Genomic DNA, 72089 nt, shown 5'->3' with positions numbered 1-72089 from the left:
GAAATGTACGTTCGGTGTTACAGCGGGAAAAATGCTGGGATTTCTGATTACACAAAGGGGCATCGAGGTCGACCCTTCAAAAATCAAGGCCATCTTAGAAATGCCACCACCAAGGACTGAAAAGGAGGTGCGAGGCTTTTTGGGTAAAGTGCAATTCATAAGACGGTTTATCTCGAAATTAACCTTGACTTGTGAACCACTTTTTGGTCTCCTGAAGAAAGGAAAGAAATTCCAATGGGACAGCCGATGCTAAGCTGCTTTTGAACAGATCAAGAAATATTTACAGAACCCGCCCGTGTTGTCGCTACCAGAGCCGAGGAAACCGTTGATATTGTACCTTTCAGTGACTGAGACTGCAATGGGCTGCATGCTCGCACAAGAATCAGAGGATAAGGTGGAGAGGGCCATCTACTATCTGAGCAAGAAGATGTTGGATTACGAGACCTGCTACACTCCGCTAGAGAAGGCTTGCTTAGCTTTGGTATGGGCTACCAGGAAGCTGCGGCACTACTTGTTAGCTTACTCCGTAATGTTGGTTTCACGACTGGATCCCATCAAATACCTTTTCGAGAAACCGGCACTTACGGGTAGGCTAGCTCGTTGGTTGCTGTTGCTCTCCGAATTCGATCTGAAATATGTAACGCGCAAGTCAGTCAAGGGAAGAGCAGTGGTAGAGTTCTTAGCCGATCATCCAGTTGAAGGAGGTGAAGCAGTTGAGTACTTATTCCCAGATGAAGCCATTTTGCACATCGACGACGAATATTGGACGATGTACTTTGATGGAGCGTCAAATCAATACGGGTATGGGATAGGAGTGTTACTAATAGCACCCGACAATTCCCGTATCCCTCTAGCCTTCAAACTCTGGTTCAAAGTCTCGAACAACGAAGCAGAATATGAGGCATGCATTGTCGGTCTAGAAGCGGCCCTGGAACTAGGAGCAAGACGGTTGGACGTCATCAGAGATTCAAACCTTGTTGTGTCTCAAGCAAACGGAGACTGGAAAGTCAAAGAAGAAAAGATGATGGTGTACTACCAGACCTTGGACTTGTTAATTCCTCGGTTTGAAAAGCTAAACTTTGCTCATCTTCCGAGAAAGAACAACAGGTTCGCAGATTCTTTAGCAACTCTATCTTCCATGATAGACATCCCGTTTGGAATCCGGATGCGTCCAGTCGTCATTGACCAGAAATTTGCGCCAGCCTACGAGTCGATTGCTGCTATAAATGAGGTTCAGGATGAAAACCCCTGGTATTATGACATTTGGAATTTCTTGGAAAAGGAAGCATACCCGCCAGGGGTAAATGCCAAGGATAAAAGGGCAATTAGAAGAACGGTCATTCAGTTCATCATCTGTGGGGGTAAGCTGTATAAGAGAGGTCATCTGGGAATGCATAAGCTGTGTGTTGAAGCCGAGGAATCGAAGCGCCTGATGGAGGCCATCCATGGAGGAGAATGTGGTGCGCATATGAATGGAATAATGCTAGCACGGAAGATCCTCAGACAGGGTTACTACTGGTCCACCATGGAGGAGGATTGTATCGGTTTTGTTCGGCGGTGCCACAAGTGTCAGATTCATGCAAATCGCCTGAATATCCCACCGTCGAAGCTGTACAACATGACTTCGCCATGGCCGTTTTCAGTTTGGGGAATCGATGTGATCGGCGCTGTCACTCCGAAGGGGTCGAATGGGCATGAGTTCATCCTGGTCGCGATAGATTATTTCACAAAGTGGGTTGAGGCCCAGTCTTATGCGGTGTTGAAGGCGTCGCACGTTGCAAAATTTATCAGAAACAACATCATCTGTCGCTACGGGGTCCCAAACGAGGTCATTTCGGATAACGGTTCCCACTTCAAGAAGGAAGTGATTGACTTGTTGGAGAAATACAACGTGGCTTTCCATAAGTCATCTACATACCGGCCGCAAACCAACGGAGCGGTCGAGGCCGCCAACAAGAATATCAAACACATACTGCAGAAGATGGTGGAAACCTACCGGGATTGGCCAGATAAGCTGCCCTTTGCTCTGTGGGGCTACCGGACGTCAATCAAAACTTCTACCAGAGCGACTCCGTATTCATTGGTTTATGGGATGGAGGCCGTTCCACCTATCGAGATTGAAGTTCCGTCAATACGAGCATTGGCTGAGTGTCAAACAGCCGAAGCAGATTGGCAGCGGAGCAGGTTTGAAGAACTCATGCTCTTTGATGAGAGAAGACTGAAAGCACTGTACCATGTTCATGGTTATCAGCACAGAATTGCCCGGGCTTTCAACAAGAAAGTTAGGTCCAGGAATCTAAAGGAAGGAGATTTGGTGTTCAAGGACAACCGAACTCCCATCCACGACCCAAGGGGCAAGTTCAGACCTAATTGGACTGGTCCCTATATCATCAAAGCTATTTGGTCAGGTGGAGCTGTGGTTCTGATGGACCTAGATGGCCTGGAATTTTCCCAACCGATCAACATGGACAAGTTGAAGAAATATTACCCCTGAGAGGCTCGCTAGGCTAAAAACCCGAAAGGGCGACCTAGGCAAAAGTTAGAGCACAAAAAAATTTAAAAATATAAAAACTGAGCTCGCAAGGTTGAAAACCCGCAAAGGGTGACCTTGGCAAAAGTTAGAGCGTAAAAGGAGAGTGAAAATACTCGAGTGAACCTAAGCCTGAACTACGTAAGGCTTGATTCCCATCTTTGGGATACGTAGGCAACTTCATCCTGAAGTTCAGCCATAAACTTTTCCCCGATCAACTTTGTCCATTCGATTATCTCAGTCATCTTTGTATATCAGCATCCATTGGAAACTCCGGTGCAGTGCTATTCAGACTAGGGGCAACTTTCCGTTGCCACAAGGTGTCGCGGTACTATTCAGACTAGGGGTAACTTTCCAGTTGCTAGGATCTGGGGTTGTGCATCTCAGTGACAGATCTTAGGCGTGTCCAGTTCTGATCCATATCTAAAATGGTTTTGAAAAGTTTTAATAAAAGTTGACTTTGTTCAAATTAATCTCTTTACAACTAAGACCATTTTTGGACCAAAGCGAAAAATTTTCAGTACCACAACCTTCAATTTCATTGATTTCAAAACAGAGTTCTCATGCTCTTGCATACAATCGAAGTTGCTTTTTATTACATTCATAAAGAAAACTTGAAAGTACTAATAAAGCAATAAATCCGGGGCATAGTCGAATCAAGTATCCCTGCGCCCCCTCCCAGAGCTGGTCGAAGCCTCTGATGCCAAGCTACGCCCAATCTGTGCCTCCTCATTGAGCCAATCCAAGCACTCGTCAAACAAAGTGCAACTGAAAGTGAGAGCAGGGGCCAGGAGCTCTCTAGTCCTCCATGCTGTGGCATATCGGGCAAGCTGTGCACCTCGGACCGGGAAAGCGGCCGGGTACTCAATCCCCTCTGGCGGGCAAATCTGATCATGACCAAACTGGCGCAGGAACCGGAATGGAAAGTAGAACACACAGTGGGTCAGACCAATCAACTGGATCCCGATCAGCCGGGACATGCTATAGCTCATTGCCGGGAGATTGAGCTAAGGACAATGCCAAGCAATGCGACCTGCAGACAAATTGCACATCCAGTCAAACCACCACCTTTCATCAGAGGCATCGACTAGGCGCTGTCGAAAGAAATAGCCTCGAGCTAAGTAGGCTGGGCAAGAGTCCACAACCTGCAATTTGTCCATCAACCATACCTGGGGGAGGGATGAAAAATGAGAGAATAAAGAATAGAGAGATGTACGGTGAGAGAAAAGTGAGAAAAGGGTTTTTGTGAGAAAAACCGAGCCTGAGGGCCGAGTGATGTGAGCAAATACATATGTAAGATTGGGTGGGAAACATTACCTGCAGCAGCAGTGGACTCCCAGCAAATCTAGTCGTCTCCCGGCAATAGATAGCATCCAAGCCCATTAGTGTCTCGGCCAAGGTCATGGCGATGCAGCTCTTTCCTTCTTTCAAGCCTTGAGCAACTTCAATCAGACGAATGCTAAATCCGCCAAAGCCCGGGGAAAGCAGAAAGTGAAACAGTAGGCACAAGCAAAGGGCGTGTTGCCGGAAACCTTGCCAATAATGGTTGCTGCGGTCACCAGCGTCAGAAAAGTGATGAATCAAACCGAGGATATCCAGTTCCCCATTACAGATCAGAGACCGAGTGTCATGCGCGGTGAGTCCACACATCCGCCCTAAAGCTTGGGCGTGGCCAAAGTGGAACTGGGGCAAGATCTCTTCGTGACATTCAGATTCCATCAAAACTTGAGAATCTTCAAAAGTTGGACATACCTCTTGCCCGCCAAAGCTAAAGACATGCGTCACCGAGTTCCAAAACCTCGCTGCGGCATGGAGGAAAGGAAGGTGCAGCGGAGTGCGACTCAGCGCGAACAGTGCATTCAAGCCGAAACCCCGGAAGTTCAACTCTTCCGAACCATCTAGAGAAGCGATCCAAGCTGTGAGATTTTCAACGAGAAAAGCCTCCATTTTTGTGCAAAACTAAGATGAATTGAATGAACCACGGAGCTAAGGCTTTTAAAGAGGAAAAGACACTATTCGGGGGACAAGTGTCAAAAATTTGACGGTTGCTGAGCTGAGTGGCCGGCCGGCCACCTTTTCTGGCAGGCCGGCCATTTCTTTTTTCAAAACCTGGCCGGCGGCCTCCCCTTTGCAATAAATCTGGCCGGCCGGCTCCCAAAAGTAGCCGGCCATGCTCCAATGTGTGTCTTTAGCCCTGTTTCACCCTCCAAGAGAAAGTTTCAAGCATTTCCATGCAACGAGTGTGTCGAAGGCCTCTATTTCCCTCTGTTTCGGATGCGTTCTGTTGCCCAGATCATCCGAAGTACACTTTGTTTTGTTAAGTTTTGTTTATCGAGTTGTTGTTTTGTTTATCGAGTTGTCGTTTTGCTTATCGAGTTGTTTGTCGAGCTGTCGTGTTTCGTGTTTTTGAGTTGTTACTCTTTGTTTAAGCAATTTTTGTTTGAGTCTTGTTTATTGAGTTGTCAACACTATTGTGTTTTGCTTATCGAGTTGTAAACTTGCTAAGGTTTTGTTATATCTTAGAAAGTTAAGTTGTTGCGTCGGTTCACTACCTGACTGGGCAAAATACACAATGCACATTTCTATTCAATCTCATTATGGTGCAAAATGATGCGATATGATGCTAAGAGTTTAAAATGCAACACTTTTTTGAAAAGCTGTTTCATTCCATCATGCCTCGCTTGTTACAACATTTTACAGGCTAAGGCACAAGTTTTACAAAGAATAAAACTGCCCAATAATGTACAATGTGCTACAACTACTAGCAAAAAGATAAATAAAACAAGAAACAGCCGCATCTGTGCTCTCAAGAGCAGGAATAAGAGGCCCTCTTCGCCCTCTTCTGCGGAATAGACTCTCCGCCATCATCGCCATCATCATCATGTGAATCGGAGTCGTCATCCTCGGGATCCCCCTCAGCCTCGCCTCCACTCCCGGAACCAAGACCGGAGCCGTCCTCTGTGTCAGCAGATGTCTCCGACTGACGATCTGCAGCCTCCTCCTCCTCATCCTCACCGGGCTCCTCCTCTATAATGTGTGCTCTGTGTCTACGAGACGACCCCCCCTCCCCCTCTGGCTCCTCGAACAGGCCCAGATGGCTCAGCTCCTCGAAAAGGCCCAGATGGCCCAGCTCCTCGAAAAGGCCCAGATGGCCCAGCTCCTCGAAAAGGCCTGGATGGTCCACCTCCCCGAGAAGGCCCAGGTGGCCCGGCCTGCGGCTGAGCATATACCGGGGTCATCTGAGAATAAAGAGTTCAATTTAAATACATCAGCCCAAATATGTACATCAGATACAGATACAAGAAAACTACATGAAGTGGGTACATGTAAACACAGTGTATAAGTGAAGTGTGTGTCAGATGTGCTCTACACAAGTAGCCTATCAATGCAGTAGAAATCAGCATATCATCAGAAGTATGATAAATGCCAGAAAACTAAAGGGTACCTGGAAGCCCATGATGGACAACTGCGCCTCCCTCCGCATGACCATCCCCTCAAGTGAGGCTACCATCTCGAGCACCTGATCCATGTACTCAACAGGGGGCTACAGATGCAAAGGCAAGGGTATCAATAAAGGAATGAATGTCCAAGTATCTGAGTAATGAATCAAAGCCGTAAAACATACCGGAGGCTCTATCGGGATCGGAATCGGAGAGGTAGTCCCATATTGGCACCCCATCAACTCGGTCGGCATGTCCGGCCATCTAGGATGAAGATAAGTCGGAGGAATCGGGGGAACCAATCCACTCCCACCTCTAGATGTACCAGCCCTACTGGTGGAAGGGACGTCTGCAGCCCGAGCCCGGGCCTGGCTCGAAGATGGCATGCCAGCAGGCCTCATCATCGGAGTACGAACTCCCGTCAATGGAGGCATCAGGTATACGTGATGGTAAGTAGCGTAATCCCCTTCCTCAAGATGTAGCAAAGCATCAGTACCCAGCATAGCACTAACAACATCCCGGGAAGAGAGCCTATCAGCAATCCGCATATCGACTGGGGGTGCTGAGGAAGGGTCCTGAGAAGTGTACCCCCAGACCTGACGCAAGAAGCGGTCCCCCAAAAACCAGGCCCTACCAACTGGCCCTTCGAACAGGATCCTATACCGGGAGACACCCCACCCTCCGGCAAACTGGAATCAGAGACCTTCACCTAAAGGCGCCCATGGCTGCCATGTAATCTACGGATAACAGACGCATAAACCAAGTAGAAATCGAAAATGTACAGGACAAATCAAAGATGAAAACAGAAAGAACTGAGAGTTCTGAAATACCTCCGTCGACCGCACCGTGTCGAAGTACTGCCGCAGATAAAGGAGAGACTCCCGAGGTCTTGGCTGGTGCTGGCCTTCAAATACAAGTGAGTATGGGGTCACGAGAGGTCCCTCTACCACCAACTCCGGGGCCAATGTCGGGAAATACACATAGACCCACAACTGTGGAAAACAAAGCAGAATACGAAGTGCTGAGGGCAAAGTGCACGATACAGAATATAAAGTGCGTCGTGTGTGCAATGTGCAGGTAATGAAGAGCAGAAATGTAAATCAAGAAGGCAGAAAGTACCTCCCAGGCTCTCCAATAGCCGCCAAGTAAGTCCCCCCGTCCGCGGAAGGTCGCGCTCATGTAACAATAAAGGGTAGCCAAGCCGGCGCCACCCCAGTCATACCGTCTGACCTGTGACAAGTCCACCAAAGCACTCAACAGATAAAGCCCAACAGTGTTCCCCCTGTCGGCAAACAAAGTGGTCCCGAAGAGGAACATCAGAAAGCCGCGGGCATACTGTGCTGCCTCCTCAGGAGTCCCGGGCTCCATCTCCACCAGCCGGAAATGGGAAGAGAACCAGGTGTACCGGACTCTCCCCGAAGATCTATCAACAGGCGAGCGAACCCCCAGCAAATATATCCAAGCAGCCTCCCACTGGCCCATGTCCTCGTCATAAGGGATAGGCCAACCTCCCACGTCAAGGCCAGTCAGTACAGCAAAGTCAAACGGGGTCATAGTCAAGTCCCCCGTGGCAGAAAAATGGAAGAAGTTGGTGGTGTCCCACCATCTCTCCACCAAGGCGGCCATCAGCGTCCTCCTGGCAGGACAACGAGATAGCCCAGTACAGAAGGGCCCAAACCCCGCCAAGTCAACCAAATCCCGAACAGCCTCCGGGAGCTCGGCGTACCAATCTCTCGCCGCGGTAGAGCCATATCCCTGTATAGTGCGAGAAGTCACCTGCATTCAGAATGAATACATGTTTCAGCATAAAATGAATAAGCTGCGTGCAAATAAAATGAATAGACTGCGTGCAAAGTAAAGTAAGTGAGCTGCGTGTTCAGAATCGGTGTGTGCTACGTGTTCACCTTCAATTTGGGCTGTGTATTCAGAAAATCAGTGTTTGGGCTGCGTGTTCAACTCTCAATCAGTGTGTGCTGCATGTTCACCTTCAATTTGGGCTGTGTGTTCAGAAAATCAGTGTTTTGGGCTGCGTGTTCAACTCTCAATTGGTGTGTGCTGCGTGTTCACCTTCAATTTGGGCTGCGTGTTCAGAAAATCAGTGTTTTGGGCTGCGTGTTCGACTCTCAATCAGTGTGTGCTGCGTGTTCACCTTCAATTTGGGCTGTGTGTTCAGAAAATCAGTGTTTGGGCTGCGTGTTCAACTCTGAATCAGTGTGTGCTGCGTGTTTACCTTCAATTTGGGCTGCGTGTTCAGAAAATCAGTGTTTTGGGCTGCGTGTTCGACTCTCAATCAGTGTGTGCTGCGTGTTCACCTTCAATTTGGGCTGCGTGTTCAACTCTCAATCAATGTGTGCTGTGTGTCCACCTTCAATTCGGACTATGTATTCAGAAAATCAGTGTGTGGGCTGCGTGTTCAACCCTCAACCGATGTGTGCCGTGTGTTCACAATCAATTTATGGGCTGAGTGCTCAGGAATTCAAGTGATTGAACCGTGTGTTCAGAGTGCAAACAGAATACATGAAAAATTCATAATATGTTACAGAAAGGTAAAAACGAAGTAAATACCTCTCGTGCCTCATGGGAGAGGTGATACTCTGGCTCCCGCAGAAGGAGATCCCCGGGTGCTCGCTCGTCGAAATCGGTGAAGTGATAGAAAACAGCCCGTGGAAGAATATGTGCCGGTGGGTCGTACCTCTCGGGTATGAAGGGTCGAACCCTCGGAGGCAGAGCCATGACATCGGGATCACCTCCAGCGTCTGGAGGACCTCCACCGTAGGGGAAATGACCAGCCATTTCAGAAAATCTACAAAAGGGGCAAAAATGAGCAAACATGAGCCAAAATTGGAAAAAGTAAACAAAAGTCAACTCTCGGGAAGTGAAAAAGTAAACAAAAGTCAACTCTCGAGAAATGAAAAAGTCAACAAAAGTCAACTCCCGAGAAAATCTTCCAAATATTGAGACAAACTCACCTTAAGTGGCGAAAATGAGAAAAGAAGCCCCGAAATCAAAATTTAATCGGTTCAAAGTGCTTAAAACTGAAAGATTTCACGAAAACAACTTGCGTGGGACGTTGGAAAACGCGTATAGAGCACAGATCTGAGGGAGAAAATGGTTTGGGAAGCTAGAGGAGATGATTTCAGAGCTGCACTTGTGAGCACAAAGTGTTTGGATGAGTGTATTTAAAGAAAAGAGGCTGAAAAGACAAAATTGCCCCGAAATTTGGCAAAGTGGCCGGCCGGCCACCTTTTCTGGCAGGCCGGCCATTCCCTTTTCAAAAACTGGCCGGTGGCCTCCCTTTCCGAATAAAGATGGCCGGTGGTGTTCCCCACATGCCCCCCAAGGTCCCTGCAAATTTTGGGGAGGATTGGAGTCCCCGGGACCTGAAAAAGTACAAGAAAAGTGCACTTTCTGTCGCGAAATCGCTCCGCCGGAACCTCAGCTTCAACTTCCGATGCGTGTCTCATCATTACTCGTCGAAAGTGAGATATATCCTTTTGAACATGTTGTAACCTCTCCGGGAGGTGGACCGGAGGCCGCGATCGAGTCGCCCTCACCGAAATGCGCATTTCCTTGCTCGTTGTTTTGTGACAAACATACATCCTGGTTTACGCTTGTTCTGCGTTATCATGCACATAACTTGCATTCTCATGCACATACTTGCATTGTTATGCACGTCTCTTTGATATCACCGAGCCTCCGTGCTTAAACTCTCGTTGTCACGCGTGTTTCTTCCCGCATTGCGATGCACCTTTCCATCAACACCGCGATTGTCTACATTCGATATCACATTGAACATATGTTGTTAGATATGTTGTGCTTGTTGAGTTTCTTTATTTTGCAGGCACGATATTGTGTGTACGGTTCATTTGAAGCTGGTGCGACCAGACGAATCGCGCAGGTATCGTATCTTCTCCGTGTGAGACGCGACGAGAATTGAATAATTCTCTACATTCCTAATTGCATGAAATGTAGTTGTTGCTTTGCATTCTTGCTTAAAACTGTTGCATCTATTTGTGAATACTTGCCTCATTACAGCTTGCTGCATTTGCATGATCATGAGCTACATTCGGCTTTGTGCATATCATTTTGCATTTTGCCCCTGCCTGCGGGCAAGCCTGTGGGCACATCTCTGCTTATCTCACCTGTTTGTCTAAGTCTTCGGCCTTGTCAAAAATGGGTCGTCTCTAGGCTTTGATATTCACTCCCGTCACTTATGACTTTCGAGTTCTGTCAAAGAGGGGAAACTGTAGACACCCCATTTTTGACTGACCTTAAGACTCAGACATCACCGATTGAGCGCTTGGTGATGTTGCATATCGTGATCGTTCATAGGTTTCAGAGTCTCGGCTGCGAGCCTTGCCTCCGGACTTCCGGACTCTTTCATGCTTTGCCTCGGTTTGCAAACCAGGCTCTGTTTTCTCTTCCCGAAGGGAGGGAGAGGTCTCGTAGATCATCTCTCAGTGGCTGTAGGCTACGTTTCGTGGTCGTAGGCCATTTTGCCCATTTGGAGTCCGGTTTCTGATTTTTCGGAGCCGTTGGCCGTGTGCCTCGGTTCGGGACTGCTTAACCACCTCCGTTTGCTCCGGTTTTTGGCATGCATCTTATTTTCTCCCTTTTGAGGGACACTGTGGCTCGAGAGACCAACTTCGTGGTCGAACACCACTTCTAGTGCCTAACAATCAGTTTTCGGGGCCTCGGGCTGCGCGTTTCGGCCCCCGAACATCCATTTTGCATCGGTTTGAGTTCATTTTTGGCAGGGACCTCTGTTTCATTGTTAGAAAGGTCATAGAAGGGTGGGAGGCCAGTAATTGTTCTGAAAACCAGTTTTATTCCTCCATCGCCCTCCGTCGCCCTTTTTCCCACTTGAAGGCCAATGTTGACCATCCTAAAGCCACTTTTTCTTTCCCCAAACCACATATTTGTGTTGCACACACCTGGGAGGCCACCAATATCACATGGCCGGCCAGTAATTGTGTTTTCCCCTTTTGAACCCCTCCTAAAAGTGGCCTTTTCTCTCTCCTGGTTCATTCTCTCCAGTTTTTGACCACATGGTTGTGTTGTGCACACATGAGAGGCCACTAATCTGGGGTGGCAGGCCACTAATATTGCTTGAACCATTTGACCCTTGGCCGGCCGGCCATGGGGAGAGCCGGCCGGCCACCTAAACCCTAGGAAACCAGCCGGCCATGATCCTCTCTCCAGGTACTTTACAGAAATGTATTCTGTTTCCCCCCAGATTTTGTATCTGGGGGGCTGCACTTTTGGGGGGAAACTTGAATTCCTTTCCCTCCCATTTTCCCCCCCTTTTCTCCACTCTTTTGCCTATATATCCAGGCCCCCCAGCTGTGTTTTGAGGGTTACAAAAAATTGTTTTAGGCTCTTGCATTACATCTCTCTCCCTCTCTACTCCAAGCACCAAAATCCTTCAAATCCTACACCATTTTACACTACACCTTATAGCACAAGGCCTCCATACTCCATACCAGCAGCTTGAGGCTGTCTTTCAGAGCTTAGGAGCACCCAAACTTGGTCCAAAGGCTGTCAAAGATTGGTTCTTCAAGGGTAAGTCTCCTTCTCCTCCTTTTGGCCCTATTTTTGCATACAATCTAAGCTATACTTGCTTGCATATTTGGGCTCCGACCCTAACTTAAAATAGCATTATTTTGAGCTCTTTTTCATGTTTTTTTAAGGGCTTCTCCTTGTTTGAGGCTTCCTTTTAACACTTGCTTCTTTACCTCTCTTGTATGCCTCTTTCTTGCATAGTATTTTAGGCTCATTTTTAAATTGTTTTGAGCTTGGTTATAAACTTAAAGGTGGCTTATTTTGAACCCTTCTTCAATATTGTTGAAGGGCTATTCACTGTTTGAGGCTTTCTTTTGTCACTTGCCTCTTTATCCCTCTTTTGGCCTTATTTTTGCATGATTTGTTAGCCCCTTGTGCTCGCATTTTTGGGCTTTGGTCCGAACTGTAAATAGCCTTATTTTGACCCCCTATTCATATTTTATCAAGTAACTTTTTCTTTTTTAAGCTCCCTTTTTGATCTTTGTGTTTAAACCTCTTTTTAGGCCTTATTTTGCATAGTATTTTAAGCTTGCATGTGCACTGTTTTAGGTTTGGTCACTAACTGTAAAATATCATGTTTTGGGCCCCTCTTCAACTTTGTTGAAGGGCCCTCCTCTGTTTGAGGCCAGAAACCATCACTTGCTTCTTTGTCTCCCTTTTGGCCCATTTCTTGCACATTGTTTTAGGCATGTTTGTGTTTAGATCCGTAGCTTGTTGTAAACTGTAAAGTGATTCATTTTGATCCCCTCTTAAACTTTGTTGAAGGGATCTTGGCCATTTAGGGCCAGCAGCTGCTACTTGCTTCATTACCTCTCTTACGGGGCCATTTTTGGATGCTAGCTTAGTCCTATTTGTGTTCATTGTTTGGCCTTACTTAAAACTGTAAATATGCTTGTTTTGGGACTTTCTTGATTCTGTCTTCACACTTCATGTTCAAATAATGCATGCTTTGCATAGCCATAGGTCATTCCATGTACCTAACTTCATGTTTCGGGTCTCATTCCATGTATCGGGTGCCATATTTCCATGTTCTGGGGCTGTTTTGCATCATATTTTGCTACTGAAATTTGCATGTTTGCATACCATGTTTCATGCCTTGCCATGCCTTGTTAGAGTGGCATTTGTGCCTTAGGTTCAATCCTCGGTTTGCGTGCTTGTGTGCACGCATTTCGAGTGTCTCATTTTCATCTCATGGCTACTAATGTGAGTGTGGCTGAGGTCCACTCATGTTGGTGTAAGTCCATTGTGCATTGAGCATGCCATTTCATTTTATAGCATTGCGTATGCTAGGTTGTATGTTAGAGCATTGCGTATGCCATGTTACATCGTGCATTGTGTATGCCATCTCATAGCATTGTGCATGCTAGGTTGTATATTAGTTGCATTCATGCATGTCATGCATATTGCATTGTGCTTGGGATAGGAGTTGGGATAGGAGTTAGCCCAAGCACGGGAAACGAGAGACGTTTCGTACTTCGAGTGACGGAACGTGTCTCAATTCCCAGTCACCGACACTCCAGATTATCCATGATGGAGTTTAAGTTTTGTTGTGTTTATATGCGCATTTATTTCATATTGAGTTGTGCAATTCGATTCCTCGGCCATCATGCATCGATATGCGTGATTGGTGGCACGAGGATCGAGGCATGCATACATTTGTGAAAATACATTGCCATGCCCTTTTCTTGCTCTCTATTGCAGCAAATCAAGAATCAGTAGCCTTTCAAAGACCTCGCACAGCATTCCGGCATCAATCGCAAACAGAGGCTAATTGGGGCATCGCAGTAGATTTCCGTGCCAAGCAACCCGAGCATGCATCATCCATCATCCGAAGAAGAGTCAAGGCAGTCCCTGGCTTGCATGCCAATTTAATGCTTTCCTAGTTAAATTTGTTATTTAATTTGAATTCTGTACATATTTGGACTGTACTACTTATTTGGGACTGTATATTATTTATTCGGACCCTCTGCGCGAGGGCACAACTGTATTAAGTGTGCGTGTGTGTGACGTATGTCTTCCAACCCCATGTCTTTCTCCCTTTTATTTACCTGCTTATGATGGTTAGATTAGGGCATGTTTCAATTAGCATACAGTATGATAGCATGTTTGCATTCATTCATCTGTATTGCATGCACCGGGCTCGGCGCATCATACTAACTGCATTGTATTTTCAATTCCAAATTGAATACATGTTAGCTGTAGCATTTCATATGCCATGTTTAGAATAGCCGAGCCTGCTATGGTTGCATTTTTGCATGTGTTGCATTAGGCATTTCTGTATAGTTAGGATCATGCATGGATTTCTAACCTAGCTTCTGTTTTGGCTTGGAGTACTCGGTAAGTTTTATGCTTTAGCATCCTTGCATGTGTGTGAGTCACTGCCATGAATAGCATGCTTACCATGAGGCTATATGCTTATGTGATATAACTGCTTGAATGCCTGTGGGTGAAGGTTGGGTTATTTGGATTGGAACAATTCATCAACTGTGAGTTTTAAGCCCACTAGATAGTGGCAAAATCATGTTTTCTAAGCCCACCCGAGGGTGGCAAATCCACGTCTTAGCCTACTTGCGAGTAGCACCATCAAACCATTTTCAAACAAACAAACATGAAATGTTTTATTCCAATTCAGGCGATCCAGTCTATACTTGTATGTTGTGCGCATCACATAGTAAATCTAGGCTAATAACCAGAATTAGAACGCATAATGTTTTCAAAAATAGATATCATGGTTAGTAGAGGCCAATCTTTGATCGGGCGAGCGGGGGTGCTCACGAAGTGACCTTCCCCAATCGTGCCCAAGTTCCCGAGCCAAGGCAACTTTGGTGATGACGGACACATGGCCTTAGGCAAACGAGTCAGGGTTTCCTAAATTTCCCCCAAAATAAAATATTTAGGTGGCGACTCTGTATCTGGCAAAGCAGTCCATGTTTGGCACTTCTTTCAAAAATCTGTTTTCTCAAAACGATTTGCCGGATTTGGACTCTTTGGTTCAGATTAAGAACCGTGACATTTGAGAGTCCGAACTGTAGTGAACCCCAATTGAACAGAACGGGACTCGTTCCTCCCAGGGCGTTCGGGGACGTCTACACTAGTGGGCTTAGTTTTTACGGGAGGAGCTACCCCGATGTTGACCTTTTCTGACAAAGAACTGCCACCTGAGGGCGCGAACCACAACAAGCCACTCTACATCTCCGTGGAGTGCAGAAATAAATCGGTACCCGTGGTGCTTGTCGACACGGGGTCCGCCATCAATGTATGTCCAGCGAGGACTGCCTATGCAATTGGCTTGAAGACCGCGGACTTTGTGCCAACAGCCCAGGTGATTCGGGCATACGATAACACAAGCAGAGAAGTCATGGGGACAGCAAAAATTCAAACCAAGGTTGGGCCGGGGTAGCATGAAATTGACTTTCACATCCTAGAGGTTCCCGCCACTTTCAATCTGCTTTTGGGGCGGCCGTGGCTGCATCAAGTGAAGGCAGTTTCTTCTACCTAGCATCAAATGGTGAAATACCCCTATGGAAAGGGAGTAGCCATTGTTTTTGGCAATTCATCGATCCATCCACCGTCGGAAGTATCTACACCAGTTTTGGAAATTGAGCACGGTATGGAGGATGTGTTCTTATCCGGTTTTACCCTAGTTGAGGCCCGGGTCGTACAGAACATCTTAGCTGTTAATGAGGGGGTGTATGTCAGTGCTCAATCGGTATACCTCATGAACAAGCTTCAACATATCCCCGGAATGGGATTGGGAAAGAGCGGCCGGAAGGGCGTCGCAGCATCGGCCGAGGTGCCACATAATCCACATACCTTTGGTTTAGGTTATCTACCCACCAAAGGGGATTGGATAAGGAAGGGTAAGGAGATGGCTGGGAGAGCTAGAGCGAAGAAGGTGGGGAAGCCTTTTCACTAAATGCACTGGCCCATTCCGGGTACCCTAAACGGACGCTTCGTCCGGGAGGGGGAGGATTTTCCGTTCTGTGGCTTTCCAGAGTCGTGGCTGAACGCAGAGAAGAAGCGCGTGCCGGGGTTTGAGATCTTCTTTGACCTGTAGTTACCCGGGGATGACGTTGCCAAAGAGCAGACAAACCCAATAGCTGAGGTTGAGCAGGGCAAGAAAGTGGAGTCTGAGGACGCCGAAAGTGAAATGAGGGTAGCGCTGGCGTGTCTACTTTCAGATCCTTCGATCGAACAGAAGTGCTTGGGGGATAACTTCTCGGTATGCATGATCGGGAATGGAATGGCTGTGGGCCTACCAACAAACATCTTGGATGCATCTATCGCATCCTCTCTCATTTGGCAGTATGAAGAGGGATTTTTGTCCAGCAGCACCGGGTCAGGTAGTGAGCCGGAATCTGATTCCACCGAATCTTGTGAGTCAGAATCAAGTTCCAGCTCGACTGAGTCTAAGTCTGGTAATCCTGGGGATGGTAACCCGGATGCCACAGTCTTGTCCAGGTCGTCTTTTTCTTTCTCTTTTGAGTCTGTTATAACCGAAGAATCGGACGATTTGGATGTGCTTAATAAGAATCAACTAGCTGTGGTTTCTGAGTACTTTTCTGTGCCCTTGATTTATTGCATTAATTCAAACTTTCAAAATTTTGATGAAAACGACGAGGAAGAAATTCTCCCAGTTTTGCAATGCTTAATTGAACAAAAGCAGGAAAGATTTGTTAAACCCTTAATGGATGAAATCACTACCGTGAATGTCGGTACTGAGGAGGACCCACAGCTGGTCCAGATCGGGTCCACGTTGTCTTCGGAGGAACGCGAGCGCTTAGTCGCTTTATTAAAAGATTTCAAAGATGTTTTCGCGTGGTCCTACGAAGACATGCCTAGAATCGATCCTGAGATTGTACAGCACCGGATCCCTCTTGACCCCGAGGCCCGACCCGTTAAGCAAAAACTCAGAAGGATCCGCCCGGACTGGGCCCTCAAGATTAAGGAAGAAGTCACCAAGCAAATTGACGCAGGTTTCCTGCAGGTATCCGAATACCCGACTTGGTTGGCCAACATTGTTCCAGTGCCGAAGAAGGATGGTAAGATCCGAGTATGTGTGGATTTTAGGGATTTGAATAGAGCTAGTCCAAAGGACGACTTTCCCTTACCGCACATTGATGAGTTAGTGGACTTCACAGCGGGGCATGCTCTGCTTTCGTTTATGGATGGCTTTTCAGGCTACAACCAGATAGTGATGGCACCCGAAGACCGAGAAAAGACTGCCTTCACCACCCCGTGGGGGACCTACTGCTACAGAGTAATGCCATTTGGGCTGAAGAACGCTGGAGCTACATATCAACGGGCCGCGATCACAAATATTACATGACATGATCCACAAAGAGGTTGAGGTGTACGAGGACGACATGATTGTCAAGTCCAAAGAAAGAGAGGGCCACTACACCGCCTTGCAAAAATTCTTTCAAAGGATCAGAGAATTCCGATTGCGGTTGAATCCTCAAAAGTGTACGTTCAATGTTACAGCGGGGAAATGCTGGGGTTTCTCATTACACAAAGGGGTATCGAAGTCGACCCTTCCAAAATCAAGGCCATCCTAGAAATGCCACCACTAAGGACTGAAAAGGAGGTGCGAGGCTTTCTGGGTAAAGTGCAATTCATAAGACGGTTTATCTCATAATTAACCTTGACTTGTGAACCACTTTTTGGTCTCCTGAAGAAAGGAAAGAAATTCCAGTGGGACGGCCGATGCCAAGCTGCTTTTGAAAAGATCAAGGAATATTTACAGAACCCACATGTGTTGTCACCACCAGAACCGGGAAGACCGTTGATATTGTACCTTTCGATAACTGAGACCACAATGGGCTGCATGCTCGCGCAAGAATCAGAGGACAAAGTGGAAAGGGCCATCTATTATCTGAGCAAGAAGATGCTGGAGTATGAGACTCGCTACACACCATTGGAGAAGGCTTGCTTAGCCTTGGTATAGGCTACCAGGAAGCTGCGGCACTACCTGTTAGCTCACTCTGTAATGTTGGTTTCAAGATTAGATCCCATCAAATATCTCTTCGAGAAATCGGCACTTACGGGTAGGCTAGCTCGTTGGTTGTTGTTGCTTTCCGAATTTGATCTAAAATATGTGACGCGCAAGTCGGTCAAGGGAAGAGCGGTAGCAGAGTTCTTAGCCGATCACCCAGTGGAAGGAAGTGAAGCAGTTGAGTACTTATTCCCAGATGAGGCCATTTTGCATGTCGACGACGAGTTTTGGACGATGTATTTCGACGGACCGTCCAACCAGTATGGGTATGGAATAGGAGTGTTGCTGATAGCACCCGACAATTCCCGTATCCCTCTAACCTTCAAGCTCCGGTTCAAAGTCTTGAACAACGAAGCAGAGTATGAGGCATGCATTGCCGGTTTAGAAGCAGCCCTGGAACTAGGGGCAAAACAATTGGATGTCATCGGGGACTCAAACCTTGTTGTAACTCAAGCAAAAGGAGATTGGAAATTCAAAGAAGAAAAGATGATGATGTATCATCAGACCCTGGATTTGTTAATACCTCGGTTTGAGAAGCTAAACTTTGCTCATCTAGCAAGAGAGAACAACAGGTTCGCAGATTCACTAGCAACTCTATCTTCTATGATAGACATCCCGTTTGGAGTCCGGATGCGTCCAGTCATTATTGACTAGAAGTTTGCGCCAGCTTACGAGTCAATTGCTACTATAGACGAGGTTCAAGATGAGAACCCCTGGTATTACGATATTTGGAACTTCTTGGAGAAAGAGGCGTATCCACCAAGGGCAAATGCCAAGGACAAAAGGGCAATCAGAAGAATGGCCGTTCAGTTTATCATCTGCGGAGGTAAATTATATAAGAGAGGTCATCTGGGAATGCACAAGCTGTGCGTTGGAGCCGAAGAATCGAAACGCCTGATGGAGGCCATCCATGGAGGGGAATGCGGTGCGCATATGAACGGAGTAATGCTGGCACGAAAGATCCTCAGACAGAGTTACTACTGGTCCACCATGGAGGAGGATTGTATCGGCTTTGTTCGGCGATGCCACAAATGTCAAATCCATGCAAACCGCATGAACATCCCGCCATCAAAGTTGTACAATATGACTTCGCCATGGCCATTTTTAGTTTGGCGAATCGATGTGATCGGGGCTGTCACTCTGAAGGGGTCTAACGGGCATGAGTTCATCCTAGTCGCGATAGATTATTTCACGAAGTGGGTTGAGGCCCAATCCTATGCAGTGTTGAAGGCGTCGCATGTTGCAAAATTCATCAGAAACAACATCATCTGTCGTTATGGGCTCCCAAACGAGGTCGTTTCAGATAATGGTTCCCACTTCAAGAAAGAAGTGATTGATTTGTTGGATAAATACAACGTGACTTTTCATAAGTCATCCATATACCGGCCGCAAACCAATGGAGCGGTTGAGGCCGCCAACAAGAATATCAAACACATATTGCAGAAAATGGTGGAAACCTGCCGGGATTGACCAGACAAGCTGCCGTTTGCTCTGTGGGGGTACCGGACTTCAATTAGAACTTCTACTGGGGCGACTCCGTATTCATTAGTTTATGGGATGGAGGCCGTTCTACCTATTGAAATTGAGGTTCCGTCTTTGCGAGTGCTAGCTGAGTGTCAGATAGCCAAAGCAGATTGGCAACAGAATAGATATGAAGAACTCATGCTTTTTGACGAGCGCAGGCTGAAAGCACTGTACCACGTTCAAGGCTATCAGCGCAGAATTACCGGGGCTTTCAAAAAGAAAGTTAAGTCCAAGAATCTAAAAAAAAGGAGATTTGATGCTCAAAGACAACCGAGCTCCCATCCACGACCCAAGGGGCAAGTTCAGACCCAATTGGACTGGTCCCTACATCATCAAGTCAATCTGGTCAGGTGAAGCTGTGGTTCTGATGGACCTAGATGGCTTAGAGTTCTCGCAACCGATCAACATGGACAAGTTGAAGAAATATTACCCCTGAGAGGCTCGCTAGGCCGAAAACCCGCAAAGGGCGACCTAGGCAAAAGTTAGAGCATTGAAAAATTGGAAAATATAAAAACTGAGCTCGCAAGGTTGAAAACCCGCAAAGGACGGCCTTGGCAAAAGTTAGAGCGTAAAAGGAGAGTGAAAATACTCAAGTGAACCTAAGCCTGAACTACGTAAGGCTTGATTCCCATCTTTGGGATACGTAGACAACTTCATCCTGAAGTTCAGCCATAAACTTTTCCCCGATCAACTTTGTCCATTTGATCATCTCGGCCATCTTTGTCTATTCAGCATTCAAGAGTTCGGTTATGATCTCCGGTGCAGTGCTCTTCAGACTAGGGGCAACTTTCCGTTGCTGTGCAGTGTTGCGATACTCTTCAGACTAGGGGCAACTTTCCAATTGCAGGGATCCAAGGTTGTGCATCTTAGTGAAAGATCTCAGGCATGTCCAGTTTTGATTCCATATCGAAAATGGTTTTGAAAAGTTTTAATAAAAGTTGACTTTGTTCAAAATTAATCTTTTTACAACTTAGACCATTTTTGGACCAAAGCGAAAAATTTTCAGTACCCACAACCTTCAATTTCATTGATTTCAATACAAAGTTCTCCTGCTCTTGCATACAAATTGAAGTTGCTTTTTATTACATTCATAAAGAAAACTTGAAAGTACTAATAAAGTAATAAATCTGGGGCATAGCTAAGTTAGGTGTTCCTGCGCCCCCTTCCAGAGCTGGTCGAAGCCTCTGATGCAAAAGTAGGCCCTTCCTGTGCCTCTTCATTGAGCCAATCCAAGCACTCATCAGACAAGGTGCAACTGAAAGTAGGAACAGGGGCCAGGAGCTCTCTAGTCCTCCATGTTGTGGCATACCGGACAAGCTGTGCACCTCGAACTGGGAATGCGGAAGGATACTCTATCCCCTCTAGCGCGCAAGTCTGATCATGGCGAACTGGCGTCAGAACCGGAAGGGAAAGTAGAACACACAGTGAGTCAGACCAATCAACTGGATCCCGGTCTGCCGGGACATGCTATAGCTCATTGCCAGAAGATTGAGCCAAGGACAGCGCCAAGCAATGCGATCCGCAGACAAATTGCACATCTAGTCGAACCACCATCCCTCATCAAGGGCATCGACTAGTCGTTGTCAGAAGAAGTAACCGCGAGCTGAGTAGGCTGGGCAACAGTCCACAACTTGCAATTTATCCATCAACCATACCTAGGGAGGGATGAAAAATGAGAGAATAAATAATAGAGAGATGTACGATGAGAGAAAAGTAAGAAAAGGGTTTTGTGAGAAAAACCGAGCCTGAGGGGGGAGTGATGTGAGCAATATATATGTGAGAAAGGGTGGGAAACATTACCTGCAGCAGTAGTGGACTCCTCGCGAATCTGGTCTTCTCTCGGCGATAAAAAGCAACTAAGCCCATCAGCGTCTTGGCCAATGTCAGGGCAATGCAGCTCTTTCCTTCTTTCAAGCCTTGAGTAACTTCAATCAGACGGATGCTAGATCCACTAAAGCCCAGGGCAAGCAAAAAGTGAGATAGCATGCACAAGCAAAGGGCGTGTTGCCGAAAACCTTACCAATGATGGTCGCCGCGATTACCGGCATCAGAAAAACAATGAATCAAGCCAAGGATATCCAGTTCCCCGTTGCAGATCAGAGACCGAGCATCATGCATGGTGAGCCCACACATCTGTCCTAAAGCTTGGACGTGACCGAAACGAAGTTGGGACAAAATCTCATCATGGCGCTCAGATTCCATCAAAACTTGAAAATCTTCAAAGGTCGGACACATCTCTTGCCCGCCGAAGCTAAAGACGTGTGTTACCGGATTCCAAAACCTCACCGCGGCATGGAGGAACGGAATGTGCAGCAAAGTACGGCTCAGCGTGAATAGTGCATTCAAGCCGAAACCCCGGAAGTTCAACTTTTCCGAGCCATCTAGAAAAGCAATCCAAGCTATGAGATTTTGGGCGAGAAATGCCTCCATTTTGGTGCAAAACTAAGATGAAATGAGAGAACCATGAGGCTGGAGTTTTTAAAGAGGATAAGGCACTGTTCGGAGGACACGTGTCGAAAATTTGGTGGTTGCCAAGCTACGTGGCCGGCCGGCCACCTTTTCTGGTAGGCCGACCACCCCTCTCCCCTCCAATGCAAAAAGCTGGTCGGCCAGCTCCCTTAGGTGGTCGGCCATCAAGGGGAGGGTGGCTTTAGTCTTGTTCTAGCCTCTAGAAGAAAATTCGAAGCATTTCCATGCATTGGGGGCGTTAAAAGTGCGAGCTTTCCTCTGTTTCGGATGCATTCCGTCGCCCAGATCTTCCGAAATGCATTTGTTTATCGAGTTGTTGTTAAATCCTGCTTATTGAGTTATTTTTGCTTATCGAGTTGTTGCTTTGCTTACCGAGTTGTTAAGCTTACCAAGTTGTTAAGTTTTGTCGAGTTGACGAGTTTTGTGTATTGAGTTGTTACTCTTTGTTTATCAACATTGTTGTGTCTTGCTTATCGAGTTGTAAACTTGCTAAGGTTCTGTCCTTTCTTAGTAAGTTAAGTTGTTTTGTTTGTTGCGTCGGTTCACTACCTGACTTGCCAATTTTCAATGCATGATTTCCATTCAATCTCATTTTTGTGTAAAATAATGCCATGCGATGCAAGAACATAAAATACAACACTTTTTTTTGAACAAAAGCTGTTTCATTCCATCATGTTTCCTTTGTTACAACATTTTACAACAAGGGTACAAGTTTTACAGAAAATAAAAAACTGTCTAATAATGTACAATGTGTTACAACTACTAGTAAAAAAAGCAAATAAAGCAGGAACATCTGTGCTCTCAAGCACGAGAAAAAGAGGCCCTCTTCGTCCTCTTCTGCGGAACAGCCTCAGCACCATCATCACCATCTGAGTCAGAGCTGTCATCCTCGAGATCCTCCTCGACCTCATCACCTCCGCCCTCAGAGCCAGACTCAGAGTCACCCTCTTTGCCGGCAGATGTCTCTGACTAACGATGCGCGGACTCCTCATCCTCGCTGGACTCCTCCTCAATGATATGTGCTCTGCGCCCGCCTCATCCGCAAGACGACTCCCCTCTCCCAGCTCTCCGAGAAGGCCTAGATGGCCCAGCTCCTCCAGAAGGCCCAGATGGCCCGACCTGTGGTCCGGTATATCTCGAAGGCATCTGAAAAGAAAGAGTGCAATTTGAATACATCAGCCAAAATATGTATATCAGATGTACAGATAAAAAGCTACATGGAGTGGATGTATGCAAATGTAGTACATAGATGTGGTGTGTGTCAGATGTGCTCTCCGCATACAGTCGGTCAATCAATGCAGTGAAATGTTCAAATTCAGCATGTCATCAGAAATATGATAAATGCAAGAAAACTAAACAGTACCGAGACACCCATGATGGACAGCTGCGCCTCTCTCCGCAGGGCCATGCCTTCGAGCGAGGCCACTAACCCAAGTAACCCCTCAGCATACTCCGTGGTAGGTTGCAGATGCCAGTGCAAATCATCAGTGAATGAATGAATGTCCAAGTATCTAAGTGATAAAGCAAAGCTGAAAAACATACCGGTGGTGAGTCAGGGTCTCTAGTGTATGGATGATCAGGCATAGGAGACTCCAGTGGAATTAGGTAGGAAGCCCTGTATCTCTATCCCGTCAACTCAGTCGGGATACCTGGCCATCCGGCATGCTGATAAGTCGGGGGAATCAGAGGAACCAGTCTAGCCCCACCTCTGGATGTGCCAGCCCTACTGGCCGAAGGAATGTCTCTGGCTCGGGTGCGACTCGAAGACGGCATGCCGGTAGATCTCCTCAAGGGAGTACGAACACCTGTCAATGGAGGCATCAAGTAGGTGTGACGGTAGGTCGCGTACTCCCCGTTCTCCAAATATAGCAATGCATCAATGCCCAGCCTGGCATCAATGACACCCTGGGGAGTAAGCCTATCAGCGAGCCGCATATCCTCTAGGGGTGCTGAAGGGACACTCGGCTCAGGGAAGCCCATAGTCTGACGAAGAAAGCGTTCCCCCAGGAACCAGGCCTTACCAACTGGCCCCTCAATCAAGATCCTATACCGGGAGAAGGCCCATCATCCGGCAAACTGGAATCGGAGATCCTCACCCAAAGGCACCCAGGGCTGCCATAAGATCTATGGATAGCCAATGCATAAGCCGATTAGAAGTCACAAATGTCCAAGCATGAATCAAAGATGAACACGGGAAGAACTAAGAGTTCTGACATACCTCGGTCGCCCACACAGTGTCAAAATACTGCCATAGGTAAGAGAGAGTCTCCCGGGGCCGCGATCGGTACTGGCCCTCGAAGACGAGCGAATAAAGGGTCATGAGAGGGGCCTCCACCTCGAGCTCTGGGGCTAGCGTCGGAAAGCACGCGAAGACCCATAACTGTGGAAAACAGGGCAAAAGCCATCAGAATACAGAATGCTGAGTGCAGAATCTGAATACAGAATGCTGAGGGCAGAATGTAAGTACAGAATGTAAAGTGTGTCGTGTGTGCAATGTACAGATAATGAAAAAATAGAAATGTGAATCAAGAGGGCAGAAGGTACCTCTCAGGCTCTCTAATAGCTGCCGACTATGTTCCCCTGTCCGCGGGAGGTCGCACTCATATAGCAATAGAGGGTAGCCAAGCTGGCGCCACCCCAGTCATACTGACTAACCTGTGTGAGGTCTACCAAGGCACTCAGCAAATATAGCCCAACGGTGTTCCCCCTGTCGGCGAACAGAGTGGTCCCGAAGAGGAACATCAAAAACCCGCAAGTGTACTGTGCAATCTCCTCAGGAGTCTCGGGCTCAGTCCCCCTTAACTGTGCAGAAAACTAGGTATATCGGACTCAGCCCGAAGATCGGTCTACCGGTGGGCGAGCTCCCAACAGATGAATCCAAGCTGCCTCCCACTCGCCCATATCCTCATCGTAAGGGATCGCCCAGCCTCCCACGTCAAGGCCCGTCAACACGACAAAGTCAAATGGGGTCATGGTCATGTCCCCGGCGGCCGAGAAATGGAAGGAGTTGGTGGTATCCCACCATCTCTCCACCAGAGCGCCCATCAATGTCCGGCTAGCTGGATAACGAGATATCCCGGTACAAAAGGTCCTGAATCCTACCAGATCAGCCCAATCGCGGACAGCCTCCGGGAGCTCTGCGTACCAATCTCTCGCAGCAATAGAACCGTATCCCTGCGTAACACGGGAGGATGTCTGCATTCATAACGAACACATGTATTCAGTTTCAGAATGGAATGAATAAACTGTATGCAAATAAAGGAAACGTGCTGTGTGCAAATCAAATCAACTTTCAATTAAATGTGGGCTGCTTGTTCATATTTCAGAAATTAAATGTTTGGGCTGCGTGTTCAACTTTCAATTAAATGTGGGCTGCGTGTTAACAATCAAATTTGGGCTGTGTGTTCAGATTTCAGAAATCTAAAGTTTAGGCTGCGTGTTCAGCTTTCAATTAAATGTGGGCTGCGTATTCACAATCAAATTTGGGCTGTGTGTTCATATTTTAGAAATTTAAAGTTTGGGCTGTGTGTTCAACTTTCGACAAATGTGGGCTGCCTGTTCACCATCAAATTTGGGCTGCGTGCTCAGATTTCAGAAATTTAAAATGTGGGCTGCATGTTCACCATCAAATTTGGGCTGCGTGTTTAGATTTCAGAAATTTAATGTTTGGGCTGCGTGTTCAACTTTCAATCAAATGTGGGCTGCGTGTTCACCATCAAATTTGAGCTGCGTGTTCAGATTTCAGAAATTTAAAGTTTGGGCTGCGTGTTCAACTTTCGATCAAATGTGGGATGCGTGTTCACTATCAAATTTTGGCTGCGTGTTCAGATTTCAGAAATTTAAAGTTTGGGTTGCGTGTTCAACTTTCAATTAAATGTGGGTTGCGTGTTCACCATCAAATTTGGGCTGTGTGTTCAGATTTCGGAAATTTAAAGTTTGGGCTACATGTTCAACTTTCAATCAAATGTGGGCTACGTGTTCACCATCAAATTTGGGCGGCGTGTTCAGATTTGAGAAATTTAAAGTTTGGGCTGCGTGTTCAACTTTCAATTAAATGTGGGCTGCGTGTTCACATCAAATTTGGGCTGTGTGCTCAGATTTCGAAAATTTAAAGTTTGGGCTGCGTGTTCAACTTTCAATTAAATGTGGGCTGCGTGTTCAGATTTCAGAAAATTTAAAGTTTGGGCTGCGTGTTCAACTTTCAATCAAATGTAGGCTGCGTGTTCACAATCAAATTTGGGCTGCATGTTCAGATTTTAGAGATTCAAGTGATTGAGCCATGTGTTCAAGACAGAGTATTGTGTTGTACACTAAGCGTGCAGAAAAAGTTGTGTGCTAAAATGAGCAGAAGCATGACATGCGAATGTGTTCAGAACGAGCAATAGGCATACATAACATGAAATGCAAGGAAAATGCAGAATTAAGGTAGGAAATGTTAAAAAGTGAAGTACATACCTCTCGCGCCTCATGAGAGAGATGGGTCTCCGGCTCCCGCAATAGCAGGTCTACAGGAGCTCGAGGGTCGAAGTTGGTAAAATGATAAAAAATCGCCCGAGGGAGGACATGAGTCGAAGGATCGTACCTCTCGGGGATAAAAGGGCGAACCCTCGGATGCAAAGACATGATGTCAGGCTCGCCTCCGGCGCCTGGAGAACCTTCACCGTGGGGAAATTGACCCGCCATTTCAAGAAATCTGCAAAAAGGAGCAAAAATGAGCCAAAATTGGAAAAAGTCAACTCTCGGGAAATGAAAAAGTCAACAAAAGTCAACTCTCGAGAAAATCTTCCAAATATTGAGACAAACTTACCTCAAGTGGTGAAAATGAGAAAAGAAGCTCCGAAATCAAATTTTAATCGGTTCAAAATGAAGAGAACTGAAAGTTTTCGCGAAACAACTTGGCATGGGGCGTTGGAAAACGCGTATAAAGCGCAGATCTGAGAAAGAAAATGGTCTAGGAAGGAGGAGAAGGCAGTTTCGGAGCTGAAGTTATGAGGAAAAGAGCTTTGGACATGTATATTTAAAGAAATTGGAGCAAAAAGACCAAACTGCTCCGGATTTGGGCTAGGTGGTCGGCCGGCCACCTTTTCTGGTAGGCCGACCACCCCTTGCACTCCAACCTGGTCGATGACCTCCCCCTGGGACCAAACCTGGTCGGTGGTGTTCCCAAGGTGGTCTATAAGGTCTCTGCAAATTTTGGTGATGATTGGAGTCCCCAGGACCCGAGAAAGTACAAGAAAAGTGCACTTTTTGTCGCGAAATCCATCCGCGGGAACTCCAACTCCAACTTTCGATGCGTGTCTCATCGTCACTCATCAAGAGCAAGATGTATCCTTTTTGAGTATGCTGTGACGCTTCCGGGAGGTAAACCGGAGGTCGCGATCGAATTGCACTCGTTGAAACTTGCATTTTTTTTGCTCGTTGTTTCGCGCCAAACATGCATTCGAGCTTGCACTTATCCTGCATTGTTATGCACGTCACTTGCATTCTCATGCATACCACTTGCATTGTTGTGCACGTTTCATTGGTATTGTTATACCCTCACGCTTAGCTTACGTTGTTACGCGCGTGTCTCTTGCATTGCGATGCGCTTTCCCATCAACACCCTGTTTGTCTGCATTCGATGTAGTGTTGAACATGTGTTGCTAATGATGCTGTACTTGTTGAGTTTCTTCCTCTTTCATGCACGATATTGTAGGTACGGTTCATTTGAAGCTGGTGCGACTAGACGAATCGCGCAGGTATTGTATCTTCTCTGTGTGAGACGTGGCGAGAATCGAACAATTCTCCGCATTCTTAAACTGCATGAAATGTAGTTGTTGCTTTGCATTCTTGCTTAAAATTGTTGCGTGTGCGTTTCATTACAGCTTGCTGCTTTGCATGATCATGAGTTACATCCGGCGTTGTGCATATCATTTTGCATTTTGCCCCTGCCTGCGGGCATGCCTGCGGGCACATCTGTGTTATCTTGCCTGTTTGTCTAAGTCTTCGGCCTTGTCAAAAATGGGTCGTCTCTGGGCTTTGACATTCACTCCCGTCACGTATGACTTCCGAGTTCTATCAAAGAGGGGCAACTGTAGACACCCTATTTTTGACCGACCTTAAGACTCAGACGTCACCAGTTGAACGCTCGGTGATGTTGCATATTGTGCTCGTTCTGAAGTTGTAGAGTCTCGGCTGAGAGCCTTACCTCCGGACTTTAGAGCTCTTTTGTGCCTTGCCTCGGTTTGCGAACCGAGTCCTATTTTCTTCGTTTTCTCTTCCCGAAGGGAGGGAGAGGTCTCGTAGATCATCTCTCAGTGGCCGTAGGCTACGTTTCGTGGTCGTAGGCCATTTTTCTCGTTTGGAGCCCGGTTTCCGATTTTCGGAGCCGTCGACCGTGTGCCTCGATTCGGGACCGCTTAGCTGCCTCCGTTTACTCCAGTTTTTGGCACACATCTTATTTCCTCCCTTTAGAGGAACATTGTGGCCCTGGAGACCACCTTCATGGTCATACGCTACTTTCAGTGCCTAGCAGCCTGTTTTCGGGGCCGCGAGCCGCGCGTTTTGGCCCCCGAACCTTCGTTTTGCATCCGTTTTGGTCCATTTTTGGTGGGAACCCTATTTTCACTGTTAGGGAAGTGGTAGGATGGTGGCCGGCCACCTATTCCCCTGAAAAGCTAGTTTTCTCATTTTCTCTCTCCAAAAGCCGATTTTTCTAACAGAAAGTTGGTTTTTTTCCACTTTTGAGCCACATTTTCTGGCTTTTCATACCGCCATTGTGTTGTGCTCATCTGGGAGGCCACCAATATGGATAGGCCGACCAGTAATTCACTTTGACCCTTTTGAACCTTGCTTAAAAGCTAGATTTTCTCTCTCTTGGGTCACATTTTCTAGTTTTTCTCCACAGGGCTGTGTTCTACTCATCTGGGAGGCCACCTTTCTGGGTAGGCCGACCAACAATTGTTCTTGAACCTTTTGACCCCTGGTCGGCCAACCAGGGGGAGTGGCCGGCCGGCCACTTGAACCGGCCGGCCATTTGGTGCATCCTCCATACACGTGTATAGAGGATCTTTGAAGCTTCCAAGAGAAGCCTCTCTTCTCTATAAGAGAGGCCCTCCTCTTCATCTCAGCTGGTTAGACACTTTTGCTTAAGGCTCATCACCTCCCACCTCCATTGCTACTATTCCAAGCTCCAAAACCCTAACTTCCTTGGTCCATTTACACTACAACCTATAGCACCACACCACCATCATCCATTCCAGGCCATTGGAAGTCATTTACAGAGGTTGAAAGCTCATTTTCTTGGACCAAAGGCTACTGGAAAGTCGGGCTACAAGGGTAAGCTCCTATTCTCCCCATTTTTGCACTATTTTGTTCTATATCTTAGCCCCTTTTTCTTACATTTTTGGGCTTCATCCTGAACTAAAAACAGTCTTATTTTGAGTTCATCTTCATGTTTGATTAAGGACTTTTCTCTGTTTGAAGTCTTCTACTCCCCCTTTGTGCTTTATCCCTCTTTTGGGACTTATTTTGCATGATATATTAGCCTTATTTTTGGGCATTTCTGGGCTTTGAGCCAAACTGTGAAGTACCTTATTTTGAGCCCCTCTTCAACTTTGTTGAAGGACTCTTTACTGTTTGAGGCCATCTACTGCCCCTTTCCCTTTATCTCTCTTTTAGGGCTATTTTTGCATCATATTTTAGCCTTACTTGTGAGCATATTAGAGATTTGACATAAACTGTAAAGTATCTTTTTTTGAGCCTCTCTTCAACTTTGTTGAAGGGTTATTTGCTGTTTGAGGCCTTTTGCTGCCCTGTTTGTTCAATCTCTTTTAGGGCTGTTTTTGCATGATACATTAGCCTTATTTATGAGCCATTTTAGACCTCGACCTAAATTGAAAAAAATCTTGTTTTGATATCATCTTTATGTTTGATTAAGGTCTATTCTCTTTTTGGGGTCATCTTCCCCTATGCATGCTCCATTCCTTCATGATTAAGGCTATGCATTAGAGCACTTGCATTGGCCATGGTTTGACCTCTTAGCCACTGAAATCTAGTGGATTTTCAGTGACTTTGACGCATTTTTTAGGGCCAAAATTAGAGGGGGGTGACCTGCTCTCTCCTTGTCTTGTTTGGGGATCTTTTAGGCCTTCCAAAGGGACCCTATTTTGCATGCATCAAAGTCACTTTCCAGGCCTCATTATGAGGGTTTTGAGGTCTGCCTTGGCTCTGTCCGAGGCCCATTTTTCCATGTTTTAGGTCTATGTTGCATATGTAGACCAATCCCATTCAAGGCCCTTCAAAGAGGCCTTTCTTTGCATGTTCCCTAGACCAATTTCAGGGTCAATTTGGTGAGTGTTAGGGCTGTCATATTTGATTTCCAGAGTTGGTTGTGCCATGCTAAGTGTCCTTGATGCATGTGCTTAATTACCCCTTGTATGCCCTTCCAAAGAAGCCCCTCATTTTTGCACATGTTGGCTGCATTTCAGTGATTGTTTGGACATATTTTGGCATGTTTTATTCACTGATTTTTTCTGGTTTGGTGAGATTTCATATGCTTCATATGCATGCCATGTAAACCATGTTTGATAGTCAAAGTTGCATGCTATTTTAGTCCATCATGCTAGCATCTTTTGGTCATGTTTTGAACTAGAAATGTTCATGTTTTGGGACTGCCTTGGCTCTGTCTTTGTGCTTCATGGTCAAATAATGCATGCTTTGTATAGCTACAAGTCAATACATGTGCCTAGTTTTGAAGTTTCAGGGCTCATCTCATGCATCGGGTGCCATATATCCATGATTTGGGATCGTTTTGCATCATATTTCAGTGCTAAAATTTACATGTTTGAATGCCATGTTGCATGCCTTGCCATGCCTTGTTAGAGTTGCATGTTGTGCCTTAGGTTCGGTCCTCGGTTTGCGTGCATGTGTGCATGCATTTCAGTGGTCTCATTTTCATCTTATGGCCACTGATGTGAGTGTGTCTGAGGTCCACTCATATTGGTGTAAGCCCATATTGCATTGTGTATGCCATCTTAGTCTATAGCATTATGTATGCTAGGTTGTATGTTAGAGCATTATGTATGCCATGTTACATCGAGCGTTGCGTATGCCATTTCATAGCATTGTGTATGCTAGGTTGCATGTTAGGATTACATTCATGCATGTCATGCATATTGCATTGTGTTTGGGATAGGAGTTAGCCCAAGCACGGGAAACGAGGGACGTTTCGTACTCCGAGTGACGGAACGTGTCTCAATCTTCAGTCGTCGACACTCCGGATTAACCATGATGGAGTCTCGGTCTTGTTATGTTTATATGTGCATTCATTTCATATTGAGTCGTGCAATTCGACTCCTCGGCCATCATGCATCAAGATGCGTGATTGGTGGCACGAGGATCGAGGTATGCATACATATGTGAAAATACTTTGCCATGCCCCTTTCTTGCCCTCTGTTGTAGCAAATCAGAAACCGGTAGTCTTTTGGAGCTTCGTGCAATATTCCGGACTTAATTGTAAACAGAGGCTAATTGGGGCATTGCAAGGGATTTTCGTGCAAAGGCAACTCGAGCATGCATCATCCATCATTCGGAACAGAGCTGAGACGGTCCATGGATTTGCATGTCATTTACTGCTTTCCTAGATTAACTTGTTAATTAATTAGGATTTTGTACTCATTTGGACTGTATATTATTTATTCGGACCCTTTGCGCGAGGGCAATATTGTAATAAGTGTGCGTGTGTGTGATGTATGTCTTCCAATCCCACGTCTTTCTCCATTTTATTTACCAGCTTATAATGGTTAGATTAGGGCATGTTTCAATTAGCATACAGTATGATAGCATGTTTGCATTCATTCATCTGTATTGCATGCACCGGGCTCGGTGCATCATACTAACTGCATTGTATTTTCAATTCCAAGTTGAATACATGTTAGCTGTAGCATTTCATATGCCATGTTTAGAATAGCCGAGCCTGCTATAGTTGCATTTTTGCATGTGTTGTGTTAGGCATTTCCGTATAGTTAGGATCATGCATGGATTTCTAACCTAACTTCTGTTTTGGCTTGGAGTACTCGGTAAGTTTTATGCTTTAGCATCCTTGCGTGCGTGTGAGTGACTGCCATGATAGCATGCTTACCATGAGGCTATATGCTTATGTGATATACCTGCCTGAATGCCTGTAGGTGAAGGTTGGGTTATTTGGATTAGAACAAATCATTGACTATGAGTTTTAAGCCCACTAGATAGTGGCAAAATCATGTTTTCTTAAGCCCACCCGAGGGTGGCAAATCCACGTCTTAGCCTACTTGCGGGTAGCACCATCAAACCATCTTTCAAACAAACAAACATAAAATGTTTTGTTCCAATTCAGGCGACCCAGTCTATACTTGTATGCTGTGCGCATCACATAGTAAATCTAGGCTAATAACCAGAATAAGAACGCATAATGTTTTCAAAAATAGATATCATGGTTAGTAGAGGCCGATCTTTGATCGGGCGCGCAGGAGTGCTCACGAAGTGACCTTTCCCAATCGTACCCAAATTCCCGAGCCGAGGCAACTTTGGTGATGACGGACACGTGGCCTTAGGCAATGAGTCAGGGTTTTCTAAATTTTTTCAAAATAAAACATTTAGGTGGCGACTCTGTATCTGGCAAAGTAGTCCATGTTTGGCACTTCTTTACAAAAAAATCTGTTTTCAAAAACGATTTTCCGGATTTGGACTCTTTGGTTCAGATTAAGAATCGTGACATTGGAGTCCGAACTGTAGTGAACCCAAAACGAACATAACGGGACCTCATCCTCCCGGGGCGTTCAAGGACGTCTACACTTGGCTACACTGGGGGGCAAAGGTGGAGATACCAGACGATAGTATAGCCATCGTCATCGAGAAAATGACAACACCAAGAGTGCTAACCGAAGAACATGCAGAGTAAGATGCTGAGGGGTGGAAAACAGATATAATCCGGTAGCTAAAAATTGGCCAAGGAGCAATCAGACTAACAGAACTCGCACCATTTCTGCTCCTCAGGGGAGAGTTATATTTTCGCGGCCCCAACAACTTGCTAGCAAGGTGCGTTAGTAGGCAAGAAGGAACTGACAAACTTAAGCAAATTCATGCTAAGTCTTGTGGAGATGGAGATATCAGCCTATACCGACGGATACAGAGGCAGGGGTACTACTTGCCAGAGATGGAAAAGGAAAGTACTAAATTGCAGACGCAATGTGCAAAATGTCAGTCCCATCCTAAGGAAGAAGAAGCCCAGTTCTTAAGTAATGAAGAATGGAGGCAGCCATATATCGACTACCTTGAGAATGGCACACTACTTGAAAATAAAGCCGATGCAATCAGAGTCAAAAGGCGAGCCCTCCACTTCTTTCTTGACCAAGGCAAGCTATACCGAAGAAGCTTCGAAGGGGAACCTTTAGCATGCTTATCAAAAGATGAGGCAAACGAGGTGCTGAGGGAAACCCACAAGACAGAGTATCAAGGAGGACAACGGTTATATGGACACCTCATTCACCTCCGCTACTACTGGCCAACAATGGAAGAAAATGCTAAAAAATTTGTGAGAGATGCTAGTCTTGTCAAAAGTTTGGGAATCTAATACATGCACTAGCGATTGAACTGCATAACATCAAGACTCTTTATCCATTCCATACTTGGGCATTTGACTTGGTAGGCCCTGTAGTGCAGCAGTCCAAAGGATACAGATGGATACTTGTAGCAACCGAAGTTAGCACCAAGTGGGTAGAAGCTATACCAATGAGAAAGGCAGATGGGGCAAGGGTAGCCAACTTCATCAGAGAGAACATAATCTGCAGGTTTGGTATACCCAAAGTGATGCTATCTGACAATGGAACTCCTTTTGTAAATCGCCATGTGGGGAGACTGTTGGATGCCTACCAGATTAAGCATCATAAGTTCATACTATCCCCAAGGGAATGGATAAGCTGAGGCAACCAACAAAACCCTCATCCGAATACTGAGTAAGATGAAGGATGAAGCAGGAGGCACATGGTCTGAACAACTCCCCATAGCACTCTGGGCATATAGAACGTCAAAAAGAAAGCCAACTCAGGCGACCCCATTTTCCCTAGTATATGGGTCTGAAGCTGTGTTACCGGTTGAGTTGGCAGTACCCTCAGCAAGAATGGCTATGTCAGCGCACTTAGTTCCAAACAGCAGGAAGAATGATATCGAGGCGACTGAAGAAATAAGAGATCAGGCCTCACGAGCAATGGAAAAGTATCATCAATCCATAGCCCACGCCTACAATCAATCTGTTCGACACAGAAAGTTCAAAGAAGGGGACTTAGTATGGAAGACAGTGGATGCAATCATGCAGGGGCAGCGAATTCCCAAGTTCTCACCCAGATGGGAAGGCTCCTACAAAGTTGCTGAGGCAAGCAGCAGTGGGTACTACAAGTTGATAAGAGTAGATGATAGATTCAGAACTAGCCCAGTCAACGCCAAGTATGTCAAAGAATATTTTCCTTAATTTCTTTTGAAAAGAGTTGTAAGTTTCTTTGTTAATGTTTCTAAAGAAAAATGTAAAGAAAGGGTTTTACACTTAGTAAACATGTTACTCCTATGGGCACTTAGTGTGAGGAAAATTTTCCATACTTAGTGAAAGTTTGTCTTTGTAAAAGCTTAGTTGTGATAAAGTTTTACACTTGTAAAGAGCTTTCTTGATCTTTAGAAGCAATGTAAAGAAAGCAATGAAATGAAACTCAAGAGTATTACCAAGCATCCGTACTTTTTCATTAAAGTCAAACTTCCAGAGCATGAGTACAGTGTTTGAAAAAGAAGTTATCACAGAGAAAAGAGAAGAAAAGATGCACCAAGTGCGATGCAACAACAAAAATAAATATCAAAAAAAAAGCAGAAGAAGCCGTAACAAAGTCGCAAAGTTACATCAAATCAAACCCTTCAAGAAGGAGTCCATCAGAGTTACATCTTGGGGCAACTGGGCAACCAATGCAAAGTCCTTCTCTTTGAGCCGAGCCAGGTTCTGCCGGTGCTGCTCCAAGGCACCCTTACACTCCTTAATAGTTTCCTCTAGGGACGCAATGATCGCTGCATTGTTATCGTGCTTAAGGAAGCCATCAACCGTTTGGAGCGTAGCACTCATCCATGATAGGTCAAAACCACTCCTCTTAAAGCCGCTCAAATTGGCCTTGGCGCTCTCCACGAACTTGCTAGGAGTGGTCAGGATCTGCTTGGTGGCAAGATCACAAATAAAGCCAGCAAGTGACTTCAGCAGTGCCGTCTGAACTATTGACCCAAGGACATTAAAGGCGGTAAAGGTGTCTGGATGTAGTGTCTGGACACGGGCAAGGGTTATAGCAGCTTCGGAAGAAACCCAATAACTTAGGAAGGATACTTTCTCTGAGGATCGGGGAGACTCTCTCATACCACCTCCTACTTCGATCACTGGAAGAAGGCTGACAGAGCACCCAAAGGTCTGAGGGCGGCGCACCTCCCCTGAAGATAACTGTCTAGCGGCAATGGAGTGAGTAGACGCTGGCTGACGACCGGGTGAACTGGCCTCACGAGAAAGACCGAAACTGCTTGCACCATTGCGTCGCTTCGAAAAAAGGTCGTCCATCTGATAATCCCCAACATTCAGATCTGGAATAGCAGTAGTATCCATCCCAGTATAAAAGTCATGGGACATCCCAAGGTCAGCATGCACCTTTGGAAAATGAGTGGAGTACAAGTCTGCCGGCTGTTCAGATGTCGCTGAAGCAACTGGGTCAGAGGCCCCAGCAGCAATAGTAACAGTGTAGGCAACTAAAGTGACAGCTACCTCTGCAAGCCTATCTAAGTCCAAAAGGGTCATAACAGGGGCGGTTGAAGCAGCCGCTGCACTTGCACTCTCTCCAGCCGCCTAAATGTCTGAAAGTGGAGTTTGCTGAATTAGCGGGGACATAGTAGATTTGGAGGAACCGCCAGATGCAGCTCCAAGGGTAGGTGATACAACTTCCAGTGGCTCTCTTACACTGTGATCTTCTCTAGGGGTCTCAGGTACAAAGTCATCGCCGCCAACAGAGGAATGGCTAGAGTGCATAGAGTTAGAAGGATGCAGAGGCTTTAAACCCTCAGCAGCAATATCACCCATCGTAACTTCTGCATCAGGGGGAACTTGCACATTGTCCACAGTCTCTACAACTGCCCCTGTCTCGGCCTCAGCGGTCAGATTATCTCCCATAATTGGTTCCTCCTCAACGTCTGGAAGAACTGTTCTACGAGTCTTGAATTTTGTTACCCTAGTCACAATGGGGAGGTTGTCATCGTTGTCTAACTCTGAAGAAATGCCAATAGTAGTAGGAGAGCCCCCTAGACTGGAGGGTAGTGTGCTCCGTAGCCCCTAAAAGAAGAAGAAGATCATTCGGTTACTATAGTAAACATGATAAGTATAAGGAGATAATACAGAAAAAAAAAATACTTGTCTAAGTATGCATACCTTTCGGAGCCTCTTTCTAGTGGATGAGGCTTGTGCCTCGGGAATCGATGTCGCTGCTGCTTGGGCTGCCTTTAGCCTGGAACTGGTCATGCGTACTGTTGCACTTACTTCAGGGGGAGCAGTCTGCAGGGGTTGAACAAACATGGCCCTAGAAGGGTGAGGCTCCTCCATAACGCGCGAGGATTAAAGCTTGAAGTGACAGAATATGCTGTACTATTTCCCTCGACCAGAAGGCAGGCGCAGGGAAAGGTCAGGCTGCGGGATAGGCTCCATTGCTGGGATGATCGGGGGCGCTATTGTAAAAATTGAGGAAGGAACTAAGATTGTGATGCTAGAATAGCTTATTGTCAGGAGTACAGGCACATTCTCTCCTAAGCGAAGGAAGCTCCATGATCCCTAGGCCTTCCACAAGTAAGGCAGTGTAGTCTCGGATAAACCGTTGAAACTCTGGTGGAAATCAGCATGAGGCGGGGGAGCATATGGGACCCCCTGATCCATCCTGAATTGCATAAGGACCCTGTCTGGTCGATAGACGACACTACACATGCCTTCTTCGTTCCACACGAGCAGGAATCCAGGGCGAATCATGACAGCAATAAGAAGAGAATTAGCCTGGATGCTGTCAAGAGAAAAATCAACATGGCGGGACTCTGAAAAATAAAAGGGGACAACAGAAATGCCTGGGAGAGGCTGAGTGAAAGGACGGAAGACGCACTCCTCCATATGGTCAACATAGTCTTAAAATGGCATGTTGGTGCCGAGGCCAGACCACCGAGAGATGCGAGGGCGGGACTGACGCATTTGCCTCGTGACAGGCTGACCCTCTGCATCTAGAACGAGATGGCCCTCTACATCCAAGACTTCATCAGTAAATAAGGGCTCATGTTCCTTAGGGATGGGGCCCATGGCAGGAAACTTCTCGTAGAAGAAGACAATCAGGAATTGCGTATGCACAAAACTCCACACGTCATAGCGGCCCATGGATCGCTCCATGTCCGAATGAATAAGGTCAAGACGAAAGTAAAGTTGCCCAGGAAGAGGGGAGCTAGAGGGATCTGATTACCGCTACAAAGCTTTACAACCAAGGAAAATACCAGGAGATTGATACTTTCAGTAGGGTTACTGGGAAGAACGAAGAATGGGATAAAATAGCTGATGAACGTCGCCAAATACAAGTCACCTCAGTAGCCCGGACCAACTATGGACTCACGGCTCTCCTCAGTGATGTCCCCGGTTGCAAGTCCTTGAAGAAATGCTTCAACCAGGAAAGATAAGTAGTCTTATCCCTTTTGGGCCGCTCCTAGAGCAGTTCCCCGGTTCTAAGATCATACCAGGAACCAAACTTCCGCGCCTCCCGAAAGGCTATCTGAAGAGCAATGACAATAACTTGCTCCACAGGGGTCAGAGACTCTAGATCAAAAGGGAAATCTCTGCGAGTGCTGAGGCACAAGAGGACGGCAACATCTTTTAGGGTTGGGGTTATCTCCTCCCATGCCAAGGTGAAAGTGTGGATGTCATGACTCCAACGGGAGACAATCATATCAGTGTTGGTCTGTACCTTGCGCAGTGATAACTCCCTCGAGATTAAAATGGCGTTGAAAAGACGAACATCACGCAGACGTTGCTCGAAGCTGCCATCTGCCATGGCATCATCAACCCAAAGAGACCAATCTAATGGAGGGCCCGAATGAGTACGATAGTAGATGTAAGAATGTGGGAAGTCGCCACGCTCCACACGAGACCGCAGCACAAAAATCGGGTTCACCATGTCTGCATCTTCCAAGGCGGCCTCCCCAAAAGGAAGTAGAGGCTCCTCTAGAAAAGGGGTGTTGGGAACAAAGGAATCAACTGCTTTCCAGAAGGGGTCGGCCAACCCTCCGAAGTAAGGGGCCCGCTTCCACTCAGTGGGGGGTGGGGCAGCCCTGTCAGCAAAAAACCTTGTGCTGGCCATGAAAAGGAGTAAAGAAAGTCAAAAAGCTTTGGAAAGAGGGGACAAGGGAGAAAAGAAAACAAAGGAGACAGAAAGGTGTGTTAGGATGAAGTGGGGGACTGGTGGATCCAAGGGGCATTATTTATAAAGAAAATCAGAAAAGGGGCGCTAGCACATTGCCGTAGGTCCATTATGACCTGGCTGTCAAAAGGGCACCTTTTCAGAGCCGGCGCAACTTCTGACCCAACCAACGCAACCTTTGGGCTGCCCGCTGACGTCATGCCCGCAGGAAACAGGGAGCGTGTCTCCCACACGCGCAGGGGGCAAAATGTAGAGGGTCAGAAATTGGAGCCCAAAACTAAGTATGGACTCAAGCGCTAAGATCGCTCTGAGAAAGCGACTAGGGATGAGAAAAGAGTGTGGGCCAAAGCCCAAGGGAAGTGGGCCAACAAGTGGGCTGAGATAGGTTCGACCCACCAAGGCTCCAGATGGACTCAGTAAGAAAAATGCCCAAGTCAAGTTGCAGAGGCAACACCTGCAGCGGTGAAGTTGCTGAAGGGACATGTGCAGCGACAGAGTTGTTGAGGCACTTCGTTTCAGCGTCGCCATTCTTATTAACTTCGGTTCCGCCGCCATTGGAAGTTGTTGATGGGACATGTGCAACAGCAGAGTTACTAAGGCACTTTGTCTCAGCACTGCCAGTCCAAGTATCTTTGGCCCCACCGCCATTCCAAGTAATGTCGGTGTCACGATCATCTAGAGTTGCCAACAGAATGAGAAGACTGAGGTAACTAAGTTGCTGAGGCAATACTTACAGCGCCTAAGTTGCGGAGGCATTCTGTCGGCGCCGCCATCTCTAATAACTTCGGTCATGTCGCCTGAACTTGCTGCGGGGAACGACTACCGCAGCAACTAAGTTGCAGAGGGAATACCCTGTCCAGATGATAACAGCCTTTGAGAGAGGCTTCCCTCTGCAGGTAGAGGCCGATGCTTGGCGCTGATAGCAGGTCCCAAGGCATTACAAGCCTAGGGCTGATAGCAGGCCCCATGACTTACTGGTTGGAGCTGATAGCAGGCACAAAAACACCAGTTTACCGCGGCAACCCCGCGAAGATGGAAGCAGGGTAGCCCGAACATAAGGGACTCCCTTTCCATTACTTAGGTCTTGGACCTACCTTAGTCGCACAGGCAAGACTAAGGAAGCCCCCTTAGGCTTGGTACTAAGGCACAACATGCTGATAGAAGGCTTGACTGTGGCCTTCACCCTAGGAAGCTGGGGAGTTTGTGGTTAGGTGGCTAAGGGTGGAGGCTTTGCTGAGGTGAGCACGAACATAGTTGATAGCAGACTAATGGAGTCCCAAGAATGCATGTACTGGCCAAGTAGAACTGAGAAGGCAAGTGCAGCGGCGAGGTCCACCGCTGCAAGTACACTTGCTAAGGTTCAAGCTGAGAAGGCAAGTGCAAAGGCAAGCACTCCCGCCGCAACTGCACTTGCTGAGGCTTAAAAGGGAATTGCAGCGCCAAACACTCTTACCGCAACTACACTTGCCGAGGCTCAAGAAAAAAAGTTGCGGAGGCAAACAGATAGTACATAGTACATGCAGAGGGACATGTTTCACCTTCAGCCTGGTGGCACAAAGCAGAATATTCCATGTGATCCCCTAGGACACATGTCCTGTCTTTACTTGGCCACTTGGTGTCCTCTTGGTGCCAAGGAAAAGCCTATAAATAAGGCCCATTTCCTAAGGTTCAAGAAGAGGAATTTTGAGGATTTGGGGGAGATGCTGCCTAATTTGGCACTGCCATACACTTCTTCTTGAGCCACTTGCTTCACCCTCACCCAGCTACACACTCTCCAATTCCCAGATAGTTGCTACTGTTCATTTCTTAAGCTACTACCATCATCAGTGGGCCATTAGTATAGTTTGGCCTCTCTAATCACCTCTCTAATCTTGAACCCCCCTATATATTTCAAGTTAATCACTAATTACTAAATCTTATATTGTTCTTTTATCTCTAACATAAATCATGAACTCCTATTCCTCTCGACCAATTAAAATCTTATGAAACATCACATATCTATACTCCGAAAATACTAAATAATTACTCCTGAATTTATTAGCTTTCCAACAGGGAGGGGGAAGGTTGGGGTAAGGTCGTGATCAAATAGAGTAATTGCTTTTACCAACTCTTTCATAAATTGACTTGATGTGTAATAATAATTAGTTATGTTATGGTATACATTATTAAAAAGTGTGTATTATATGTACGCAATTTTAGGATAAATATTTTTTTTATATAAAAGTTATTTTAATTTGTAATTTAGAAATGAAGATACATATTTTGTAATAATATTATATATTTTTGCAATATTGTTACATATTTAATGGTTAGAAAATATTTGGATAAAAAAATATGTAACATTATCACAAAAATACATAATTTCAATTTTGAACCACATATTATCATTACTCCTACATTTTTCATAGGAGTAACCAAAAATGAAATTATGGCACAGCATTCCTACAATCCTCCATCACCGATTTGTTGTCTTTGATGATTAACTTCATCAATGGCTTCAATTCTAGGTATTTTCAATGTCGATCTACTATTTTCAGCGCCAATCTAGTACTGTACATCGTTGCCGGTGAGATTAAGACTTTTTCAGATCTCATTCATCATCTCTCTTTTTGTCTCTATTTATTTTTCAAAATAGATCCACTACAAATTTATTTATCAATGGTAAATTTATCAATCTATCTTATTCTGTATATATGTGAGAAAAGGTGTCTTGTGAGTAAGTGAGTGTGAGTGAGTGAATTGGTCAGATTTGACATATGTAATTTGTTTACAAATCATGCAGTAATAAATTTATCACTGAATATATCAGTGAAAATTTTATCACTCAATCTTGTTCTATATGTGTGTATAAGAGGAGATGTAAGTGAATGTGAGTGTGAGTGAATGGATCAGATTTGGAATATGTAATTTTTTACAAATCACCCAGTGATAAATTTATAACTAAAATGTTTAATGAAAATTATCATTGAATATATTAGTGGTAAATTTATCACTGCATATATCTTTGATTATTTTATTGATCTTGTATGATAGTGAAGACTGATTGTGAACTTTTTTTGGTAAATTTTCTCTCTCTCTCTCTCTCTCTGTGTGTGTGTGTGTGTGTGTGTGTGTGTGTGTGCGTGCGCGCGCGCGCGTGTTGTTGCTACCATATCTGAGTAAGTAGTGGTGGAGATGAACATTGTTTTTGTTAGAGATTGGAGATGGTTGCCGGTAGCTAGAGACGGTGGCCGGAGGTAGTCTCTGGAGGTCGAAGGTTTTCACCAGTGACTGGAAGTAATTGCTTCCAGTGATAGGTGATAACAACAATGTTGTGATTAAGTGTTGAATGAGATAAGGTGGGGAAATTTTTGAGATATTGATAGTTGAAAAAAGAAGTAGGACTTGTAAGTAAATAAGTCCAGTCAATAGAACTGGTCCGTAAGAACTTAGAAAATATAATTAATGACAATAGAATAAAAATATTTTCTTATATGTAACTCTGATAAAAATAAATAAAATTTAATTGATTGTAAATCATTTTACTATATATAATAAATTTTATATTATTATTTTAATTTAAAAACTAATTATTAATTATTTATTTATATCTGTGGATAATATGCTAGTTGTTATGTAATTTCAACTCCAAAAATGACTATGCTTTGGGTTTGTAATTCTCAAACATTGGATTGTCTATTTGCTGAGCAATGGTTAAACGCATTGCAAGATCATGGAAAACCAGGCTATGGCAGAGAATCCAAATTCATTTATTATTGTAACCTCATTTCTTCACGGTCAAATACCTTTGACAATTTGGGAAATGGATTGTTACAAGTGAATAAACAATCTCGGTTTGCAATAAGGTCGAGTACCGTCGATCTCTCAGAAGATGATTTGACGAATTGCGAGTAAATTGAAACAAATTACAAATATTAAGGGTTAAAATGAAAAAAAAAAATATTAAAGGCCACAGTGAAAAAATAGTAAAACTTAAAGAGAAAAAGTGTAATTTGCCCATTTTACGGCATATGATTGCTAATGTGTCATTTTTTATAAATCGGAGAGAAGTGGGTTATGGGTAGGTGTGTGCGCAGTGTAAGTTGGTGCGGTTTAGAAGAAAAAATAGAAACTGTATGGTCAGTGGCGGAGCCACATTGTGTTCAAGGGGGTCATGTGCCCCCTGGGTTTTGGAATTTTTTTTTTTCAAACGTAAAGAAAATATTTTAAATAAAAAAAATTATAAAATATTATTTGGAGTAAAATGTCAATGACATTTTTAAAATTATGAGAATAATAATAGTTTTTTTTTTATTGAAAATAAAGATATTATGATAAGTCATATTATTATCTATGAAAATTTCAATATAATGGTAATGTCTATCATTATTGACATACAATTATAATCAGAGTCATGATAGAGACCCCCTCCAATCACCACCCCCACAACCCACACAGATACGTGGCGGGTGGTGATTGGAGGAGCAGGAAAAAAAGAAAAAAGAAAAAGAAAATGTAACCAATGAAAGAGAGAGGGAGTCAAAGGGGGTGGGGGAAAGGAGGCATGAAACATTTTTGTTATAATTAATCTCAATGAAGCTATGAAATTTATTGATCTGTTACTTACATTTGACATGTGGGATTCATTCTTTATGTGTTTCTTCCCTATTGGTTGGTGGTATCATATATCAATGATGACGTGATATTACTATTATATTAAATTTTTATTGAAATTTTGTATAAAAAATTACCTTATCGTTATATAATTTATTTTAAAACTTATATCCATTACTTTCTTTTTCTTTTCTTTTTTTTTATATTATTCATGATATATAATATATATATATATATATATCTTTCTTGAATAGTAAAAATTTATGTGAAATATTTTTTTGAAAATTTTCAATGTTATAATTAATAAGTGCCCCGTCTAATTTAATTTATTGGCTCTGCCACTGCGTACGATGGATGGCAGATTAATAAAAATATCATTAGAAATTACCATTTTTCTTATAAAAAACTAGCGGTTCGATTGGCAAATAATGGCGATTTTGACTTGGCAGTTCGGGTGAATTAGCAATTTATAAAAAATATAATTCAAAATTACAGAACTTGAATCAAAAAGTAACAATATCTAATTTATAAATTAACTAAAATAGTTAAAATTAAAATATTCATCTAATATAACATTAAACATTGACAAACCAGTAAACTAAAAATCCAACAATCTAAACAAATTATAAAATAACAATTTAACAAAGCAATAAATACTAAAAAAATTAACATCATTCAACATCCAATATAGTTCTAAAAAAAGTTTTCAAAAGTTAATCTAATCATCAAAGTCCACAAACAATCCAAAACTTTAAAAGTTAATCTAATCATCAAACTCTACAATAATTTCAATCCTTCACAATTACTTCAACCAAACTCCAAAACTTCATTAATATGTAGACATAAGCAAAGAAAACATAAATGAATAACAAAAAACTATCATCAAAATCATTTAGAAAAAAAAAGAAAAAAAAAAACACTAATATAACAAAATAATATTCAAGAATAAGAATTAAGTCTAACCTCAATAACTTTAAAGCCAAACTAACTTGAAGACAAATTAGTCCTCAACAATAGTTGGTTCTTGTGTAGTAGATGATGCAAAAAATTCTGAAAAATAAAAAACATTTTTAATGTTATTCAAAATTATATAAAGGTTAAAATCAATATTAAATAATTAATTTAAAATAAACACAAATCAAAAAAGTTACTTGACTCAATTTTTTTATATTGTTCAGCATTATCCATACATTCTCTAAGGTTTATTGGAATTGATGAAGACCGTAACCAATTTTGTCCACAAATTAGAGCCTCCACCATCTTCGGAGTCAAAGAACTCCTAAATGGATCAAGCACACATCCATTGGTACTAAAAGCTGACTTAGAGCCACTATAGAAACTGGAACAACTAACACATCTCTTGCTATTAGAGAGAGAACTTTATACTTATTGGAATAAACTTTACACCAATTCAAAATATGAAAGTTTGGAACTTTTGGGTCTACACATACACAATCATCAACCAAACTTTCCAATCCTAACTTGTTCTCCACACTCTTTTTCGACTCCAAATGGTTAATATATTGAGAGGCAAAGAGTGACATGGGATCTTCCTCTTCCTCTTCCTCTTCATCTTCATCAATTTCCATCAATTGAGGAGCTTTATTTGCATTTGAAGGTGCAACATTGGCAACATTGTTCTTTTCAACATAATGATCAAACAAGCACTCCAATGTTGCCTTCACCCTCTTTACTAAAATTTTGCCTTGTCATTTTCATACACTTTGTTGAATGAAAGCTTAAGATATGTCAACTTATAACGAGGGTCTAACACAACGGCAACATCTAATAAGAAATTGATTTTATCAAAATTCTCCCAATATTTGTCATATTTCAATTTCATGTCATCAGTCATGTTATTCAACAATGTATCTCCACTTTTACTCAATTGAACTAATTTAGATTGCACTGATACAAGTTGATGAAAAAAAAAAAAAAAAAAAAAAAACATTAGATGTCACATACAACGACCCTAAAAGTTGCAAGTCACATTATAAAAAAGTCTTAAAAATTTCACAAAGACTCTAGCTACCTCCCAATTTTCTTCTTTAAGATATGAAATGAATCTTTTTCCTTTCCCTTTACCTCTTCTACCATCATTCTCATTTGCATTATCATTTTCATCATCATTCTCCATAAAAAAAAATAGCTTGAATCGTGGATCATTCTCTTCCAAACACTTAAAAACTTCTTGAAATTTCTCGGTTACCTCCAACATCAAATAGGTGGAATTCCACCTTGTTGGAATATCAAGGCATAGCAAACTTTTACAAGTAATCTTTTTATGCTCCACACAATTTTAAAAGTTTGTAGCCTAGCTGGAGATGACTTTACATATTTCACAGCTTTTCGAATCTTGGCAATTGAGTGATTTTGTTCTTTTAAACCATCACAAACAATTAAATTCACTATGTGTGCACAACATCTCATATACAAAAACTCATTTGCCAAGATAGTAGAATGCCAATCTTTGGTTCTTCTCTTAAAAAATGCAATAGCACTATCATTAGAGCTTGCATTATCAACTATAACAGTGAAAATCTTATCAATCCCCCAGTCTTGCATGCATTTGTCTAATTATTTGCCAATTGTCTCACCCTTATGATTAGGAACTATACAAAAACTAAGAATTCTTTTGTGCAAATTTCAATAATTATCAATCCAATGGCTGGTGACACACATATAATTTAGATTCTGAATTGATGTCCAAGTGTCAGTGGTTAAGCATACTCGTTGCTTCCTTAGAACTTTCTTCAATTTTTGTTTTTCATCAAGAAATAATTTCAAACAATCATGAGCAACAGTAGTGCGAGAAGAGACAGTAAACTTAGGTTGCATAACTAGATAAAAATTTCTGAACCCTCATTCTCCACATGCCTAAAAGGTAATTCATCAATTATAATTATCTTTGTTAGTGCTTCTCTACAAACTTTTTCATCATATCCTACTACTTTGAAAGATCCAATTCTTCGATCATCTTCCTTCTCGTCTCCTTATTTTTTAACAAAAGCGAGTTTATTTAGTTATTTTTTGTTTTTTGTCCACTTCCTTAATAGAAGACTTTATACATTGATACTTAAGGTGGTTCCACATATTACTAGCCGCATCTTGTTTTCCACGAGCACCATAATTGTTTTCCACGAGCACCATAATCCTTACCACAATAATTACAAGTAGCCCTAGGTTTATCAGGCACACAATTATCAAGTACGGTGAAGTGTTCCCAAACCTTAGATTTCTTTTCATCTAAATTAATACTACGGCATGGACGAGTTTTACCAAAATTTTTGGCAGGCATTATGGCAGTGGTAAAACTAGTAATAGTAGTTGATTTTGCACTTGAGACTTGGACTGTGTAAGAGGGTTTCCACCATCAAAGCAGCCATTATTTGTATTTCTCTCGTTCATTATCTATTACAAAATAAAAAATTACAATGATGATAAGTTAAAATATTTAAAATTAAGAAAGCATGTAATATTTCATATTAATTTTCAACAATATTATGGACTGTGTTTTTAAAATAATATGGACTTGGAGTGAATTGTGTTTTTTCTCTTTAAGAAGTTGATTTAATTATTTGTATGAGTAACATAAATTCTAAAGCTAATCCACATAAATCCACATAAATGTATGAGAGTAACATAAATTCTAACTGTGAATCCCAAATAAATAAAAATTATCAATATGGGCTTAAATCAAAAAATTAAACAAAACAATACACACGATGAGAGAGAAAGAGAGGTGAGATTGGCAGAAATAAATAGTGGCTTGAGAATAGAGAGAGAGAGAGAGATGAGATTAGCATAAGACAGTGGTTTGAGAACACAGAGAGAGAGAGAGAGAAAAAAAAAAAAAGAAGCCACTTACCGATCAGCAAGTGAAGAGCAATGGCGGAGAGCGGAGAGCAGCGACGACGAGTGAAAACCAGCGGCGGAAAGGCCAACGACGGTGACAACAAGGCTATGGCAGTGTCGATCGCAAGATAAGGAAGAGCAACAAGAATAAAGGCCTCAAACCAGCGGCAATGATGAATGAGATGAGATGTTTTGTTGTCAATTAGGTTTAATTAAGAAATTATTGTGTATGTGTAAGTATCTCTACATTTGGTATGATAGATCTAATCTAATGCTTGAAATGTAACTTGTTGGATGTGTATATAGCAGAAGGGGAAAACTTATCTAAGTGGCGGGTCGGATCGGTTTCTTAGGCTGGTTGGCATTTTCCAACCACTACCACGTCGACCCGCCACTCCTGGAACTCCCACCCTCTCAACCCGCCCACCAGAGATCAAAAAATGTACGGTTTAGTGCAATTCGGTGCGGTTTGGACAGTTTTGGTGGTATTGTGCATAGTCCAAATTATGGGAGTAAATTGAAAAAATTACAAATGTTAGGGGCTAAAGTGAAAAAACATATTTTAAAGTCTAAAGTGGGGAAACCAAAAAAGTATAAGGGATAAAGTATAATTTACCCTTCAGTTTTAGGTGTGGAAATGGGTTAGATTACAAATATGATAGTTTAGGTTAGTGAAATGATCACTCGAACAAACCAGTCACTCACTACAACAAATAAGAGTTTTAGAAAGTAAATTTTGGTCTCTAAAAGTAAAATTTTTGTTGCAAAAGACATTTAGGGTTTAATTTCTATCGTCATGAGGATAGTTGCTAAAAAGTCATTCTAAAAAGTCAAAAATAAGATTTTTAGTGACAAAATTTTAAAAATATCACTAATAAATAGACTTTTAGGAACAAAATAATTTAGTCTCAAAATAATTTATTTTTTGAGACAAAATTTAGTCCCAAAAGGATAATAATTCATCACTAATATCTAATTTTTGTTGCTAAAAATATAATAACGATACTTTTCGCAATAAAAATATTTAGTTCTTAAAAAATAATTTTGTCCCTAAATTTTAGTTTCTAAAATCTTAATTTTTTGTAGTGACTAATGGAGCAACTGCAAATAAAAATCAATTTGCATATAAAACCAACAAGGCTACAAATAAAGAAATGTTATATCATATTATGTGCATAAAATTTACATGATTAATATTATGAAATTGAACTTAAAGGGCTAACTCACTATCTTAGATTTTCAATTGAAAGGTCAAAGGTATTACCAAGGCAAAGATGAATTATTTATTTTCTATTGTAGAGTCTTTCTTTTGTTGTTTATTTATTTTTTACTAGAAGGCTATTTCTTGTACTGGTTGTTGGTGTTGAGCTGGTGGGTACATGTATTTATTTTCTATTAGAGTCTAGTATAGACTTTTTTGTTTTTTATATAGTTTTGATTATACAATTTATTACAATTATCTTGATATTTATAAATAATATATTCTACATGTAAATCAAGAATAAAATAAAAAAACAAAACAAAGTCCTCAAGATACAAAGATATTCGTTTTTATATTTTTAGTGTACGTAATTATATGATTAAAAATGTATTAGAAAAAGATATTGAAAGATAAAAAAATTTAGGAACATATTATTGCATGTTGTTTATCTTGTATGATGCCGATGAGATAAGCCCTGACACATAGTATTTTTTTTTCTTTTAATTTCAAGGGCAATTTAAATTCATAATCTCTACATTTTGCATATTGTGTCATTTGGTCTCTATACTTTCAATTAGTTAAATTCTAATTTTTAATTTTAAATTTTGTGTTATTTAGTCCAATTGATGACGTCGTTAGTATTTTTGACGAAAAATGATCACTGCATTGGTTGAGGGTTAACTCACTTAGTTGAGAAAATTTATAATTTTGTCCCTAAAATCATAACACATACCACTTATGTGTGTATTTTTCAATAAAAAAAAGCTAACTATTGTAATCAATTGAATTAAATTGAGATAAAGTTATAAATGCGTAATCAAAATCGGGCCAATTAAAATTATAGGGACTAAACTGACACAGTGACTAAAATATAAGGATTGTCAAAATAATTTGCCTTAATTTCAATATCAATAACAAACAACATCCAGAAATGACACATCTTAAAACAAAGCAATATACTAAAATAGAATAGAACATAGGATAAAATACATTTTATAGTCCTTAAAATATGCATTTCTTGTCTCTTTTGTTCTTCATTTTTCAATTTTGTTAGTTTCATGCTTAAAGATTTCAATTTGATTCGATTTGGTCCAATTCCAAATGGACCATCTAAATTGTTAACGGAATAGTAATAAAATATAGGCATGGTTGTTAAACTATGTGTTTTGTATCAGTTTGGTTCCTAAAGTTTTTAATGTTGTCAATTTGGTCTTGAAACATTGATTAAAAAAAAATTAAACAAAAGTGATTAAACGATGAAATTGACAAAATTAAAATTTTAGGAACTAAAATAACACAAAACACAAACTTTCAAGATCGTATTTTGTTTACAATTTAAACAACCATTTGGAATTGGATCAATTTTATTCAAATTAGAAATTTTGAGGATTTTTTTTTTTTTTTATCGGCAAAGAAAAATTTCATTTAACAATATGAAATTAAAAGTACAGGAAGATGACATGCATCGAGAGAGATTCGGAAGTATAAAAATACCCCTACTACTGCTACTCGCATCCATACAACCAACCCCTAAGCCTCTCAATTTTTAAACAAAGAGTTAAGAAGAACTTAACTAAAAAAATTAAAATACAAGAAACCCCACATATCAGCCCACCAAAACAACCAAAACAAACTAGAGGAACTAAACCAACACCCAAAATAAACTAAATAAACTAAACCAACAACGTCAAATCAACACCCACGCCTCACCGAAGGCCACTCCTCTGCAGCTACACCTCCCAAGACCTTCACACCTACTGCCACCCTATACTGCTAATGCTGCTGCCCCACGCCACCCCTACACAGTTGCCAACTCCCAAAGCCCACACCGCCGGAGCTGCTAAACCGGCCAAGAAGACTCCACAGCCCCCGCCGGAAGACTCCCACACCAACACTGCTACATCTCCCCACTGCAGATCAACACCCATGATGTTCCAACATCCAACGCTCACCAGCTACACTCCTACTCCTGACCCACACCTGCTGCATGCCTGCTACACGCCAATACCCTCGCCTGTTCCTGCCAAGACCCACGCCTGCCGTGGATGTTCTCTAGCCGGAAAGAAACACTGGCCCGTCATCTCCGAAAACCTCCCTAGACCGAGATCTATGGCCGGACCACACCTCCAACCAATGGATTTCCAAACCCACCACTGCCATCTGCAAGCTCACCCACGCCACTTTAGATGCAAGCTCCCTTGAGCCGCACTCCTCCCTTCAAACACTCCTACTATTAAAATCAAACACACCCGCTACTAAAAAACTCGGCAGATGATGATCCATTCACTGTTCAACCGCTGAGACACCTCCAAAACTGGACGAAGTTCACCCCTCAAACTCCCCCTCAAAGAGAAGCGCTCGAATAGAAACCAGACAGGTCTGGAACGACAATGACACCCAAAATCCCCCCAAACAAAGCATCAAAACTACTCCAAAAATCTGAACCATAGTTTATCCCTCAAGCTCCAACTCGAGAAAAAGCGCACGAATGAAGATCCTCACCAAATATGGACGTCCTCCAGCCGGACCAACACCAACCTCTTCCTCTAAAAAGACCCAAGGCGGGCACCGAAATACCAAAAAACAACTACAACAGCCCACAAAAGCAACCCAAGGTGGGAAAATAATGGGGAATCAATTTTATTAAAGGAAAACTAACAAGCAAACACGAGAAAGGACTGGGCCAGCCAACCGCCATAGCCGAAGGCGGCGGCCGGCCGGCCCAAAATGAGCCCCGGGGAAGGAGGTTTTCAGAGAAAGAAAGAGAGGTTTTTCAAAACTAACACATGTAAGAAATGTTGAGGATTAAAATGACAAAATTAAAACTTAAGGGACTAAAATAACCACAAAAAAAAAAAAAACATATTTTAAGGACTAAAACTACCGTTGTAAAATGGTCACTTTAATTACCCTAATGTCTGGAAGGGGGAAGAACTTGCTTAATCATTTTCTCTAGATTTGAGAACGATGAAGCGGATGACCTCATAATGGCCTCTTCAGCCATCTTCTTCCATTCCATGCTTCTTTTTTTCATCTCCTGACCTTTGTCTCCAACCATCAACTCTCTTACAATCCTCTCAACTTCATCTCTCTTAACATCATTATTTATCTCTACCCCAATCCCCCATTGAGTGCAGCTATACCAACAGTTGGTTTGTTGATCGGAAAAATTGGGCCAACATATCATTGGTACTCCGCTGGAAATGCTTTCAATAGTGGAGTTCCACCCAGAGTGAGTTAAAAACCCTCCGATAGATGGGTGTGAGAGAACTTGTTCTTGTGGGCACCAACTTGTAAGTAGACTTCTGTCTTTAGTTTCTGTCACAAATTCTGGTGGAATAACAGCCAAGTCGCCGGCGACAAGATCAGGTCTTACTATCCATAAAAAGGTCTGGTTGCTATTAGCAAGTCCCCAAGCAAACTCAACCAGTTGATTTGGTGTCATTTTAGTTAGGCTTCCATAATTCACATAAACAACAGAGTGAGGTTCTTTAGAGTTGAGCCATTCTAGGCACTCAAGCATTTCTTTCCACAAATTTGATCCTATTGACTTCAAACTAACATCCTCGATCTGATTTAGAAGTAAGTGTAAAGGTCCAATGGTGTAAATTGGAGGAAACATGGATGAAAGTGCATACAAAACTTGGTGCTCCAATTCTTCAAATGTATTAATAATGATTGCGGAAGATTTGAGAGTTGTCTCAGTTATCTCCGATGTATATTTAATCATAAAGTCACCAAGGTTAATGCAATGAATAAAGTTTGGGATATCCTTCAAACGTATACCTTGCATACTAGGTATCCAATCTACAGTCGTATCCAAATACTCATTTGTGATAGAACTTGAGTCTGCAAATCACAATAATAGTAAATGCAATAGCTCAATGCCCATACATATATATAAAAAAGAAAGAAAAAGAAAGGAACAAATCACTACGGTACCTTGCTTGTATTTTTTATGTAGACATGTAGATTACTAAAGGGAAGATGTTACATAGTGCACCCCTAAAAAGTGGTACCTTACTTGTATTTTTTATGTAGACATATAGATTACTATAAGGAAAATGTTACATCGCACACCCCTAAAAAGGTGCACTTCATAAGAATAGTTACTACATCTAGAGTAAAAATTATAAATTTTTGTTATAGAAGTTATGATTTCTTTGTGATGAAAGTTATGAATGGCGAAGTTATTGTGTGTACTCTTAAAGTTATGAATGACAAAGTTATACTTTTTATGATAAGCAAAAGGTTACATATTTTGTAGAAAAAGTTTGCGATAGAAGTTATCATTTTTATTAGGTGACTCCAAGAATTTTTTTAGGGTGGTCACAATGAATACTCCAAATTTCTTCCAGGATGGACATTCAAAAATTTATTTTTTTTTAGACTTTTCAAATCACAAACAAATAAATAAATAAATAAAATAAAATTATATTATAATGATATCATTGTTTCAAAATATAAAATGTAGTATATATATTTTTTTATCATTAGCATGATAAATAAAATGAAGAAATCTATTTTAATTCAAATTGAGATAAGCTATAAAACTATTGATTAATTATAAAATCACAAAATTTTGTCTATGAGGTACTTTATATAGGCTGAGTAACGTTTTATTAAAAACACTCTTACCACTAAGCTCTTACTAATGTCTTTATTATTTATTATTATTTTTATTTATTTGAATTACACGTATTGTACGTGCCACACACTAGTATATATTAATTAAAGGGTTGTGGGCTAAGTTGGGTTGGGTGTTCAAGAAACTAGGCTGGGTAAGGTGTCATTTGGGTTAGTTTTTTGGCTATATTAGTTATAATAAAACAAAATAAGCTAAAATTTCAAAAAGATAAGATATCATATTTAAATCATTTTTTTTTCTCACAAAAGTTAAAAAAATAAAAAAAAATCAACCCAAACGAACTTTTTAACCGTAATTAAAATAGTCAAAAAACCAAACCAACTTCTCAAACTAAACCTAAGTGTTCAGTAAAAGTGGGTTAAGATATTCAACATGAAATTTTAGGCTAAATAATATATATATATATATATATACATATATATAATAATAAAAAAAAAACTCCTTTATTACACCTAGAATTGACCCTGCAAACCATACACATTTTTAGAGTGCACCTGGCAACATTTATCTCGAATAAGATTGTGTAATCAAATTTAAATTTGTGTAACCAAATGCACTCTAAAAATAATCTTGAAAAATAATCTTATATTTTTATCTTGAATAAGATTGTGTAATCGAAATTAAATTTGTGTAACGTGATTTATATATAAAATAAATGATGATCACTAGTTGACAATTCTAATAAATTCTAAGTAAAATTTCTAGGTTAATAATATTACTCATTGTGGAAATTTACCCTTAAAATTATTTTTAAATTGGAAAATTTATTTAAAAATTCTCTTTCAAATATTTGCATCTCAATTAGTCCATAACATATTCTTATATTGTAATAAGTCATATTATTTGGACATTTGATCCAAAAAATCCTAATTCTCATATTTACGGGTTCTTTATGAAGAACTAAATAAGTATATTTTTTAACTTTTTACGAAAAAATATAGAAAAATAAAGCAGTGATGCGATATAGAAAAGATAAAAAGTGTGCTAATATGGCACTTCCCAAACAACCCCTTAAGATATTTTATATACAATTTTACCCTTATAAATATTTTTTTGAACCTACCAATTTGGTGATTTGAATATTCATATTTGACAGTGCGAAAATTCACATTGACGAGTGAATGTTAATCGAACATTCATATTATCAATGTGAATATTAATACTCGTTTCACCTTATTACTGTTAAGAATATTTTGGTAACTATGTTACCCTTAAGACTTATTACAACATAAACAAATAATTTAGATTAAATAGAATATAAGTAGGTGAAAAGAGATTTATGAATAAATATCTTTTAAAAATATTTACTGATTTATAATTTTCCTTTAATTTTTCTAACGGGATGATCGGTGCAACACCCACAGTTTTGAAATCTCTCTCATTAATGAGTAATGTTAATTTAAATAATTTTAAGTTACAAAGGTTTCTCCCTTAAGCTAAAGGGGGGTGATTTATATATAGAATATATATCTGAAATAGTATATGGTATTAATATTGTCCTTCTTAGTGTATAAAATTTTAAATTACTTATACATTTCTTCAAAAGTATACAGACAACCATGTTACAAAGACAAAACTAATTATACAAAGTACTGCGATTCTAATAAAAAAATTAGATCAACTTTTAAAATTCAATTTTATGATAGTCTATTAAAATATGTAAGGTAATTATTTCTTTCTAATTATCATCAAATCATTTTTCTTTGCACATAATCGAGTCTTAAAAATGAGATTAGAAAATTGACTTTTATATCATTTTCTAATAGATGTGGATATAGTTGGTGTTTGGGAAGTGAGTTTCTTTATAGGTTTTTTAGTTGTAGGATATTATTAAAGAAATTTTTTTTTTATATTTTGCAAGATAGTTGGGTTTTTTTTGTGGTTGAATGTGATGTTTGTGAGAAAAAAAATGAAATAATTATGGGGCTTTATGTGATATTTTGTTTAGATTTTTTTTTTTTTTTTTTTTTTGATTTTATAACCAATTTGGCTTTTAGTGAAAAAAAAAAACCAAAAAAAATCTTTCCCCAACACCACCATAATTTTTTAGATATGGGCTCCACCAAGGCTCTGTCTTCCTAAACTTATTGTTGCACAAATATGTGCATAGGGTTATTGTAGAATACACACCCTCAAAATAGTGTACGGAAGTTATGACATTTGTCGTATTGATTGTCACAAATGTTTTAATTAAATCATTTTTCAATTATAACTAAAAAAAATATAATTAGTCATAACTCAACATTACATAAAGTATAGCTATAAACTATTTTGATCACAACCAAAATAATAAACAAAATATTGTCGAGTCATAATTAACATATCATAATAAAAAATCATAAACATCGTAACTTGGCATATAACACACTTTAAAATGGGTGTATATTATGAAATTTTGTTATGAAAATATATCTATGTATGTATGTAAATAAAATCATGTACCTTTGATAGGTAAGAAACCTTTTTCGACAAGATTACGGTATTGGATGAAACCCATAAAGCCACAAGCACCGGCTGACCAGAAAGAAACATAGGGGATGCCTAGTTCTTCAGCAGCTGCGAGTGTGAAGCACATGATCGAATCAGAGACTATGCAAGTGATCGGTGGGACGTTCGATGTTGCAGTGTCACTGAGTTTGGAAAGAAGGTCTATAAAAGGAACTAACCAGTCTTTGCTGGTGGATTCCAACAGGTAGGCATTGGCGTCCAATTTCGGGAGGCCGTCAGGTATGGTCTCAAAGCGGAAGGAAGGGAGGCCGTCGAGGGAGTCGGGGCCTCGGGATTTGAGGATGCGGTTGTGGTTGGATTCTGTGTTAACAAAGGTTATGTGGAAGTCTCTGTTATGGAGGAGTTTGGCTAGTTTTAGCATGGGGTTGATGTGGCCTTGAGCTGGGAATGGTATACAAACTGCATGAGGCTTCTCTAACATGGATCTGGAACTCATTCTCTCTCTCTCTCTCTCTCTCTCTCTAGTGGGATTGATTTGTATGGAAAGAGAATATGGAAATAGTTTTATAGCCGAGTAAAGAGTTTTAAATCTCTCTCAAAGTTTGAAGATTTAACAAAATCTTTGGATTCCGATTATCCAAGCCTTTCTTTGATTATCTTATGATGGATTATATGAATAAAGCGTGAGACCCCAGTAGGGGTGCTAGCGTCCCTTGTGATTGGCCCAAAAAACTGTTGTTATTGTTGTTGTTTTTTTTTTTTATTTTTTTATTTTCTTTCAGCCATTGACAGTCCCCCACGTGGATGGGGTCTCCAGCATTTCCGTGGATTATATTAAGGAGGAGGATGTTGTTTGGGCTTATAAGGATTATCACCGGTTTCATTTTGATAATTTGAATTTTTTTATTTTATTGGATATTTTATGTATTTTATTTTTATAAAAAATTAAGTTTATCCGATAATTATATATTACTCAATTTATCACTTTTCAACAAAAAAAAATGTATAGTTTTTTTAAAAACATAATTTTTTTTTTGGATGAAAAAGCAATAAATTGAAAAAGTTACAATTATTGGATTGATCTAATTTTTCGTGAATAAAATATACAAAATATCTAACAAAATAAATAATTCGAATTATGGAAACAAGACCCGTAACATAACAACCTCCACAAGCTCAAACAATACTCTCTGATCCAAAGTCTGGATGGGAGAAGACCCTCCTCCAATCATTAAATAGTGTGAGAAAACTGGAAGACATTTTTAAACATTGTTTTAAACTAATGAGGTCTGAATTTTTTTTTTTTTTATTAAAATATGTTCATTCAACTTTCTTACATAGTTGAGGGACAATTTAATTCACTTAGCGTGTCTTGTAATTATTTATTTCTAAAAACGCTATGTAAATAATAATTTTTCTCACATGATCGATGCATTCTGGCCGATATAATAAGGAATCGTTAGCTGTCCAACAATATTCGTTAGCCGTCTAACAAAGAAAACCGCAATTTGCTTTGATTTTTAATAAAAAAAATTTGGATTTGGGGCAGTTCTGTGTTAAAGGGCATAAAAGTTATTGTTGTATAGCCAAATAGGCTCATTTCGGGATTTATTTTAATAATTCAAGCTATTCAAATTTTAAAATAAATCAAGTAGAACATACCTGTAAAAAAATCATGTTAATTGGATATTGTTAACCCTTTCATCTACTCATATTTGTATTTATAAAAATAGGGTGATTATTCAGTATTTTCGGAATATGGACACATGGTGCTCCATAAGATTTTGATTGATAGAGAGGGGTAGGAGGCCGCGATTTATGTTGAGGATGACAGAATAACATGAGGGCCAAATAATTGGTGATTGGCTTGGAGTATAGCTACGTGGTGTTCCGGGATTACTAAATAATTTTCCATAAAAATAAATGATAATTGTGATTTAAAGTATTAAAATAAATACAAATGTAAGATGAAAGTGTTAACAATATCCGATTAACTTGTTTTTCCGCGGGTGATCTATTCTAAAACGTGAACGGTTTAGATAATCAAAATGAGGGCCAAAATGGGCTCATTTGGTTGCCAAGCAGTGGTTGCTGTGCTTCCAGCACAACAACCCCCCTAAATCCTGCTAGGTGTGCTGGGATACAATAGCTATTGCTATGCAGTCAAATGGATTCATTTTAGGATCTATTTTGATAGTTTGAATAATTCATATTGTTACGTTTTTATTTTTGGCAATCCCGTTTGACAAAACTTGTGACGCCCCAGTTCTACACTATTGGTTGCTGTCAAGGGAGAGTCACTAATGAGTCCTATGGTCAATAACCAAGTAAGATCCCAGATCGCCGGAGGAGTCAAATTAGCCTCTCTTTTAAGTCCAGCTTTCTTAGACGGCGCACTACCCTTTTGACAGATCTTAAAAGGTATTGACACAAGGTCTCATAAGCAACGATAAGATTCTTACATAGAATATAAATATATAACAATCACAATATATATAACTCAAGGATGGTTCCATTACATTACATTCCAGAAGAAAGCTTAAGTCTTCAAATGAGTCTTTACAAAACATCCAAAAAGAAACTTCTAATTTTTCTAGGATAGCCAAAAGTCTTCAAAAGTTTCGGGCTCGTCGTCTCCAGCTATGAGTTCCGCTTCGTCACCTGACATGATACGTCGTGAGCTTTGAATGCCCAATAAACACGCACACACCCTACCCATTTTTCCCAGTCCAATACACAATCACCATTATAATATCAAGCAATAAAGCATAATACTCAAATAAATAAATAAAGGGTTAAGTTAGGTTGTTAGCAACTAGAAATCCGCCAAAGAGATTTCGTCCTCCCAACCACAAGAATCGGACGCGGATTATTCGGTATGCCCCCTCTTTTGCTGCTTTGTTGCAGAACTAACCTCGGAGCTAGGGGGTCTCCAGCATTTCCGTGGATTATATTAAGGAGGAGGATGTTGTTTGGGCTTATAAGGATTATCACCGGTTTCATTTTGATAATTTGAATTTTTTTATTTTATTGGATATTTTATTTATTTTATTTTTATAAAAAATTAAGTTTATCCGATAATTATATATTACTCAATTTATCAGTATTCAACAAAAAAAATGTATAGTTTTTTTTTTAAAAACATAAATTTTTTTTTTTTGGATGAAAAAGGAATAAATTGAATAAGTTACAATTATTGGATTGATCTAATTTTTTGTGAATGAAATACACAAAATATCTAACAAAATAAACAATTCGAATTATAGAAATAAGACCCGTAACGTAACAACCTCCACAAGCTCAAACAATGCTCTCTAATCCAAAGTCTCGATGGGAGAAGACCCTCCTCCAATCATTAAATAGTGTGAGAAAACTGGAAGACATTTTTAAACATTGTTTTAAACTAATGAGGTCTGAATTTTTTTTTTTTTAATTAAAATATGTTCATTCAACTTTCTTACACAGTTGAGGGACAATTTAATTCACTTAGCGTGTCTTGTAATTATTTATTTCTAAAAACGCTATGTAAATAATAATTTTTCTCACATGATCGATGCATTCTGGCCGATATAATAAGGAATCGTTAGCTGTCCAACAATATTCGTTAGCCGTCTAACAAAGAAAACCGCAATTTGCTTTGATTTTTAATAAAAAAAAATTGGATTTGGGGCAGTTCTGTGTTAAAGGGCATAAAAGTTATTGTTGTATAGCCAAATAGGCTCATTTCGGGATTTATTTTAATAATTCAAGCCATTCAAATTTTAAAATAAATCAAGTAGAACATACCTGTAAAAAAATCATGTTAATTGGATATTGTTAACCCTTTCATCTACTCATATTTGTATTTATAAAAATAGGGTGATTATTCAGTATTTTCGGAATATGGACACATGGTGCTCCATAAGATTTTGATTGATAGAGAGGGGTAGGAGGCCGCGATTTATGTTGGGGATGACAGAATAACATGAGGGCCAAATAATTGGTGATTGGCTTGGAGTATAGCTACGTGGTGTTCCGGGATTACTAAATAATTTTCCATAAAAATAAATGATAATTGTGATTTAAAGTATTAAAATAAATACAAATGTAAGATGAAAGTGTTAACAATATCCGATTAACTTGTTTTTCCGCGGGTGATCTATTCTAAAACGTGAACGGTTTAGATAATCAAAATGAGGGCCAAAATGGGCTCATTTGGTTGCCAAGCAGTGGTTGCTGTGCTTCCAGCACAACAACCCCCCTAAATCCTGCTAGGTGTGCTGGGATACAATAGCTATTGCTATGCAGTCAAATGGATTCATTTTAGGATCTATTTTGATAGTTTGAATAATTCATATTGTTACGTTTTTATTTTTGGCAATCCCGTTTGACAAAACTTGTGACGCCCCAGTTCTACACTATTGGTTGCTGTCAAGGGAGAGTCACTAATGAGTCCTATGGTCAATAACCAAGTAAGATCCCAGATCGCCGGAGGAGTCAAATTAGCCTCTCTTTTAAGTCCAGCTTTCTTAGACGGCGCACTACCCTTTTGACAGATCTTAAAAGGTATTGACACAAGGTCTCATAAGCAACGATAAGATTCTTACATAGAATATAAATATATAACAATCACAATATATATAACTCAAGGATGGTTCCATTACATTACATTCCAGAAGAAAGCTTAAGTCTTCAAATGAGTCTTTACAAAACATCCAAAAAGAAACTTCTAATTTTTCTAGGATAGCCAAAAGTCTTCAAAAGTTTCGGGCTCGTCGTCTCCAGCTATGAGTTCCGCTTCATCACCTGACATGTTACGTCGTGAGCTTTGAATGCCCAGTAAACACACACACACCCTACCCATTTTTCCCAGTCCAATACACAATCACCATTATAATATCAAGTAATAAAGCATAATACTCAAATAAATAAATAAAGGGTTAAGTTAGGTTGTTAGCAACTAGAAATCCGCCAAAGAGATTTCGTCCTCCCAACCACGAGAATCGGATGCGGATTATTCGGTATGCCCCCTCTTTTGCTGCTTTGTTGCAGACCTAACCTCGGATGCCTACCAACGGTTATGTACCGTGTAGCGCCAATCGCAGGGCCTCAAAAGAGACGGTAAAATAGGGCCTTGCCTGAATCCCTCTTTACACCAAACCACCTACAACCGCTTTGTTCAAGGGTTCCGAAAACCACTTGCGCAAGACTTTAACTTTCGAATAGGGAACGCATCCCAACAATCCATAAATCACATATTCTCATTTTTTTTCATCACTCAAGCGCTCGAAAACCCAATTCACTCCCCATTAGGTTTCCCGCTGAGTTAAATATTTTACATCAAGGTTAGACAACTTAACAAGATAAAAATATCCATACAAGCATGTATCAATAAGGTAAAGAAGATGAAGAACATAATATAACACATACAATATCAGGCTAGGATATGATCATGAACTAATAAACATTTTCATGAATACAAGGCTTAAAACATCCATGCATAACAAATTTTTCAGATTTAATATCACATAAAGATTAAAATGAGAGGACTATTTTAGATCCTTCACCGGACTTGGCCTTCCTATGGTTCGTAGAGGATTTAATCTAGTTTCTAGAACATTTTTTGGAAATGGGATCGCTTTTCCAGATTTTAAGTTATTTAGAAAATATTCCAACGCTGTCCAAATTCTGTCCAGATCCGTCGACCGTTATGAAAAATTGATTTTCTTGCAAACCGCTTAATTTTTTATGATGAAACCAATTTTAGTTGAAAGATAACACCTTAAGGAAGGTTGTGACATAAAATAGAGACCCAGAATAATTTAATACATTTTTTAGAATTTATGGAAGTGGGCTGCAAAAACAGATTCTAAGGTACTTTGCCCAAAACAAGAAGATTTATGAAAAAGGGATTCCACCAAGGGAAAGTTTCATTTATTTTGTGAAGAAAATATGCTAACTATCATATATTTAACTCAGAAAATTTGTTTGAAGGAGTGCCTTTGCAAAGTTGAGAGATTGGTACAAAAAAATAGGGTTTTGGACCAAAATGGGGAAAATACAAGAGAGATGGAATCAATACTCAACCCTTAGCACTTTTAACATAAAAACTTAGTAATATCAATTCTGAAAACATTATTTAGAACCTTTAGAAACATGTATTGAAAAAAGAAAATGAAAGAGAATGTTGTGTTTGTGGCTTACCTACTAAGCTTTGCACAAGAAAGCTCTCTTCTTTCTTCCTCTTCTTCTTCTAGACTTCTCTCTCTTGCTCTCCTCCCTCTCTCTAGCCAAATGTGTGTGTGTGTGGGTGTGGTGTTTGTGTCTTGCCAAGCTAGGGGAGGTTGGTATATATATAGGCAATTTTTGATGTAAAATGTCCTAAAAGTCCACTAGTTGGAAATGGATGGAAAGTTTAGGATTTTGCTTGGAGTCTAATGGGATAGGAGTAACTATGGTGCTAAATCATAGGATTAGGCATTATTTAGTTGATTTTTAGTTGAAAGGTAACTAGTATAGGGAACATCATCCTAGGCCTAAGGTACTAGGTTTTGGTTTTCCTAGAATATCATGATCAAAAATCTTGAAATTGGCTCCTCTCTTCTTTTTAGGGTGGCCGGCCTTGGGGAAGTGTGATGGAGTTATTATTTTATTCGTTTTGGTCCTAGGGCACACTCTTTAAGGTGTATATATATATATATATATATCTTACAAGATTGATGGTACTTCAAGGTATACGGTACAAGTACTAGTTTTTGGGTAAGTTTTGAATTTAAATAAAGGGTGAGGGCTTAGAGTTAAATACATGTAACTTAGGTAGAATTAAATTAGGTTAGGGAACATAATCCGGCTAGGGTAATTCCTGTATTGATAAAAAAAAAAAAGTAATGCTAACCGACAAGATTCGAATTAATTCAAGTAACCGAGGGGCTTGAAGAAAATAATTCAAACATTAGGGTTTTTAAAGTGAACACATATTTCAGGGGCTTCACAACCTATCCCCCTTAAAACAATTTCGTACTCGAAATTTAACTACCTATTGCTTTCGAAAAGCTCGGGGTTGTTTGCCTTCACCCAATCCTGGCGTTCCCAAGTAGACTCCTCAATTCCCCGATGACACCATAGCACTTTCACCAAGTGAACCGTCTTGCCTCTAAGGTTCTTCTCTCGACTGTCTTGTATTGCTACCGGTCCTTCTTTAAATGTAACATCTTTGTCAAGACTGATTTCTTTCCACTTGAGGATGTGTGATGGGTCAGCGATGTATTTTCTCAACATAGATACATAGAAGACGTTGTGTATCCCTGCTAACTGCGGGGGTAGAGCTAGTTTATATGCTACTTCACCCACTCTTTCCAATACCCCAAAAGGCCCAATATATCGTAGTGACAACTTCCCTTTTCTCCCAAAACGTACGACTCCACGCCTAGGTTGCACCTTTAAGAATACGTGGCTGCCTACTTCAAACATCAATGGTCTTCTCTTCCTGTCTGCATAATTTCTTTGACGGTCTTGGGCAGTCTTTAACCGTTGTCGGATCAATTTGACCTTCTCAGTAGTCTCTAGAACAAGTTCGGGTCCTATTAGATTTGTATCACCCATTTCCGTCCAATAAATCGGCGATCTACAAGGTCATCGGTATAATGCTTCAAAGGGCGCCATACCGATGCTAGCTTGAAAGCTGTTGTTGTAGGCGAATTCAATTAGAGGTAGGTGTCATTCCCAATTTCCTTGAAAATCCATTGCGCAAGCTCTCAACATGTCTTCGAGTGTCTGGATTGTGCGTTCAGATTGTCTATCCGTCTGCGGGTGAAAGGCGGTGCTAAAACATAACTCAGTACCAAGAGCTTCCTGCAAGCTCCCCCAAAATCGAGAGGTGAACCGTGGATCACAATCTAACATGATAGATACCGGAATTCCATGTAGTAGAATGATTTCCCCAATGTAGAGCCTGCACATAGACTCTAAAGTGTCAGTCATCTTATAGGGTAGGAAATGTGCTAACTTGGTGAAACGGTCCACTATTACCCATATAGCATCGCGCCTTTTAGGTGATTTAGGCAACCCTGTCACAAAATCCATCGTCACGTACTCCCACTTCCATTCGGCTATCGGCAGAGGTTGCAACATTCCCCTTGATTTTTGATGTTCCGCCTTCACTTGTTGGCGTGTCAGACATCTTGCTACAAATTTAGCCACTTCCTTCTTCCATTCCACTAATACTGCCTCTTCAAATCTTGGTACATTTTAGTCCCTCTTGGATGTACCGCGAATGCAGAATGATGACATTCCGTTAGTACCTTTTCTCTAAGTAACTTGTCACTTGGTACAAACAATCTACCTTGGTATCTTAAACTCCCATCGAGGTGAATTACCCAATTGGGCATGGGCTCTCCTGATTCCAGACGTCCCTTGATGTAGGCTACCTCTTGATCGTGCTTCTGGGCCTCAAGGACCACTTTCATCAACTTAGGCATCAACTTCTGCGCACTAAGATATGCTCTTGTATCTTGAGATTCTACTTGGATCCTGAACTCATTGAGTGTCTTAACCATATCCCATTCCTTGACGGAGATCTTAGCCATCATCCCTCTGCTCTTACGACTTAGAGCATCTGCTACTACATTGTCTTTACCGGGGTGATATGAAAGAGTGAACTGGAAATCCTCAAGATACTCCATCCATCGTCTCTGTCTCAAGTTAAGGTCCTTCTGTGTGAATAGATACTTCAAACTCTTGTGATCTGTGAAAATCTCAAATTGTTCCCCATACAGGTAATGTCGCCATTGCTTTAGGGCAAAAACTACGGCTGGTAACTCCAAGTCATGCGTGGGGTAGTTGTACTCATGAGGTTTCAACTGCCTGGACCCATATGCGACTACCTTTCCATTTTGCATGAGCACGCAACCTAATCCTTCTTTAGACGCATCGCAATACACAGTGTACCCCTCTTCTCGTTCTGGGATGGTCAAAATTGGCGCACTAGTTAACCTCTTCTTTAGCTCTTGGAAGGATTTTTCGCAAGCTTCGTCCCACTCATACTTTACTTCCTTTTGCGTCAAACAAGTCATTGGTTTAGCTAGTTTAGAGAAATCTTGAATGAACCTCCGGTAATAACCAGCCAATCCTAAGAAGCTGCGGATTTCTGACACGGTCTTTGGTTGCCTCCAATCTAATATTGCCTCCACCTTGGTTGGACCCACCGCAATCCCATTCTCTGATACCACATGCCCTAAGAACTTTACTTCATTCAACCAGAACTCGCATTTACTCGCCTTGGCATATAACTGATTATCCCTAAGAACTTGAAGGACATTCCTTAAATGTTGCTCATGCTCTTCTTCAGACCTTGAATATACCAAGATGTCATCAATGAATACTACTACAAATTGGTCAAGGTATGGTCTAAAAATCTTATTCATTAGGCTCATGAATACTGCCGGTGCGTTGGTTAGTCCGAAGGGCATTACTACAAACTCATAGTGGCTATATCTAGTACGGAAGGCAGTCTTTGGTATATCCTCCTCCTTGACTCGCAGTTGATGGTAACCTGACCTAAGATTGATCTTTGAATAGCACCTTGAGCCTCTAAGTTGGTCAAAAAGGTCATCAATCCTTGGGAGTGGGTATCGATTCTTAATCGTGACTCGATTGAGTTGACGAGAATCGATGCATAGCCTCAACGATCCATCTTTCTTTTTAGCAAACAACATGGGTGCTCCCCATGGCGAAGTACTTGGCCTATTGAATCCTCTCTCGAGCAATTCCTGTAGCTGTGTCTTCAATTCTCGTAGTTCTACTGGTGCCATACGATACGGAGCCATGGATATCGGGGTAGTTCCAGGTTGCAACTCGATGCTAAAGTCTACTTCCCAAGTTGACGGCAATCCTGGTAATTCCGTAAGAAATATATCTGCATAATCGCATACTACACGTGGAAGTTCTATTTTGCCTTAGCCTTCCTCATTTAGAATTAGGCTTGCTATCCTACCCGCAAGTTGATCACGCCACTGCGTCCGATGTTTTGTTCAAACCATGGGGTCTTGTCTATCCCCCTTAAACCGGAAACGTGTTCCATCTTGCGTATAAGCTACCACTTTCTTCTGATGACAGTCGATCACCGCCCGGTGGGCGAACAACCAATCCATGCCCAAGATGATGTCGAAGTCCGACATTTCCATGATACGAAGGTCGCAAGTTAAGCATAGGTTTGACATCCCTATCTTACAGCACTTACAGATCGATCCTACCCAAACGCATCCTCCCATAGGTGACATTACACGTAAGGCAGTTACTAAGGGTTCACATACAAGTTCTAGTGACTTCGCACAAGCAGAGGATATGAAAGAATGTGATGCACCGGTATCAAATAAAACATGCACCCAAGAATTGTATAGTACTAAATTACCCTCAATTATGGACGGGTCCGCCTCTTCCTCTTGCAGGGCAAAGACTCTGCCGACTGCCTTCTAGTTGCCACTGGTCTTGGCGTTCTGAGTTCCTCCACTCTTCTGGTACTGCTGCCCAGTAGATCCTGTCTTATTTGTCCAAGGCTTCTGCCCTCCTAATGCCTGGGCATTTTCTCCGGAACCTTCTCCTTGGTATCTAGATGGAGGGAGTTGGGGACATTTGCTCCTTTTGTGCCCTAATTGTTGGCAATGAAAGCACTGGATTTGTCTCATCAGCCTTTGTTGGTAGCCTCCTCTCTGGATCTATTGTTGCGGTTGCTGTCGTTGCTGTTGTGGTTGTGGTCTGGAGTAGGGCTTTGAGGTCACGCTTCCTCTCTAGATCCTTTGAGGTCCAATAGACGTCTGACTCCCTTTTCTCTTATTCCAAGCCTTCCTGGTGTCGTTCACTTCCCTTTCAGATTCTAATGCCATTTCCAGCACCTCGGCATATGAGAGGAGTCGTTGCGGAAGAACTCTTCCCCTGATTGTAAGGTCCAGTCCCCACTCGAACATCCTTGTTTTCTCTTCATCATTTGCTATGTATCTGGTTGCGTATCGGGCTAGCTTTTCAAATTTTGCAGCATACTGGGTCACGGTCATATTTCCTTGTTCCAGGTTTTGGAATTCCTTGACTCGTTCTCGGCAGATAGTACTTGGGAAATATTTATTTAAGAATAGTTCCCTGAACTGGTTCCATGATAGACTCGCTACGTCACGAGTATTCTTGATTAACTCCCACAATGGTCAGCCTCATCATCCAGCTTGAATACTGCCAAAGCTATTCTATCAGCGGCCTCGGTTATGTCCATAGTGTCTAACATTTTCTATATCTGCTGGAGCCAATTTTCAGCTACCTTCGGGTCTGGTACGCCTGTGAACTTTGGGGGCCTCTGCTTCCGAAACTTAGAAAAGAGTCGAGTCCTCTCATTCTGCCGATTGTTCCTTATTTGCCCTAGTTCCTCCAAAATTTGATGACCTAGGTTATTGGGGATGTCAGCCCCTGCAGGGATGGGTCCGTGTTGATTTATGGGATGGTTTCGTACATTGTTGCTTGTTTCGGTATATCCATTAGCTCGCGTGTCCACCATTCTGTTCATGGCATGTGATGAGTTGGTTTCCAGTCTTAGAAAATCTTACTACTTAGATTTGAGATAAAGGTTCAATTTCCTTAGGGTGCACTAAAGCAAGTAATAGTCAATAACATAGATCAACACATCATTCATATATTATAATAGGCATCATTACAAAAGGGCTCCTACATCGGAGTTACATTCAAATAGCTTCTACGCATTACAAGGTTCAGGCTATCTTATTTTAAGGATCCCCATTAGCGGGTTTTACAAAAGTCTAGTTTCAATATCCCTCGATTTAGTTCTCGTTTCCCGACCAATCAAAGTCTTCTTCTGGGTCTTCATCAGCGGAGTCGGTGGCTTGGTCTGGAGAGCGGGGGGTGTATATTGGTGCGGGAGGATTGTGATCAGATGACACCTCGATAGGGTAGGCTGGGTTTGCTCCTTGCTGCTTTGGTGGATGCTCCATATCCATTGGTTGATTGTCGCCTGGCACGTGATAACAAGATTCGTGGCTTTCAGCCTAAGTCGGTGCTATGGCGGTCAAAGCTCGGTGTATCAAGGAGTCCATCCTCTGTTCATCTTGCCCCATTCGGATCGCCTTCTTTGCTACCCGGCTCAGAAATTATAGGCGGCGCCGCGCCAAAGACCTCTTCTGCGTCCTCGTATAGTGGGAGTACTCCGTCTCCACCTTACGTATCTCGGTCTTGATCATGTCCTCAGCGGTGATTTCACAACGTCGGCGGCTAAAGTAGGGGCTGACAGACATGGCCCTCCTTCCTTGCATACGGAAAACACCCCACGAGTCGGTACTGACGCCGCGTCCTTGATAGCCTCTCGATGACATCCTAAGGTGGAAAAGATTTTTATTAGTTAATCTTCTTATAATAGCGTGATAGAATAAAATAAGATAAGGGGTAAGGGCTTCTAGAGTCCCGTATAGGGTTGCGAGGGTTAAGGGTTGAACTTAGGCTCTGATACCAAGTTGTGATGCCCCGATTCTACACTATTGGTTGCTGTCAAGGGAGAGTCACTAATGAGTCCTATGGTCAATAACCAAGTAAGATCCCAGATCACCAGAGGAGTCAAATTAGCCTCCCTTCTAAGTCCAGCTTTCTTAGGCAGCGCACTGTCTTTTTGACAGATCTTAAAAGGTATTGACACAAGGTCTCATAAGCAACGATAAGATTCGTACATAGAATATAAATACTTAACAATCACAATATATATAACTCAAGGATGGTTCCATTACATTACATTCCAGAAGAAAGCTTAAGTCTTCAAATGAGTCTTTACAAAATATCCAAAAAGAAACTTCTAATTTTTCTAGGATAGCCAAAAGTCTTCGAAAGTTTCGGGCTCGTCGTCTCCAGCTATGAGTTTCGCTTCGTCACCTGGCATGATACGTCGTGAGCTTTGAATGCCCAGTAAACACACACACACCCTACCCTTTTTTCCCAGTCCAATACACAATCACCATTATAACATCAAGTAATAAAGCATAATACTCAAATAAATAAATAAAGGGTTAAGTTAGGTTGTTAGCAACTAGAAATCCGCCAAAGAGATTTCGTCCTCCCAACCACGAGAATCGGACGCGAATTATTCGGTATGCCCCCTCTTTTGCTGCTTTGTTGCAGACCTAACCTCGGATGCCTACCAACGGTTATGTACCGTGTAGCGCCAACCGCAGGGCCTCAAAAGAGACGGTAAAATAGGGCCTTGCCCGAATCTCTCCTTACACCAAAGCACCTAGGGTCCGAATACAACCGCTCCGTTCAAGGGTTTCGAAAATCACTTGCGCAAGACTTTAAATTTCGAATAGGGAACGCATCCCAACAATCCATATATCCCATATTCTCATTTTTTTTCATCACTTAAGCGCTCGAAAACCCAATTCCCTTCCCATTAGGTTTCCCGTTGAGTTAAATATTCTACTCCAATAAGGTGAAGAAGATGAAGAACATAACATAACACATACAATATCATGCCAGGATATGATCACGAACTAATAAACATTTTCATGAATACAAGGCATAAAACATCCATGCATAACAAAATTTTCAGATTTAATATCACATAAAGATTAAAATGAAAGGACTATTTTAGATCCTTCACTGGACTTGGCCTTCCTATGGTTCGTAGAGGATTTAATTTAGTTTCTAGAACATTTTTCGGAAATGGGATCGCTTTTCCAGATTTTAAGTTATTTAGAAAATATTCCAGCGCTGTCCAGATTTTGTCCAGATTCATCGACCGTTACGAAAAATTGAGTTTCTTGCAAACCGCTAAATGTTTTATGATGAAACCAATTTTAGTTGAAAGCTAACACCTTAAGGAATGTTTTGACACAAAATAGAGGTCCAGAATAATTTTAAACATTTTTCTAGAATTTCTGGAAGTGGGCTGCAAAAATAGATTCTAGGGTACTTTGCCCAAAACAAGAAGATTTATGAAAAAGGGATTCCACCAAGGGAAAGTTTCATTTATTTTGTGAAGAAAATATGCTAACTATCATATATTTAACTCAGAAAATTTGTTTGAAGGAGTGCCTTTGCAAAGTTGAGAGATTGGTACAAAAAAAGAGGGTTCTGGACCAAAATGGGGAAAATACAAGAGAGATGGAATCAATACTCAAACCTTAGCACTTTTAACATAAGAACTTAGTAATATCAGTTCTGAAAACATTATTTACAACCTTTAGAAACATGTATTGAAAAAAGAAAATGAAAGAGAATGTTGTGTTTGTGGCTTACTTACTAAGCTTTGCACAAGAAAGCTCTCTTCTTTCTTCCTCTTCTTCTTCTAGACCTCTCTCTCTTGCTCTCCTCCCTCTCGCTAGCCGAATGTGTGTGTGTGTGGGTGTGGTGTTTGTGTCTTGCCATGCTAGGGGAGGTTGGTATATATATAGGCAATTTTTGATGTAAAATGTCCTAAAAGTCCACTAGTTGGAAATGGATGGAAAGTTTAGGATTTTTCTTGGAGTCTAATGGGATAGGAGTAACTAAGGTGCTAAATCATAGGATTAGGCATTATTTAGTTGATTTTTAGTTGAAAGGTAACTAGTATAGGGAACATCATCCTAGGCCTAGGGTACTAGGTTTTGGTTTTTCCTAGAATATCATGATCAAAAATCTTGAAATTGGCTCCTCTCTTCTTTCTAGGGTGGCTGGCCTTGGGGAAGTGCGATGGAGTTATTATTTTATTAGTTTTGGTCCTAGGGCACACTCTTCAAGATGTATATATATATATATATATGTATCTTACAATATTGATGGTACTTCAAGGTACAAGGTACAAATACTAGTTTTTGGATAAGTTTTGAATTTAAAGAAAGGGTGAGGGCTTGGAGTTAAATACATGTAACTTAGGTAGAATTAAATTAGGTTAGGAAACCTAATCTGGCTAGGGTAATTCCTGTTTTGATTAAAAAAAAAAAAAAAGGTAATGCTAACCGACAAGATTCAAATTAATTCAAGTAACCGAGGGGCTTTAAGAAAATAATTCAAACATTAGGGTTTTTAAAATGAATACATATTTCAGGGGCTTCACAAAACTTATTTCAGTTGTAATTTTATTCGTTCTTGTATTTCAGTGAGGATATGAATTTTAGATGCGAATCCGACCCGAATTGTGCCTTGCAGAGAAGTTTATGATGATAATGCTTTCAAGATTGCCACTTCGCTGATTATGACAGGGATCGAGCTGCCCGGTCAGCTCACGAGGATCCAAGGGGCAACGCCCCTTGGCGGGTCCGGGACAGCGCCATGGCGGGGTCGAGGGGCAGCGCCCCAAAAGCAAAATGCAAAAATGCATTCAAAGTTACCTATCTGCTCGAGCGGACATTCCCCCGCTCAAGCGGAGAATGCTGAGTTCCAGAAGTTTATTCGCCTGCAAAAATATTGGATGTTGTTTTTTCCCGCTCGAGCAGAACTTTCTGCGCTCGAGCGTAGGTCCGCTCGAGCAGCCAATGCGACGCTCGAGCGGAGATCGCGGGACAGTTTTCTATAAATACGTGTTTCAGTCCAAATCTAGTATAACTTCTCCAAATCTTCTTCTTGGGTGCTAGGGTTTATATCTGGAAATATTTTGCTAGTTTTCTTTGATGTTTTGATTGAGTATTCAACTCATGGTTTAAAGAGTATACATCAAAGGATTATTTGTTTGTTCTACACAAAAGAGAGAGTTGTTCTTCGGTGAATTCTAAAGAATACGAGCCTGAAACTTTGGTGGATTCTAGAGTGGCTCATCGTCAAGACAATTCCGAGGTGAAGACGGGGTTGGAAGAGACACATAGAGGTTGGTTCAATTCGGGCGTAGATTCACTAGGTAATTGAGAGTATACCTGTGTAATTCTTTTATATCATCTTAGTGGATTGTTTTGTGGCTGTTGCTCGTTGTTTTTTTTTATCACAATTGGAGGTGTCCAATTGTGGTTTTTTCACGTAAAATCGTTGTGTCGATTTGTCTTGATTGTTTGATTGGGATTGTTGTTTACTTCTTAAAATTGATACATAATCACAAATCAACATCTAGGGGATTTTCTAGATTTTTCACATATTTTAAAGTATATCGCGTGAAGTATACCTGAAAAAAAAAATATAGTTAATTGGTTATCGTTAACTCTTTCATGTACTCATATTTGTATGTAGAAAAATAAACGATAATTGTGATTTAAAGTATTAAAATGAATACAAATTTGAGTACATGGAAGGATTAATGATATCCGATTAATTTGATTTTTTGTAAATATGCTCTACCCGATCTATTTTAAAATGTGAATGTTTGGATCATCAAAATGGGGCCCAAAATGGGGCCCATTTGGTTGCTCAGTAATGGCTGTTGTGCCCCAGCACAACAGCCACTCCAAATCCTTCCAATTAACATGATTTTTTGCAAACATGTTTTACTTGGTCTACTTTAAGCTTTGAACGGTGCAAATTATTAAAATGGGCCATAAAATAGACTCGTTTGACTACACAACAGTAACTGATGTGGCCTAGCACAACAGCCACCCCAAATCTAAAAACTATATACAAATAATTGCTTTTACAACTTACAAATTGACTTGAAATGTAACACTAAAAGAGAGGGTTTCTCTTTGTTCATTATTTGGACTAGATCACATTGTTTGGATTCGTAAAACACATTACGTGTTCTATTTTGATGATTTGAATTATTCTTTTTATCGAATCTTCTGTGTATAGTATCTAAAAAAAAATAAAAATAAAAATAGATTGATTCGATATTTGTAACTCATTCATTTTATTATATTTGTATAAAAAGAATTTTTTGAACAATTTATTTTTAAAACCTATTGACTATTAATTATTTTTGGAGACAAACACAATAAAACAAAGTGACTACGAATATCAGATCGATCTCATTTCTTTTAAAGATGATATACATGTAGTGCTCAATAAATTGAATGATTTGAATCATTAAAACCGAACCCGCTATAAACCTTTCGGACATGAATAAAACATTCCAATCCAAATTTGGATTAACCAAATGTCGAGTCCATTGATAGTGAATGAGATGGAGGAGCTGACATATGCATCGATTTTTTTTTTTGATCGGCAAAAAACTTCATTGATGAAGCACGTACAAAGTACAATGGAGAACATCAATGAAGAGGAGCTTGGAGCTAGAACAAGCTCCAACCTCCTAGTTGGAGAGAATCCAACAAACGGAGAGAAAAAACAACAGAAAGAAATCCAGAAAGACAGCCAAGGAGCTGGGACAAGCATCCAGCAACACCATAATACAGCAGCACCATTATACAGCAGATAGCAGCCAAACCAATGAAGATAGCAGCTAAACCACTGAATACATTCTCCTACTCTGCATGGGACTAGAGTATA

General features: G+C 41.5%; 2 protein-coding genes and 1 long non-coding RNA gene across 3 annotated transcripts; 1 reads left to right on the top strand and 2 right to left on the bottom strand.

The window, feature by feature from the left end:
• The first annotated feature begins 33497 nt into the window (after positions 1–33497).
• On the top strand, positions 33498–34004 carry LOC145793439 (uncharacterized). Its single transcript, XM_082876266.1, has one exon. It carries the CDS (start codon positions 33498–33500, stop codon positions 34002–34004), a length of 507 nt encoding a protein of 168 aa, XP_082732392.1.
• A 9230-nt stretch (positions 34005–43234) lies between these two features.
• Positions 43235–46669, bottom strand: LOC145792791 (uncharacterized). The gene is made up of 2 exons (XR_014332690.1): positions 46445–46669; positions 43235–43626 (listed from the first exon to the last, which is right to left on the bottom strand). It is a non-coding gene; the product is annotated as an uncharacterized LOC145792791 (long non-coding RNA).
• A 3579-nt stretch (positions 46670–50248) lies between these two features.
• On the bottom strand, positions 50249–55549 carry LOC114256797 (7-deoxyloganetin glucosyltransferase-like). The gene is made up of 2 exons (XM_028196476.2): positions 54723–55549; positions 50249–51481 (listed from the first exon to the last, which is right to left on the bottom strand). Exons 1-2 carry the CDS (start codon positions 55222–55224, stop codon positions 50544–50546), a joined length of 1440 nt encoding a protein of 479 aa, XP_028052277.2. The 5' UTR covers positions 55225–55549; the 3' UTR covers positions 50249–50543.
• Positions 55550–72089: the final 16540 nt, after the last annotated feature.

Source organism: Camellia sinensis, chromosome 6 (assembly GCF_055761805.1).
Source record: "Camellia sinensis isolate YWXY chromosome 6, ASM5576180v1, whole genome shotgun sequence".
Lineage (NCBI taxonomy): Eukaryota > Viridiplantae > Streptophyta > Magnoliopsida > Ericales > Theaceae > Camellia > Camellia sinensis.
This window is presented reverse-complemented; position numbering and strand designations above follow the sequence as displayed.

Bases quoted from the DNA above. Each gene is read 5' to 3' on its own strand.
- LOC145793439 (XM_082876266.1), top strand. From the start codon at position 33,498: ATGAAGGATGAAGCAGGAGGCACATGGTCTGAACAACTCCCCATAGCA.
- LOC114256797 (XM_028196476.2), bottom strand. From the start codon at position 55,224: ATGAGTTCCAGATCCATGTTAGAGAAGCCTCATGCAGTTTGTATACCA. The intron at 51,482-54,722 runs GTACATGATTTT...TGTGATTTGCAG, and splicing joins AGGTTTCTTACCTATCAAAG to ACTCAAGTTCTATCACAAAT.